Source organism: Abrus precatorius, unplaced genomic scaffold (genome assembly GCF_003935025.1).
Source record: "Abrus precatorius isolate BTA unplaced genomic scaffold, Abrus_2018 Scaffold9, whole genome shotgun sequence".
Taxonomy (NCBI): Eukaryota; Viridiplantae; Streptophyta; class Magnoliopsida; order Fabales; family Fabaceae; genus Abrus; species Abrus precatorius.
In genome coordinates this window covers 18,440,706-18,512,794 of record NW_020874439.1, presented here as the reverse complement: position 1 = coordinate 18,512,794, position 72,089 = coordinate 18,440,706, and the positions used below count along the sequence as shown (strand labels likewise).

The following is a 72,089-nucleotide window of genomic DNA, read 5'->3' as shown; positions in this document are numbered from 1 at the left end:
CTCTTGGTTGTTTTCCGGCTTATGGACAGATAATAGGAATAGATTTAAGACCAATATTTTTAATTGGAATAAAAATACTTTTGGGAATATTTTTAAAAAGAAAAGACGTTTTTTCAATAGACTTGAAAGAATTTCTCAAAAATTGGCAAATGGCGACAATCCATTTTTTAGTAACCTTATGAATAATCTTTGAAAATATTACCATCTTCTTTTAGATCAAGAAGAATCCTTTTAGATCAAGAATAATCTTTGAAGACTAATATAGGATTGACTGGATAAAATTAGGTGATAGGAATACTAGATTCTTTCATAAAGCTACCATTATTCGCAGAATAAAAATATCATTGAGGCTCTTAAGGATGAGAAAGGAAATTGAGTCAATGATTCCTCTAACATAAAGCTTATTATTCTAAATTACTTTGAAGATATTTACTATTACCCAAATCTTAATAATTGTATTCTTCATAGCTAGAATTATTTCCCTTTCCTTAGGGATTCTAATAAAACTAGGTTGTACTCTACTTTATCCCTAGAAGAGGTTAAAACATCTCTTTTTTATATTAGAAATTTCAAGTCTCTTGGTCTAGATTGACTTTATACCTTATTTTTCAAAAAAATTAGTGGAATAATTTAGCTCCTTTTATTTTCAAATTTGTTCAATACATTTTTAAAAATTTTACTCTTATTTATGAAGTTAATGAAACTGGTATATCTCTTATTCCAAAGTCTAAGAATACTTAATCTTTTGCCAATTTTTGACCAATATCATTATGCAATGTTAGTTACAAAGTTGTAACTAAACTTATAGCTAAAAGGCTAAGAGATCTTTACCTTACCTAATTTCTACCAATCAAAGTAGTTTAAATCCTTGTAGACAAGGAATAAACTACTTAATATTCCTTTAGGAGTAATTGCCTTCTTTTTCTAGACTAAAAAGGTAAAAATTGTTATATGATATTGAAATTAGAATTAGAAAAACCCTATGATAGGATTAGATGAAATCTCATTATTCATACCTTCCTTAAAGATGCCTTAAACTTTGAATTTGTGAATCTTATTCATCATATCTCCTCTCTTTCCATGTACTTGAACTATAATAAAACATCTCTATTAGTTTTAAACCCTCTAGAGGGATCCGTCAAGGGGATCCCCTTTCACCCTACATTTACTAGCTCATTTAATTAAAAATAGGATTATGAATAATGATTACATCCTCCTTTTTTTTTTTAGCATTTAAGGACCTAGAATTTCTCATTTGTTTTTTGCTGATGATATCCTTTTAATTTCCAAGGATGATGTATATGTTAATTGATAAGTCTGTAATTAGTCTCTCTTTTACAGCCCATATATTCATATTTGACATTTATTTTATTTGGGTTTTATATTAATTTATATATTAATTATGCAATTTGGAATAAAGAAGCTGCAAATGGATTTTGGGTGCATTCTGAGCCCAAATTGATGGAAGATTAGAGCTTCACAACAGTCAATACGTTCAGACTTATTTAATAAGCACGTGAGTGCTTTAAGCCCATGCACGATCTCCTGCTCAGCTGCTGGAAGCCCAATCATGAAGAGTCTTTAAGGTTTTCAAACCCTATTAAAAGGGAGACCTCAGGCATCGTAGTGGACATCGTTTTTACCTTGCCTTTTGCTCTGTGATACATCTCATCTCATCTCTCTTGCACGGGATCTTTGACACACTCTTGGCGGGACTTGAAATTTCGAACGATCGTACTTGAAGACCAAAAATACATCTCACACTCTAGTTTGCTATTTCTTTTAATTATGGCTTTGTTTATAATTGTTTTAATTATTTTCTTTAACATGAGTAACTAAGTCCATAGCTAGGGTTATGAGAACTATCGTTCATAAATTTATGAGATTTTGATGTTTGAATCTAAATTTGATTTCCATTCGTGATTAGATTTTATCTTATTGCATTTTTCTCTTAATCCTAATTAATTATATCGTCAAACAATCATATCTCAGTTAATTAATAGATCTATAGGGTAAAACGAGACAAAGGATTAGGTAGACCAAATCAATCTTTCTCTTCTAATCGTTATTAAATTAACAAGTTCATAGATTCTTTAAACTTTCTTAAATTGATGTTTTGCATTACTATTGGGGATGTTAATTTAGAGAAAAGAATATTAATATTGCATGACTATTGGGTATTAATAGTATTCATATGAATGATTAGTAATCACAAGGAAATCAGATTTAGAGTCAAACAGAAAAATAGCATAAAAGATTGAATGAGAAAACTCATATGTCCTAAGTTCCTCTCCGATAAGTTTAACCAAGACGTGCATTATATTTCTTGCTCTTAGTTTTATAGTTGATTTTATAAATTCTTGTTTTAATTGATCTCATATCTTTGAAGCTTAAACAATTGAATAAGAAAATTCTTAGTAATTAGAAATTAATTCTTGTGGGACGATATTTCAGAAACTTAATTTAAGAATCCTTTATTACTTCTCGATGGGTACACTTGCCCTACAAACACTAATACTATTAATAATATTCTAAATGAATTCTTTTTAGCTTCTAGTCTAAAGATCAATAACAATTCTCTAAGACTACTATCCCTTCCTTAATTCATTCCATTAGTGATTGTCTAGGTTTTAATTCTTCCTCTCAAATTGGTAAATATCTAGGTATTCCTATTCCTTATCAAAAACTTACTAAGCAAGCTCATTTAATTTTCATTACTGTGTATAATAAAATAAATAACATATGTAAAAATTTATTTGACATTCACTAGGAGGTAGAAAATGTCACCTGATTGGGTAACAAAAAATTTGCAAATTCAAAGATGGAGTCTTAGTTTTAAAGACCTTCATATGCCTAACCAAAAACCTACCTAATGAAGTTATGTTGGAGATTATTAAACTCTCCTATCGACGATCCAAGTTATTAGAAATAAGTATAAGTTTGTCATATGTCTTAGTCCTAATATTGGTAATAGTCAACTATCTTATTTTCTTTGGAAGAGTTTAGCATCTATTTCACCTCTGTTCTCCCAGGAGTTGAACTAGATTATTGGGAATGAATTGACTATTAAATTTTGGGTTGACAACTAAATTTCTTATATTAAGAATCTGCGTAGTTTTGCTGTTCAGCCAATGTCTACTTTGGAGTTAGATTTTTTTGTTGCTTTATTTTCTTCTATGGGAGCTTGGAATTGAGAAAAAAAAATTTAAACCCAACTTCTTAGAGATATTTGCCAGTATATTGCTCTGATTAATCACCCCCAATTTGGGGGTCACGATTGGATGTATTGGAGTTTGAATAATAATAGAGTTTTTCCTTTAAAATTACCTATCAACTAATTACTAAATTTTACTTTTCTTCTAATCCTCTTCAAGAAGTTTTTAAATTGGTTTAAAGTGGAATGGTCTCTTGAAGATTAATTATTATCAATGGAAAGTTTCATGATAAGTTGCTCACAAATGAGGAAAGACTTAGGAGAAAAATGTCAGATCAATCTATTATGCATGTACTTCGTGACTGTGTTTATGCTAAAAATATTTGGAATCATGTTAGTTTACCCAATTAACAAGTTCTATTTTTTTAGTATTGGTCTTATGAATTGGTTCATTTTGAACCTTTTTTATCCTACTTTTAGCAAAATTCATTGTTAAAATAGACTGTTAGACTCTTTGGTGTTATTGTGTGGCATATTTGGTAAAATAAAAATGCTTTTATCTTTAAAAATTGCTCTATTCAACCCAAAATTTTGGTACGTAAAGCTTTATGTAATTTTAAGTTTTTTTAATTTTTGTTGCAGGAATAATCCTAATAACCTTTCAAGGATTACTAAGGACCAATCTCGAGTAAAATGGATTCCTCTAAATTTTGATAAGTTAAAACTGAATGTTGACGATGCGATTTCTCTCATCAATGGAACTGTTGCTTATGGAGGACTTATTTGAGACAACCAAGGTGAGTTTATAGCTAACTTCTATGGAAGACTTGACTCCCTACTCCCTCCTTATGGCTGAATTATGGGGTATCAAGGGCTTTCAAGTTGTTTGGATTAAAAATGATTCAAAGGCCGTCATTTCTTTAATTTTAAATATTAAAATATGTATCCATCATTTATTTTCACTGATTAATGGGATTATCAATTTGTTGAAATTTATCAAATTTATTAGGTTTGTCCACATTTATAAGGAAGCTAACCAATGTGCCAATAAGTTAGAGCTGTCAAAATGGGTTAAAGCCCTCAGCCTACCTTATTTAGCCTTTTATATAGTCCTATTTTTTTTAAACTCCCATGGCTAGTGGGTTTATTTTGGCCCTAAGCTCCAATATAAAACAAAATGATGAAAATGAGCTAGGGTCAAGTGAATTAGCTCACCTATTTTAAAAAGTAATTAATAATTATTATATCATTTATTTATAACATTTATTTAATATATTAAAATTTTTAATCATAAAAAATAATATTAAATATAATTTTATTATAAAATTAAATTGAATTTAGCTTTTATATTTTAATTTTTTTAATTAAATTTAATATGTTAAATTAATAATTTATAATTTTAATTAAGAATTAATAATAAATAATTTTAATCAAACAATAATTAAATAATAAAATAGTATTTTATAAAATATTATTTAATAATTTTTTAATAAATTTAATCAATTTTTTTTCTCTTTTCAATTGGACTAGAGTATAATGCAAAATCAGAAAACAAATAAAAATTGATGGAGAGCTAAATCAATAATTGCTTTTTTTTAATCATTTTTTAGCCAATAATATTTTATTTTAATATCTTGATATTTTTTACATTTTATTTTGGCATAAAATAGATATATATTCTCTAACTACTTAGACGCTTATTTCATGCGTAGACATATATCAAATACTTTTTAAATTCAATAAAAATTATAAGAAATGAATACTATCTCAATTATTATTCATTTAAATCTATTGAATAAAAAAATATACAAATTAAAAATTTATAATATAAAAAATTAATAGTTAATGCTTAAATAATATTTTAAAAATTATTTATAAAATTATTATAATAATTTAATAATTATCAATAATAAAAATAAAAATTAGAGAAACATGTAAAGTAATTTAATAATAAATAATTTTATTTTTATTAATATTTATTTAATAATAATAGTCATTATAAAAATTTAATATTATACAAATTTTATTTTTCTTTATCTTTTTTTAACAAATTTTATTTGTCTACGAGTTTATAATAGAAAATATTATATAAAATAAATATTTTTAATAGATACTCTACTAATTATTGCAATTCATATCAAAATTCTTTAAATTTAAATTATCTAAAATAGATAATTTTTTGTGGCCCATAAAACCCTAAATTCTGGTCCACGGGGCATTTTAGCCTGTGAAATTTTTAATTTGTTAGGCCTTTTGGTCCACAAGACTTTTTGGCCCTGACTCACGTGGGCTAGAACTAGGTCAAATGGACTTTTTGACAACTCTACAATAACTTAGCTAAAATAGGTTTAGAGGAGCTTGTGCCTTATGCCCAAATTGAGGATGCTTCTCTATCTTTGTATCTCTACTTAGGTATTGATGTCATTGGCACTTGGACTCCCAGGGAGTCCCATAATTGTGTTTGTTGTTTTAGGCTTTTAGCTCCTTTGATTAGAAAATAAATAACTTAAAAAAATACTTTCTAAGAAACAAAATTAACTAGTTACATTTTGTTTTAGACTTTAAAAGTTGAAATTGGTCAGAATTGAACATATCATGAGACTCATTTCGAACCAAGCAACTCTTCAAGAGTTGGGTTAGTAAGTTAAGCAAGTAAACAATAAGGTGGGATGGTTAGGTGTGGGTTTGAATCATCTTTATGTTCTTTCAATCTTCTTAGAGTCACTATTAATAGTATTCCCTAACTACTAAAATCACAAGAACACCAATATCTATCATCAACACACTACCAACTCACAATCATTATGAAACCATTGATAAGTCCAATTACCACGACCCGCTGAACAAATAAGTCACCGCCAAAATGACATTGATCTTTCACTATCAACACTATCATACCATCATTATCTTCCATTGTCACAACAACTCACTCCCTTGACTTTCTCTTTGTTGCATGCATTGTGACCTTTGTTGTTAAGTACCAAAATTTATAAAATAAAAATTTTGTAACTAGAATAGAGTCAAGAAATATTAGAACTAAAACTTTTATTGTGCAAAAAAATAGTACAACTTCTCTCTAATTAAAAGGAAAGAACAATACACTCTTGATAAGTCTATATTTTGGCATGCTTTTATAGCCTATATATTTATGTGCGACTATTATTTTAATTGAATTTTACATTTATATATTAATTGTACAGTTTAGCATAAAAAGGTCATAGTTAGGTTTTGGGCCCAAATTGGTTGAAAAATAGAGCTTCGTAGTAGCAAGCACGCCCAAGCCCTAGCAGCTAGCACAAGGGTGCTTCGAGAACATACATAGTCGTGCTTATGACCTTGTACGACTGTGCTTACCTGCGAGAAGCCCAACTCTCTAGGCGAGAAGCCCAACTTTCAAGAAACTTTAGGGTTTTCAAATCCTGATAAAAGAGACCTTGGGACAGCGGCTCAGGAGCCTGTTTTGACACTTTACACATCTCATTTTTTTATCTTGTTTTCATCCCTTTCGCACGTTTCACACATCCTCAACCTTGGTATTGACAGTCGCTAACAACTATTGGAGCTTTGGGAGTGCGTGGGATCAAGAGCTCTCCTCTTCTCTTTTCCATTTGAGACTTCTTTAGTTTGTATTTACTTTTCAAGTTCTATAGATTTGTTTAGTGTTTTTCTGATTTCTTTTTACATTATGTCTGGCTAAATTCATAACTAGGACTATGGTTGCATAACTTTATGAAATATGTTTTATTAATAATAATTTCACATTTCCTTGCTTTATTGGTGTTTAACCTATTACGATATATTTATGTATTTGGAATTGATAACTCTTAAACATATCATAATTAATTATATCGTGGGCGACCGTGCCACATATGTAATAGATCTATTAGGTAAAAAGAGACAAAGAATTAAGTGGACTAAACTTAGTTTTTTTCTTTAATCGTTATTAAATTAACAACTTATAAGCTCTTTATACTTTCTCTTTTTTTTACCTTACATGACCAATGGGGTAATAATTTAAGAAAAAAACCGTTAATATTGCATGACTATTAAGTGTTAATAGATTAAATATTAGTGATTGTCAATCATAGGAAAAATAAAATTTGAATTAATCTAAAAGAAAATATAGAAAATTATAAAGAAATTATACACCTTAAGTTCTTCTTGATTAGTCTATTGTTAGAGGTTGCATTATTTTTAATTCTATTTTAATCACTTTCATAGTTGAATTCTTATTTTATTTAATTTCATATCCTTTAAGTTCAAACAATTAAATTAAAAAATTCTTAATAATTGAAAACAATTTTTATGAAATAATATTTCAAAAACTTATTTTAGGGTTTTTTGCCCTTTTAGGGTTAATTTAAAAAAATTTATCCAAAAAGGGCTTCATGGAAACAAATTCCCGGTTTGGGGTTAGGGGTCCACGTGGCAAGAGAATTGTCCCTCTTCTGGACGACACAGGTGCTGACGTGTCGAAATATGATAGTGTCGTCTCCTAATGGGACAACACTTAGCAAATCGCGACACGTGTCATCTCAAGAAGTAGTGTTGTCTTATTTGAGACGATTTTAATAGTATCCACTGCAGAGATGATTTTATTGCGACCAGTGGATAAAAATTTTGATACATTCTTTTGTCCAAATTAGAATGTGTATAAATACGACCATGGAGCTTGGGAAGAAATAGCATTGGCTTGGTAAGAGATAGCAAGTGTGGAGCAGGGATAGAAATCACAATCATAGAGCAATCAGGTTAGATTTTAAGCATTACAAATACATAATTTATTTTTAATGGTTATTAAGAATTTTTATGTTGAATAATAATATTTAAATTATTTATTTAATGGCTATTAAGTGTTAAAGTTGTAATTTAACTTTTTGTGTTATTTAAAAATTAAATATTTAAATATTTTTAATTACAAATGAATTTATAAATATAATTTATTATATTATAAATTAATTTTTAAATGAGCTTGGCTTATTTTTAATGCAGGATGAATGAAATTGTTGTTATATTATATTCAAATGGTAGAATATATGAAAGAAATGAAGGTATAATTTTTTAAGGGGAGAAAAAGATGATTAAGATAGAACGTAGGATCACACTTGAGATGTTTGAAAGGAAGATCCACACAAAACTGAAATTGTCTAGTTGTCACGTAATTTCTAGATTAATTTCACGAATTTTAGTTGGGACAAATGGTCGATATCATACAACTCTAGATGTAGGTGACGATGAAGACATAAACTGCATGATAAGTGCGTGTCAACAACCACATTATAGGAATATAGTTGAGATATATGTGGATGTTGCAGTCGGTGAAACATCTTCTGTTGTGGCACGTCCGTTAGAAGTGAATTTATCAATCTCACATATTCAGGAAAGTGATGATGATGATTATGCCACAAGAGAAGGTAATCTGAATTTATTTAATTTAAATTTTTAAAATTGATGCTGCAAATTTAATTAATAATATAAGTTTACAATGTATGATTTACAGATGAAGATGATTAATATGAAGATGAAGAAGATATTTCATTAAATAATTTGTCAGATACTGAGACAGATGATAATTGTGATTCAATGATCAATATGGAAGGTGTTGTAAGACTTAGTTCAACACAACAACAACATGGAGGTATGGTTCTAGATAGTGATTTAAATTATATATTTTCATTACTTATATTTGTAGTAATGTATAAATTGCTAATTAGGGTATAAGTTTGACGGATGAATTGTTGTAATGCAGAAACTACATTGCCCTTTTGAAATATAACTCCACATTATAGTTATATTAATTGGGAACACCCTGATCAAGAATTAGATTTTGTTGGTATGAATGACGCGCAATCATGGAAGGAAGAAGATGCATTATATGTTAGACAACTATTTGACACTAAAGAAGATGTAAGAATGGCTATAAAACATTATGCCATGAGGAAATATCAAACTTTTTTTGTGGTGGAGTCAAAAGTAACAACATATGTTGTGAAGTGTGTTAATCATAATAGTGGATGCTCCTGGAGAGTTCGAGCATCGTTGCCAAAAAATACAAACAAGTGAAAAATTATAAAGTGGGGTGGTGCCCATACGTGCATAAATGCTTCAATCTCTTAAGACCACCAAAAGTTGGATTCTAAATTTATTTGCTCATGCATTCTTGGTATGTCTAATCTTATATTAAATTTTATTATTTTGAAATAGAAAAAATATACTAATTTTCATCCTATTACATCCCAACAAATTTAAAAACTTCCTCATTATATGAGATGCAGGTATGGTGAAAGAAGAACCATCAGTGCCAATTTTGTTAATTCAAGAGAGAATTAGTGGTCAATTTGGATATTCAATTTTGTACAAGAAGGCATGGAAAGCAAAACAAAAAGCAATAGTTACTGTCTTTAGTGATTGGGACAAATCTTATGCTGCATTGCCAAGATGGTTAGAGTACATGCAATTACATGCTCCTGGATCTGTATACAAAATTGAAACAAATGATTATGTTGAAGGTCACATTGTGGATTATAGATATCGAGTTTTTCATCGGTTGTATTGGTCGTTCAAGCAATGTCATGAAACTTTCAACTTTTGTAAGCTTATAATACAGGTAGATGGAACATTTTTGTACGGTCAGTACCGACAAACTTTGCTAATTGCTACGACTCAAGATGGAAACAACTGTGTGCTTCCCATTGCGTTTGTCATTGTCGAAGGAGAAACCTTATCTGCATGAGAATGGTTTTTAGCCATAATTCGTATACATGTGACAAATAAGGCAGGGCTATGTTTGATCTCAGATCGACATCAAAGTCTAAAAGGTGCAGTCACTAACCCACATCTAGGTTGGCAACCTCCAAATGCTTATCATGTTTATTGCATTCGTCACATTGCAAGCAATTTCAATCGACGATTCAAAAATACCATGTTGAAGAAAAAACTAATTCAATTAGGTACATATTTTACTCATTTGATTCATTTAATTTTTAATAGATTTTGAATATTTAACCTTTACATTCTACCTTTTTCTGTTAAATGCAGGATATACACCATCAAAACAGTTTTTTGAATCTAAGCTTGGATAGATAATATACGTTTCAATGACAATCACTTGAAATTCAGACTTGGATAGATAATATATCAAAGATAAAGTGGAGCTTGGCTTATGATGATGAAGGACGTCGTTATGGACACATGACTACTAATTTGTCTGAGTCTATAAATAAAGTCTTGAACGGAGCAAAAAACCTTCCTATTACTGCCTTGGTCAAACCTACGTATGCTCGATTGGTAGAATATTTTGTGAAGCATGGTGAAACTGCAATGCATAAGGTTAACAATGGAGGAAGATACTGTCAGAAATTAATGGAAGCTATGGAAAGAAATCAACAAGAAGCATCTTCACATCAAGTTCGGCGGTATGACATACAAAGAACAAGGTTTGAGGTTGAGGAAGCTTTTAATCCAGTGACACAAAGGGGTGGTCAAAGGGATAGTCATATTATCCACACGTTATTGTGAATGCGGGAAATTTAAGACTCTTCAATATCCATGCTCACACGTCATAGCTGTTTGTGCTCATATGAGTATAGACTTTTGGCAATTTGTGGATCTTATTTATACTTTACATAATGTTGTGAACGCATATTCATCTCAGTGGTGACATCTTGGAAATGAAAATAATATTTTACAAAATACTGAGTGGATGTTAGTACCAGATGTAGAAAGAGCACAAGGTAAAGGAAGACCAAAGGCTACTCGAATTAGGAATGAAATGGATTGGGTCAAGTCACAACCACAACAAAGATGTAGGTTGTGTAGACAACCTGGTCATAACCAACGTCAATGTCCTCAACATAATGATCGTAATCATCACTAGGTGTAAGAACTTGTTGTGTTTCACTTCAAATTGTTGTTGTTAATGTTATTAAGGTATTAACATATTATGTTGTTAATGTGACCATATGTATTAACGTATCCTTTTGTTAATGTCAATGAGAGTGTAACTCATATTTCCTTGTTAATGTGATAAATAACACTGTTTTAGATAATAAGTCAAGTAATATATTATAGATAGAGTTCGTGTTCCAGTAATATTAATAAAAGAGCAACATAATATCCAGTAATATATTGTCTTATGATAGTAAAATCCTCTAGCAATGGAAGGTACCTAACTGGGACTCTACTAGAGGAATGATCAACCAACATGAACCCACCTATCAACCTCAGAATATAAGCTCTAGCAAAGCGAGTAAGCTGAAGTTCATTATGATTATGCATTGCAACATGTGTAAAGTGTTGGTCCAACAACTCAACTTCAAACTACTCCCCATAAATGCATCAGCAGGTGGTCTAATACCAAGCAAATCCTCCACAATTTGTGTCCTATCACCTCCTATAGCTGCAATCACTGTCTTTCCATCTATACGAAGCCTTGTCTAAATAGCAATATCCTGAAGAGTTATAGTACACTCTCCAGGAGGCATGTGGAAGATATGTGTCTCTGGCCTCCATTTTTCAACCAAGGCTGTAATAAGATGTCGGTCAATAGGAAAACATGTCAACTGAGCTACTCCAGCAAATCCAGCTGAGGTTAGATGAGGAATTATCTCCACTGGAACCCCTTCTATGCCAGCTGGTATGAAGTGACTCCTTCTCACCTTCAAAATTAAGTGCTCACGTCCATCCAAATATGCTCTGATACGTGAACAGACTGATACCTCAATAATGAACCATCCTCCGGGGTAGGATTTAAAACCCTACTCCACGATGAAGATGATGTCATCTAAAATAAAATTTGTCAACTTCGATTGAAATTATATAAATTAAAATGAATAGATTAAAAAAACATATAAGTTTATCATTTTATTTTTCATTACTACCTTATTTTTATTACAATTATTTAACTATAACAATAACAAAATTTCAAATTAACATAAAAAACTCTTTCATTTAATTATTATATTAAATAATTTTTAACAATTTAAAAACTTTTAAATATTATTTTACAATTATAATAAATAACTATAAATGTAATTACATGCACTCAATTAACTCTGATCAAGAATTTTTTATTTACTCTAAATTTCAAAAACTAATTATTATTTTTACTACATCTAATTTTATTTTATTTTTTGTTACAAATTCTTTATTATATCTTAATCTACCATCAAAATATAAAAATTTATTATTTCTTCGAAGTCGTATAAAATTTCAGCTATTCTACTGCATTCCATATACTTTTTTGTCATTACTATAGTTTTTATTTCTTTTTTCTGAACCGTATATCTTAATATCAAATTTTCTTTCCTCTTAATTTAACAATTAATTACTATAACAATTTATCTTAATATTTAATAATTAAAATATATTATTGACTTACTAAAATTTAAATTTAATACATTCTTTAACTAACAAATTATAAATATTTAATATTATATTATATAATTTCTAATACAATTTATTTAAAATTTTAAATCATAAACTTTCAAGCAAATATGTAATGTTTTAAATATATTTGATGATATACTTATTATATTATTTATTACTAATTTCTAATGAACTTATTTTTTAAAATATAATTATAATATAACGGTATATGTTATTTTTATCAATAATTTTAATAAAAATATGGTATTTACACATATTCAAAAACTAAATATTATTTTTACTACTAACGTTATTTTTTGTGTCAACAAACAACTAATAATTAAATACATATTATGGATTACTATAATTTATATTTAATATATTTTTAAACAACTAATTATAAAATAATAACAATTATATTATATAATTTTTCATAACATTATCTAAAATTTTATAGCTAACAAAATATAGAAATTAATTTTTTTAAATATTAAAAAACAAAAAAGTAATTGTGCATCTCCGCTAGAATGAACATAATATCAACTCTCTTCTTCAGGACCTCCACCGACTGCCACCCACCGTCACCTACTCAACCAGAAAATCTACACCTGCACCGTAATCTCAATATAAGATGCATGCAATCTCATATTTAAAAACTAAATTATATTCAATTTATTATTTCTTTTACCTTATAACAATTTTTTCTTCAAATTTCTAAAAACTCTGAGCCAACAAACGTGCCTAATGCTTCTTCTTTTTTTCTAGGAGCCTGAAATGAATGTTCTGCAACTGAGAAGCTAACGGAGAAGAAGAAAAGAGGAAGAAGGAGCCACGCCCAAACAGTTAAATTGTAACACCTTAAATTTAATTTCAATTAAATAATAATTTCACAAATCGGATAACCAAATTTTCATAAAAGATTTCGATATAAGTGAAGAGTTACAAATTAATATCAAATAACTGCTACAGAACTAGTTCAATTACAACAATTTTAAAATAAAATCTAAGTCCTATAGCAGTCCATCCATCCCTTCACTGAGTCCGGTGCTGATCATCTTGATTACCTGAAAAATGAATGTAAGGGTGAGTACTCTACACTATCCAAAAACACACAGTCAACATAGAGTCTCACCTCCAGTACTTTTCCAATACATTAAACAATTACATTCACAAGTAGCATTCCACGTCTATAAGTATAATTCATAAACTCATGCATATGTACGTCAGCCATATTCACTGCAGCACTGTGATTACAGATTTATACCATGAATGGTCGCCGGTTAACCCCGCCTCACGGATACCACGTGGGTATTCACAGGTCGGAGGTCTAGTCAGGAAGAGAGTGTGTGGCCTGTGGTGCACCCGTTCCGCAGTTGGTGTCACCACCACTCCTTCTTCTCCTAAGGTATTTCTACCATCCTCATCTCCCACATCCCCAGTGTATCGCTAAACTATTCACAGCACATTACAACGGCGCTAACACGTTCATTCACACTTATTTCATTCATGCATGCAATAGTTATGCTTACACACGGCACACAGCCTACATGGCACTATGCTCACATTCATTTCACATAACACGGCCCATAGCCCACATTTATTCACAATATTATTAATTCACCAATCAATGGCATTCCATCACACACAATTACCCTCACGGGGCCCAATTATTCTATCACACATCACATTGCATATCAATTTCCATCAAACACACAATTTCTATCTTCTATCTCAGCCACATTGCATTAATTATCAAAACACACAAGAATTACAATACATTGAGATAGGGTAGAGTCCCCCTTACCTTGGATTGACGTCCCACACTCAAATTCGACCATGGACGTGCTCCCTACATAGATTTTGGCCTAAAATACATGGAAAAACTCCATGAGAACTCCAAGAAATCGAGAAACAGAGAAAAAGGGATGAGAAACGGAACTCTAACTATTAAAACTCACCTCCAAGCGTTTCCTACACGGATTCAACCTTCAATCAAGCTCCTGAATGGCTTTGGAGGCAATTTAATCGGTGGAAAAGTGTTATGGGTCGAGGGATTCGAAGGGATTTTTGAGAAATAACTTCTCAAATCCTAAACCTCCTTTAAATCTTTTTCTGGTCACGACACTCTCGCTACAGCCCTCGCTGCAGCGACACACCCTCACACTACAGTGAAAATATCAGACGAAACTGCACCCTGGTTTCTGCAGAATTTCGCTACAGCAGACCCTCTTGCTACAGCGAGACTGCATCCAGAAATGCACCATAAACTGTCGCTACAACAAGACGTCTTTCGCTACAGTGAGAAGGCGACAGTTCTGGTCCTTCATCCTAGGGCCCTTTCGTTACAGCAAGAATCCTCTTGCCATCACGCCCTGCACTTAGGCACTTAGCCCATCTTAACCCTATACAGTCATGCATACACATAAATACACACATTCATGTACTTAATACACATAAACATCATTATCAAATAAATCAACACATATATGAATATATATATATATATATATATACATATATATAATAATAATAATTAATATTACCAAAATTCGGGGCGTTACACAAACTGCAATGCCACGTGGACTAATCACGGTTGTGTCATCCCTGACGCAGCTGACACTGAAGTCGGCTCTGGACCAGCCGACACTAAAGACGACTCTTGACTAGCTGACACTAAAGGCGGCTCTGGATCAGCCGACACTGAAGACGGCTATGAATCAGCCGACACTCCTATAATTTACACACGTGTCTCATTTTCTTCCCTATTCGTTGATTGTTTTTGAATTATTTTAAATTTTTTTTTGCGTTTAATTGGTGTCGTCCAGAAGAGGGACGATTTTCTTGCCACGTGGACCCAACCCCAGACCGAGAATTTGTTTTCATGAAACTCTATTTGGATTTTTTTTTAAAATTAACCCTAAAAAGGAAAAAAAAAATCTTTATTTTACAACATTTTATTACTTTTCGACAGATACACTTTACTATGAACAACTCTCTTAATAATAGAAGCAAATAACAGCAAAAGAACTTTATAGGAGAAACTCTATTTTTTTTTTTCTTCTCCAAATTTTTCTTTGTATGTAACACTCGAAATAGGATGCATTAGTCCTATGGAGAAGGCTTGTATTTATACGTAAAGCCTTAGCATTTCATCTCCACATTCTGCCACCCAAATTGGAGGAGACTTCTTCTCACCTTCAGTGGTAGCAAGAAAATAGGAAAACATACTCTACTAATTTTCTTTTATTTGTATTTACTGCTATTAACTCATTCATGCCACAAAAGTGACTTTACTTACGGCTATAACATTCGTCACCTCTTTCATCTTTGTTGTTGGCATATGGCATAAGTTGCACAGCCCAAATCCAAAGGCCTCAACAAATAGAAGACTTTGAATCTACATTTTTTAGTTTTAAAGAAGAGAAATAAATATAATTAGAGAAAGAAAAGGTAAGAGTTTGATTCGGTATGCACAGATACAGTGAAATCAAAAGATATTTATATATATATATTCATGTATCAAACAGTTAAATTTGGTTACCAATGGATACAAAATCAAGCAACCGAATCTGACTATGTGCAACTGATGTTTAACTACTTTTTATTTATTTGTGCTGTTGACTACTCGTCCAAACCCACCCAAATAGCTAAAAATGTGAGTCGATTATTTCAAATATGGCAGTCCACCCCTGTTATGCACAACCTAAAAGGTAGTATATTTATAATTTACTTTCAACCATAATCATTTTTATTTACATAAAATTTCTCCACCTAATATTGCCTAAAAGTAGACCTTCCGTTCCTATTTACAAGTTTCTTTCAATTAAATTCCATGTATTAAAGAAAGTTATTAATATTAGGTAATGTATTAATTTTGAATAAATAATTATAATATTTTATGTTTATTTTCATTTAATGTTAGATTCGGTTATCACATTAATTATTAAAAAATTTAAAAAATAATATTACAAAGGATAGATAAGAGAAAAAATAATAAATACTTAGAATTTATTAAGAAAATCTTATATTAAGGATCATAATTTTTTTTAAATTATAAAAAAAATTGAGGAAATATGGCAATTAGCAATTTGATAAATAAACAAATAAATAGAACCAGAAAAAGGAAAATCATATAGCAATATGTAATGAGTATTTAATTTTTTAAAAATCATTTGTGTCGATTCTAGTTGCATCATCTCACCTAAACTTCGTAAATGTTTAGATTTTATTTTATTTTTAATAAAAAGCTTATAGATTGTCTGCCAAAAAGGTTCTCACATCGACAAATGATTTGAAGCCACATTCATGTGGGATAAGATTCTAATTTTACCAGCTAGAATAACCTTTGTTAGCAGATATTTAGATATTTAAACACAAATTCATTTGACAATTAAAATTTTGTAAAAAAAAATGAAAAGATTAAAATTAAGAAAAACCAAGTTAACTATTTTCACTAAAAAAACACCTAGTAATATATAACATAAGTTTAACAATATTAACATCTAAAACTGTATTTACAAAATTTTAAAATTATAAGAACCTAATTTAAAATACAGAAGAATTATAAAAGCTTAATTAAAAACTTAATAAAACCAAAAAGATTTATTATGATCCTATATGTTAAGGTGAGATACTTAATTATAGCAAATTGGTATGGAATAGGGTGAAAACAATCACTACGTAGAATATTCATATAGAAGATAATAGGAGGAACATGCAAGAATTATTGTGACGAATGTAAAAGAACCTGAACTTTATCTCTGTTTCTTTTTTTCTTTTGTTCTGTACCTATCTCATTCTTTGTTCCTTGTTAATATTACTAGTAATGAACAAGACACATTTCTAACTTATTTGGATGCCTGTTGAAAATGCTGGAATCAATTTTGAACATTTTGATGAACGACTTCAATTCCAACAGTCGAGTTAGAGGTAGAATAAAACTCTTAAGTTCTAGCAAAATCGATTTTGACTTTTGCAAAGTATTTAACGCGCTTGGTTCTGCATAAAAAAGAAATCAGTAAATGTGCGTTTAATTTTCTAACACTATACTGTGCTGAGTTGAAATTAAGTCGCTTTTTATATATCTATCCTTCAATTAAACACGCCATTAGTGGATAAATAAAAGCAACATTTAAGCATTGAAAAATGCGTGAACAAGTTGCTTTAACTCAAGTTTGTTAACTAATTCTATCAAATGTAAAAAACTTCCATTATCATAATACACTTAAATAATATATTTACAAGCAAATGGTAATCACTTCCTTTAATCAAATACAAAATCATAATAATCTTATTTACTATCTACCTAGATCTGAATGTGTCAAATTCGTCAATTCTGCTCTTCATTCCTTCATCTTCAGAGGTCATTACAGTTGTTAGTCTTGGTTAGGTCTCAGGCTAATTCAACTTGACTCAGTTGATTAGTAAATTCCACCACTCAACCATGCCTGCTGACAGTTTAGCTCGCTGTAGATGATTCTTTAGATTTTTCTATCACCGTGTCCTTTTTGTCTGAGTTGCTTGTCTCGCCAGTTTGTGTTTGACTAGTTTGTGGCTGAGTTGAAACCTGAGTATCTGAAGCAATTCCCAGAACAACCAGTATAGCCCTGAACACAAATTCAACGACTCAGAATAAATATTGTTGGCAAACACAATAAACAAAGTGCACCCCCCCCCCCCTTTCTGTTTTTTTAAGAAGAAACAAAAAAACATAATCCACCCTCAAAATGAAATATGAATAGGGCAGAGGGGGATATAAAAGATGGTAAAATTCAAGGCATCGTTATGCATAATGAATTCATTAACCTGGGAAGTTTAGATTGTATATCCGGCTGGCTAGCATGAGCAATCAATGGTGCCTTTAGGGCTGCAATTTTATTTAATGCACTTTCCAATTGTGCTGGAGGCAGCTGCTTGCAAGCATACAACATCAGAAAAAGTATTAGAAGACATTTTCTAAAATTTAAAAGGTTTTCAGAAAGACCATCCAAAATTCAGGAAAGGGCATAAGAATAATGGAACACTTGAACCCAAAAATAATAGGATATATAGTATGCATTTTTTTCTTATTCCTTTTTAGGTTCCCTTTTGCTAAAACTTCCTCATCCAAAGAAAAAATATTCTAAAATAAATTAGTCAAAAATAAATAAAGGAAAATGCAATGACATCACTTAAGGTGATAATTAAATGTGAGAAATATATTATTTAAAAAAGAAATAAAAATTAAATGCATTTTTCATTTTATTTAAACTCTTCTCAAAGACATTGAATGTCATCTAAAATATTTTAAAGAACAGAGACCATGCAACCCTCCTCACTTCAAAAAGGTAAGTAAATAAATAATAATCTAACGACTGCAGTCATATTACCATATTGTATAATTAATCCAGCACACATAGAGCTCCACGAATAGTTCACAAGGAAATGTAAAAAAGTCTTGTAACTTAAAAGAACAAAGTATAATTTGAGAGTAAGGAAGGGCAGAAGTATGACATCACTCCGTTGTGTTGAATCTAAGTTGGAGCTTATAATTTGGAAACGAATACTGGTTACAATGAACGCAGCATAGTATTCTTAAACATTATACTTGTATCGACTAGTTGTGATGGGCTTGGTAGTTTTCATGAACTCATGGGTTCAAATCTCATTGCCACTGATGTAACCAATACACACAACATTAATACTAGAAATTATGAGAATGCTGTTGCTACTGTATCTCAGATTTCTTGTCAGCCCCTTGATGAATCTTCCTATATGATACTAATAACTGATATTTTCATCCTTCTTGAAGTTAGACATACATCATATAAAATAGGTATGCAAGGGTGCAATGATGAAGTATGACAACGAAAATTATTTCAGAACATTATATGATGGATGTTAAGATGTCCTATAACTGCTAAAAATACAGTCAAAATACTCCATAACCCTCCTCCTTCAAGCTAACTTTTGGGAGAGAGTTGAAGTCCAATTTTCTTGGAAGTCGCCTACAAATATCTAGTCCTGTTGGATCACCTGCAAATATCCTAAGCTTACAAACTTCACACACTAGATGTCCAGTCTTGAGTGTCAAAGGATGTTTTAATGCTCTTTATAAGACTTTCTAACCCTCCTTTTTCGAGCTAACTTTTGGGAATGAGTTAGGCCCAATTTTCTAATAATATATAGATAAAAAAATGAATATCTAAATCACATAATTTAATTAAATATAAACTTAAAAGTTATAGATTGAAGATTCAATAGAAAACATAATTAGTCAAACTATCCATGTAGAGATAAGAGAACACAAATGGAAGAACATTTTTTGAAAAAAATTAAAAAGATCAAGAAAAGTTATCCGACTTTAATTGTATGTAAAGTACTTTGCAATAAATAACACTGAAGTATTAGTTATAGTTCATAGTGTTTGGATTTATAGTTGGATAGATGAAACTTAGACCCTTACCATGTTTAATAGATTTTCTATAAAATATGATATGATATTCATTAATTTTTAAAAAATCATTAAAAAATTAATTTTATACCATTTTACATAAAAAAAGTTAATAAATGTTTTATTAAACTATTTTATTTTAATATATTATATATTATGAATAAAGTTGAAAATGAATTTTAATAAAATTATTTTTAGGTAGTAACACAATTAAAATGTTTATTTAAATTAACCTCACTTAGATTTATATTGAAATGAGTAATTTTGTCAAAAGATATAAAAATTCATTTCTAGTGCTAAACGTGAACCAAAACTGAAACTGCAGCTAGCTCACGAAGTATCAAGAGAACAGAGAATGCGAAACACCAACTGAAACAGGCAAACAGTAGCTCATAAAGCACCAAAACAAAAAATGCAAACCACCCATGCAGAGAACACCCAAGGTCAGAGAACATGAACATGGAGAACGCAGACCACCCACACAAAAACACACCTAGAGAATGTGAACTACCGATGCAGAAGTGCCCAACAGAGTCACCCACGCAGAAGCACAAACACGAAGATGCAGTCACGCAGGAAGTGGTCACCGCATGCGATATGGTTCTAATAGTATATGTTAAAATGTCTCACATTATCTAGAATTAGAGCTAGAATATTCCTTATAAGGGCTACGGTAGTCCTCTTTATATGAGCTAACTTTTGAGAGTGAGTGACCCAATTTTCTTAACATGGTACCAGAGCTTATCAAGTTTGAATGTTGAGTTGCCCACAGATGTCCAGTTCTGCAAATTTCACGCACCAAATGTCCAATTTTGGACGTGAGGGGGCTGTTAAGATGTCTCACATTGGCTAGGACTAGAGCCAAAATATTCCTTATAAAAACTAGGGTAGTTCTCTTCCTATGAGCCAACTTTTCACAGTGAATTAGGCCCAAGTTTCTTAATGAAAACCAGGTTATTTTTTAGCTGGGTCATTATATCCGACCTAAACAACCAGAATCGGATCGGATTGTAGATGCCACGATCTTACAAGAAAAGATTGCAATCCTGAGCTATCTTGGCCGACTCTAATCCTGTTTGCGATCCAAATTGTGGAGGCTGAGCAAGATTGTGTGATCTCACAATTAAGATCGCGATCTTGACAACATTGCCCACAACAATGGGCCTCCAATCAAGGTGTAAAGGAGAAAGAAGAAATGGAAAGGGAATATAATTGAGAAACAAATTTGGTTAGAGAGAATGTGTATGGATCTAACAATGGGTAACTTTCATGAGGAGATTGGAGATGAAGGTGTTCTGGAAATTTTGGGTTATGGCTGTTGCCCTTGGGGCTGAGAATCCCTTCTCTGATACATTTTCTGTTTTAGTATTTCCTTTCTTGAGTATGTGTTTGATACTCATTACCAGTATAATCAAATTCTGGTAGCGGTTTTCTCTCAGTGAATCTTGTTAGACAATAAAAGTCTCACATTGGTGGGTTAGCAATAAATTGTAAGGTATATAAGCAAGAGGAGCCATGAGTTTAAATAGCCAAGGCTTTTTAGACAAACAGACTACTCAACTGAAGTCAATTCTCTCCACACACTTAAATTGGGCTCACAATTAAGTTCTAATAAAATGAGTAAACACAGAAAACAATACCTGAAGCAAAATGTCAAATGATTGTGGTTTTGTCAACTGCACACACTTCAAGAATCCCACCCACAACTTTGGGTATTTCCATATCTGCAGCAATTCATTAAGTGACATATAAGTGCACTAAAAAAATGAATTAATTACCAAAAAAGTATTATATACATACTCACCTGCTTGGTCACAAGGCGAGAAAGAATTCCCATGATAAAGTCCACCTATAGCAATTAATATAACTCAATAGTTTGTACAAATGGATAAATCAAACAATAAGAACAGACAACTAGGAAGGAGGGTTGACTCTTGGAAAATAAGGAATTAAATCAATCAAAGGTAGCTCTCAAAAGGGAAAAGATAAACAGCAAAGCGTTAATGAATATCTACTATAGTGCTTCAAAACTTTAGTTATATGCATAAGTAGTAAACAATCAACTACCAGTTGGATTCCTGAATTCTGGTACACAATAAACCATCAAACATGTTTCTTTGCATTATTACATTTCTGTGGATAAGTAGGTTTATTACCAGAGTTGGAAAAGCACCAATTGCTTGTAATACTGTACGCATGAACAGTAAAGGAGGAGGAATCTGCTCAACCTGCAGGGAACAGCATTTAAGTTGTGATGTCAAGTTGAATATGCAGTCCAAATATATAAAACAATTTCCATATATCACACCAATTGATTCAAAACTCTGGCAAGAACTTCTTGAGTAAAAACTTGCCGCTGCTCAAAGCAAGCATTGCATGCATCTGTGACCTGCATATAAACACTTAGTTATGCAAAATGTATCGTCATTGTTTGAATAAACCTAATAAATAAACCAATGATCATAAGACACCTACCTTTTTTAAGGGAATTCCGTCTCTTTCAGGATCAATTCCATGAATAGCAATTAAAACTTCAGCCGGAGTGAGCACTGGACCAGATTGTGATGATCCCTGTGCAACAACTCTGCGATTAATTCAATTACAAACATGCCCTCACAGTTCAGAACTCTTTTTATTTATATTAGAATACCGTATATGGTCGAGGATTCGAAAGAGTAGGTTAATGTTAAACTTGAGTTGTAGAGGGAGACTTTAGAATCTAAGAGTTTTCGCTTGGGTAGAAGTAAGACAGTGTACATGCATTATAGGTTTAGCAAAAAACAAGATGAGGAGCATACGTTGAAAGTTAAACTTGGAGAGAATATTATACCACAAGTTTCTAGTTTTAGGTACTTGGAATCAATTATACAAAATGATGGAGAAATTAATAAAGATGTTACTAACAAAAAACAAGCTAGGTGGTTACAATGAAGAAAAGTATCAAAAGTTATTTGTGACCATAAAGTACCTATCAAGTTGAAAGAAAAATTTTATCATACTGCAATGTGATCTGCTATCTTATATGGTAGTGAATGTTAGGCCTTAAAAGGAATAATATGAGAAAAAGGTGAAAGTGGCAGAAATGAAACTACTAAGGTGAATGAGTGGACACACGAAAAATGATAGGATATAAAATAATAGTATATGAGTGAATATTAGAGTAGCATCTATAATGGAAAAAATGACTGAAAATCGTCTAAAGTGGTTTAGTCATGTGCAGAGAAAACCTTTAGAAGCATCAGTAAAGAGAATAAATTGCATAACTTTTAGTTAGGTAATGATGGTTCGAGGGAGACCCAAAAAACTTTAGACAAAGTTATTAAGAGAGACTTTTTGATTAACTAAATTTTTAAAGATTTGATTCTTGACCAAGCTTAATGACATTATGTGATCCATGTAGTCGACCTCAGTTAGTGGGATAAGACTTGGTTGTTGTTGTTGTATTGTAGAGTGTATTTCATGCAAGCTTTGTTGATCATGAAAATTAACTCCTAAATACTACCAAGTTCTAAATTTCATATGTAGAGCTAATCCTAACAAATAAGGTATTTTTATTGGATTTTTATGAGAAATTAATTAGAAAAACAATATTATTTAGAAGGTGCAAAGTCTAAAGAAACTTAGACAAATAAAAGTACTTGCAAGGTCAATAGTGTCCATGAAGAATACTTGTTATAGTAAAATGTCAGGAGTTTGCTGAAGGATGGACATAACCTATGTGGGGTGCATTCAATAAGTTGTTTCTTGAACTAAGTTAGTTAGTAAAAAAGGACCAAGTATCTAAAACTTTTGCAAGTGTTCACTTCTAGGCATTTGATTTCTAAACAATTTTATAACTCATTTGGACTTTTCAGCTTGTTTCAGTGAGGGTTTTGCTGTGAACTTTGAAAACAAAATTCCACCTCCTTGTGTTTTCCCTGTGTATCTCAATTACAACTTCAAATGCTTCAAAGCTTACATTCCATGTACTGGGTTCTAGCTCCACTTAAGCTTTAAGTGATGTCCCTGAGTCCAACATAGACTTGCATTCCATATACTGTTCTACTGACTAATTATTGTAAGGAAGAAATAGTACCTGCAATATGCGACCAAGTGCTGCTTGGAACTTCTCCAAAGGAAGATTCACAATGTGAGGAAAAATCGGCATTACCTGTCAAAAGAATTGTTAAAATATGTGCACCGAATGAAAAGAGATGCCATTCAAGATAATTAAAAGGAAAAAGCAATAACAATATACCTAAGATAAATAATTGTTAAATCAAATCCATTGATGGCTTCAAAATTTTTCTTGATACAAACAAATAACAATTTAAAAAACAATTAAATTTACATCCAATTTAAAGAAAAATAGGAAGAACCTCGTCATTTGATAGGAATGGTAATATCGGAATAAGAACCTCTGCATCCTGTAAAAGATCAACCATGTATTAACCAGAATAACTAGTTTCACTGTGAAACTGGTAAGGTAAGATTATAATACCTTAAGTTTTGAATCATGCAACCTTTTCACAGTAAATACTAAATCCTTAGAAGGGGTCGTACCATCTGTAAGTGTATGCAACACCTGACATGATTAATATAAAATTATCAACATTCAACATATTATTAAAAAATTCAACACTGGTTAAAAATTATATAACGTAAAACAGTACACCTGCATTAAAAGATTCTCGCTTCCATTTGGGGGATCAGAAATAATTTCAAGGAGATCTGAAGATGAGCCCATTGTCCGCACTAGTATTGGAATTTGACGATGTACTGCCTGCAGCATACAACCAACAATATAACCTAGTGACAGAATAGCAAAAGTTGACAATATCCACTAGATCTCAAATTCCAAAAACTGAAACCTGTTTCACTGCCTTTGATGTGCTTCTATAGATGACAAATATTTGGCGAAAAAGAGAATGTTTCTGTCATCGCAGAGCATCAGTATGTTACGTATCTTACGTTCAATCAAATAACAAGACATAAGTAACAAAACATTAGAAACATTGAAGGATTTATATTAGGAAATAAAACAATACCTTCGTACACAAAGCAAAGTACAATGACATGCACCTCTGAGCCTCAGAAACTGAAACTGGCGAGACACTCTCAGATGAGCATGGTTGATGATTATCTGAGACATCTTTAGTGTTGCCACTTAATGATGATTGTTCATTTGAAACCTTTTCAATATCAGGACCCTGAACATGAAAAAGAGAAAAAAAAAAAAAAACATATCATATGTAGTATACAACAATAAAAGATAGCACAAACTTCAGTCAACAGGACTATAATCAGAAAAAGTAAATTCATAAGCATGTGAATACCTTCTGTGAATCAACAATGGACCCTTCAGCATCAGTTGCCTCAGATGCATCAGCACTCATCACTGAGAAAAGCATTTCTTTGGCAAAATCTTCTATTTTCAGAGAAATGGATGGCAAAGGATAAAGCTTATTTGCCACCTGCAAGAAGAGCTCAAAATGTAAGATATGCACTCCTGCAGTCAACTAAATATTTCAACAGGAATTTATGCTTAACGTACCAGACGTATTGCCTTCATTCGTACTTCTTCCATGTGATGCACTGCACTCTTTCATTGGAAAAAGAAAAATTCAAAATTGAGATCGAATGTGTGATCAAGAAAATAACAATTACTAAGGCAAAAAAGGTTTAAAAACTCAGTTTCTAAAAATCAAGACAAGCATGAGACAATATCATTAAGCCACCCACTTAAAAGTTCAATTTAAACATATGAGGAAAGCAAAACAACGATAACAGAAGAATTATTGTTGTAAATCTGTGATGTAAACATATGATTGATGCTGCCTATAATTCAGAAACTGATTCTCTCTCATAATTATTGGATATTTCCATAATTAGGCCAAAGAATATTTTGTAGATAATTACCCCGATACCGTACAGATTTATTCTTTCCCAGTTACTAGTTTTAGGATTATTTTTCCCTATAAATAGATTTACAAATTCTGTAAATGAATTATCAAGCAATAATACATTCTTTTCTCATATGCTCTGTTTCTGCTTTGTTCTCAACTTGGTATTAGAGCTCCTGATCTTGGGGGTTCTGCTTCCACTAAATTTGAAACCACCTTAATTGCGAACTGTTGCACCTCAATGTGCATTTTTTTCTCTCTTCTCATGGTTAATGATGACCAGATATCTACAACTCAACCCATAGCTGTTCTGGGCCCCAATGATCTTCCCATATTGTAGGTTCATATCGCCTTGATAGACATTCATATGCACAACACTTGGGAGCGTAAGATCAATCACATTGAAGGGCAAGTGCCAGGAAGGCTGACCCTAAGCTTGAGGCTTCGGAAGATGAAGATGCACTCATATTGACATGGCTATGGCATTCTATGATTCCAGAAATCAGCAAGAACTGCATGTCTTTTTGCCCAATACTATGGAGATATGGGATAATTTGTGTGAAACATACTCTATGAAACAGGATGTGGCTGCCTGTTATGAGTTGGAAAATAAGATTTTCAATACAAAGCAGCGAACTCTCTAGATGACTAATTACTATGGGATTCTAAATGGGCTTTTGATCGAGTTGAACCAGTACCAGAACCTGAATATGATCCCATTCAGATTCAAATTTTGGGAAAGGAGAAACTTCCATCACTTACAGAAGTATTTTACACTGTCCGTGGTAAGAAAAGTTGTAGGGTGGCCATGTTAGAAGAGAAATTTAGTGAGGGCTCAGCGTTGGCCTCGAGAAAAACACCCACTGGCAGAACTTTTGGGAAGCCCAACCAAGAGGATCATTGGTGCTTATATTGTAGGAAAACTGGCCACACTAAGGAGACTTGATTTAAGCTACATGGAAACGACAAGGTTCTTAGCCATTTTGGGGGATTGAAAGGACGAGGTCCAATCTAGACAATGTTAATACAGATACAGCACCACCTACGGAAATTCCTGCCCCTTCCAAATCTGAGCTAGAACAATTACAAGCACAAGCACTCATTGCCTCCTCCCCAAGTAAGCCATCCCATACATGATCTCTTGTCATGAATGGTAAAAATTCCAATTTTTCATCATTTAATACTTCTTGAACTGTACCTGTGGATATATGGATAATAGACTCTAGGGCTTCTGATAATATGACACCTAATGTCTCATTTTTCTTTTCTAAGTCCACCTTAATCGGTAAGCACAATATCACTGTTGCTAATGGGTCCCAAATTCCAATTGTTGGATCCAGTAATAATTGTCTTCAAAATCCCTTCAGTTAAATAATGTTCTACATGTTCCTAACCTTTCTAATAACTTAATCTCTATCCACAAAATTACCTAAGATTTAAACTGTGTAGTCACCTTTTTCTCAACCCCCCCCCCCCACACCCACCCCAATTGTGTTTTCTAGGATCTTGCCTCACCAAGGATGATTCGAGTTGTTAAGAAACAGGACAGGTTATGTTACTTAAAGACTGCCTGGAATGAAGACAATGCGAGAAAAGTGTTCAATTCCTACTCAGAGTTAGCTAGTCCAAAATTTAGTTTCAGCAAGGGATGGAAACAGGCTAGGCTTTGCATACATAGGCCTGGTCTGTTTACTAATTTTGAAGCTTGAGCTTGACATATTACCTATCATAGGCTTTTTATTAAGCCTAACCTAACCTTTTCAAAAGCCTGATTTGGCCTATTAGCCTTGTTAACGGCCTATTTCATAACATTCAACAGGTCATTAAGCTTCCTTGTAAATAAGCTATTAAACCATATAAATAGGTATGTCTTTTTAAAAATCACAAGACATATAAAAATAAACTATTAAAAAAATGATTTAACACCTTGAATATATATAATAAAATTACATATTCCTATTTATCACTTTCAAACCACATAGACGTAATATGTAAAATTATGTTACATATTATTAATCTATTATGTAATATATTATATTATAATAATTTAATCTATTATTATATTATAATTTTTATATAAAATTATGTAATATATTATTATAAATTTTTAATAGGCCATTATAATAGGCCTAATAAACTTTTTATTAAGCTTAAACCTGACCTATTTAATTAATTAGGCTTTTTAAAAAGCCTAAATTAAGCCTATTGAGTCCATCAATATCCCTTAGACAGTGCAGAAGGCCTTAAAAGATGAAAATTGAGTTCAAGCCATGAATGAAGACATGAGAGCTCTAGAGAAAAATGCAGTGTAGGAGATTGTAGAAAGACCCATAGACAAGAAAGTTGTTGGTTGCAAGTGGATATACACTGTCAAGTATCACTCGAATGGCACCCCTGATCGGTACAAGGTGAGGCTTGCTGCAAAACAATATACTCAAACTTATGGGATTGATTATGAAGAAACTTTTGCACCGGTGGCAAAGATGAACACTGTTAGGATCATTCTATCATTAGTAGTACATCTTGGATGGAAACTAAACCAGTATGATGTTAAAAATGGTTTTTTGCATGGAGACTTGGAGAAAGAGGTGTATATGGATATCCCACCTAGGTATGGTCCGAGTGATGGTGAAAACAAGGTATAGAGATTAAAGAAGGCTCTCTATGGACATAAACAATCTTCCCATGCATGGTTTGAAAGATTCACTCAGGCTATGGTGTCCTTGGGATACACACAAAGTCAAGGGGATCATACATTTTTTTAAAAAACATTCAAAAGGTGGCAAGCTAACTCTTTTGTTTGTGTATGTGGATGACATGATCATTGCAAGTGATGATGAAGTGGAAAAACAGCAATTGAAGGAAGAACTAGCTGCTCAGTTTGAGATGAAAGACTTGGGAAAATCAAAGTACTTCCTTGGAATTGAGTTTTCCTATAAGGTATTTTCATTTCACAAAGAAAGTATGTTCTTGATCTCCTCAAGGAAATAGGGAAACTTGGTTGTAAGGCCAACGGATCACCTACAGAACAAAATCACAGAATTGGAAACAATGAGAGCCCACCTGTGGACAAAATGCAGTATCAGAGACTTGTGGGAAAGCTAATTCATCTAGCACATACTAAACTTGACATTGCTTATGTTGTTACCATGGTCAGCAAGTTTATGCATGACCATAGAGAGAGACATTCACAAGTTGTCAATATGATTCTTCAATATCTAAAAGGAAGTCCAGGAAGAGGGTTGCTATTTAAGAAAGGAAGTCTAGTCGTTGATAGAAGGTCTACCACAGGATAAAAGGGAGGGAATTTGGTGACATGGAGAAGTAAGAAACAAAATGTGGTGGCAAGATCAAGCGCTGAAGCAGAATTTAGAGCTCTAGTTAATGGAATCTGTGAATTAATATGACTGAAGACTGTCCTTAATGATCTGAGAATTAAATACAATGCTCCTATGGAGCTTTTATGTGGCAACAAATCTGCCATCAGCATATCACACAATCCAGTTCAGCATGATAGGACAAAACATAAAAATAGACATGAATTTGTTTAAAGAAAAGTTGGACAATGGGCTCATTAAGACAATATATACTCCCTCAGGATATCAACTAGCTCACATATTGACAAAATGACGGGCTACAATCTGTTTTCAAGATCTTTCAAGCATGCAGGGAAGGATGAATATCATTCATATATTTCAGCAACTGATTCTCTCATTGTGTGATATGCTTGAGGGGGAGTGTTGTAAATCTGTGTTGTAAACATATTGAAGCTGTCTATAATTCAGCAACTGATTCTCTCTCATAATTATTGGACATTTCCATAATTAGGCTAAAGAATATCTTGTAGATAATTTTGCCGATACTGTACAAATTTATTCTTTCCCAGTTATTGGTTTTAGGATTATTTTTTCCTATAAATAGGTGTACAAATTCTGTAAACGAATTATCAAGCAATAATACATTCTTTTCTCATCTGCTCTGTTCTCAACTATTATGATCAACAACCACAACTAAACAAACATGAATGTTCATATAATAAAAGTAGGAGAAGAAAACCTGTAAAGCAATTTGTAAGCAAGTATCTCGAATGGGTGGCCTAAGAAGAATCAAACTCCATACAGCACTTAGACCTTGAGTAACTCTATCCGCATTCGGGGAGTGTGACTCCTTTTCAACTTTATCCTCATTTCCAGGAGAACACATGTTTTCTAAAATTTTTAAAACGGGTTTTGGTAAATAAGGAGATTCACCAAGCAATTTACTTAATGATTTATCTGAAGGTGGAAAGGAATCTCTAAGTGCTTCTGCCTGCATTAGAAGTGAACCAAAAGCTCAACTCTTGCCGTGCAAATGGACAAATGAAACAAAATAATAATAAAAAAAAACACATACCACTGTAAGGAGAAATTTTTCATATACAGAAGCTGCAGTTGTTGAAGAAAAGAAGTCAGGCTCCTCTTCAGCCTCACCAAATAATCTGTAAAGGACACGCAATGTCAACTCATGTCCCTGAGACATTAGGTAACTGTTGTCAGCATTTATAGAACTTTAATAAATGCAGCCTTAACATAATAGCTGCCAACTTATATGATTTATCTAAGCCAAACAGCAGTGTCCATAAAATCAATAATTTATTAGATGTCCAACACACAAGACAAGTTGACTGGATTTAGTAGTTAGCACATTTCTCATACATGATTAACTCTACAAACAAGAGTGTCCATTATATTTACAGAACAATACATACCAATTCCACTACAAGAAGATGGAATCTGTTAATCCTTATATTCTCAAATTCAAGCATGGCAGACATGGCATTTTTGACAAAACCTATATGACAAAACTAACCCATCTGGATAATGAATCTCTAATGTAGTGTAAAAGGATAGCGCTACAAGTTCAGATTTGCAAAATGCTATTGAACTAAGGAAAAAACCTATGATTTCAAAGTTAGTTCTCAGTTGATTTAAAAGAAAAATACATGCTATTTATTTTTCAGAAAGAAAAACAAAATTATAGGCACTTTAGGATGGTCACTTTACTTTTACAAATTAAATTGATTAAACATGAAAAAAAAATATATGAAGAAAGAAGAAAGACACCATGCATTAATTAATCTTTCTTTCTTTCTTTTACTTATGGGGTGAGGAGCAGGAAATAGTTTCCTTCACTTTATTACTCATGTCAAAGCCAATAAGTAAATAAATTGGCACAGAAGTAACATTTGAGACAAGAGCTCACCTCATGACTTGTATAATCAATCAAAATATGCTTCTGTAATAGTTTCCATGGGTCTAATTCCAAGGGAAACTGCACGAAGAATAGAAAAGAGAGATGATATCAATTAAAAAGTAGCTGTGAGCAAACAATATATATATATATGTGTGTGTGTGTGTGTGTGTAGTCATTGTAGTGTCAGATGAATGAAGCTAGCATTGATGGAGTTTAGGATCGTAGGGATGCCTAAATTACAGTAAAGTTGAAAGCATATATGAATAGAAAGAATTAAAAGAATAATTAACTGTAAGCAATACGAAAAAAATAACAATAACTAGACATTAGACTAGTGATGAATATTTTCAACCTAATTGCTTCAAATTCAGAGCTACAAACCCAGTAATAAGAAAACATTTAACATTCATATGAATGCATCATGATAGATTATAACAGTAACAGTTTGAGGGAATCATAAATAATGAGTAATTCTATAAGAAAAGGGTATGTGTTAGGAAAAAAAAATTAAATAGTTGTGTTTGATAAAAATGTAAAGTACGACAGGTTAGTAAAATTTCTGAAACTAAAAAGGCAGGTCAATGTCATATTATAAAGCCTCCATGAGATCAATTTAGTTCCCTCTAAATATATCCACAACCGAGAGAGCTTCAGACATTAAAGTAAGTGGAAATTTTATAAAAGGGAAAGACAGTTAAAGAATACATACAATAAATTGAGTTGGATCCTCCATGCTTCTAAGGACAGAAAAAAAAGGCTTAAAACATACCAGTTCTTGTAAAGAGCATGATACACTTTATAATACAACTGAAATATAAAACCTGAAAATTTTGAGCACGAATATTCACCTCAACTCCTAAATAAGCAAGTATTGAAAATCGGACTTTGGAACCACCAGCTACAGCTATTTGCTTATATGCATCAATTATATGCATAAAACATGACTTTTGCAAATGATCTTTTTGTTCATCTGCAAGGTCAACAACAGGAGCAATCATCTTTGGCAAGATTAAACGGGGAGGCAACACAACAGAAGTAGCTGTTGAGGACACCAGGCTATTGACATCTGTAACACCCGCTTTTGGGCTCAGCTCCTCAGATCTATCTGTTGATATTGACGGAACTAAGTTCAGAGGTGACCTCTGATCCAAACTCATAACTTGCTCTTGACTGCCATCTTCTAGATGTATATCAGTGGAAGCCAATGAGGAGGGAGCCAAAGTTTCTGACAAGGCATCACTACGACCAAAGGAATCCAGGCCAGGGATGCCGCTCTCTAAGTTTCCAACATCATGGATGTCAGAAGGTATAGTTGTGCAGCCATTCTCCACTCCAGGTATACTGGCATCAGAAGATGGAAAATCAGTAGGCGATGGTACATTTTCAGATGAAAGATTCATGCCAGAATGCTCAACAGCACTATCTTCAGCAATTGCAGAAATTTCTTCCTCCCCTTGAGGCTTCTGCAATATTTGTGTACATCAAAGCTCTAGTCAAAAGATTATTCTCAGAAAATATGATATAAAATAAATACAGGTTTAATCAATTCAAATGAAAGGGACTGGAAGTAAATTGAAATATTAAAAAGAAAGGCCTAAAAACCAAAAATACCAGAAAAATACACCACTACCTCGTTGGACACTGGTTGATGGGCGTCAAGAAGGGACGCTATTGGCGGAAAAGTACTACAAAGCGACATAACACCAGCTACAAATGATGGTGGATATTTAGCCTTGTCATCAGAACCAATCATACTAATGTCATGCAGCTGTTCATCATTTCCTTCAGCATTAGGGTAATTTGGAGGTAGGTTTCGCATATTTGCCATCACCACCTCAGCTAGCAAGTCAGCAGAAATACTTGAGATAAGAATTTCCAAAGATGCAACAGCTTTTTCACCTTGAGCAACCAAAGCACCAAACATGGCAACAAGTTGCTGTACAGGCCCATTCTCCACATCTCCTTTTGATTGTATTGGTACAGTTGACTGTGTGTCATCCTGAGAGTCCGCACTGGTACCTTCATCTAACTCTTTCTTAGGTTCTTTCACAATGAATGATGTCTTTACACGTTTTCCAGGCACATCATCTTCAGCTAAATCACCTCCATTTTGTGATCCAGATCGCTTTCTTCCCAAATTACTGGGCATTGAATCACAAGAATTTACTGCACGTTCCTCTTCCTGTAAAATAAAATAAAATTATATGTATGGGTGTGGCTGTGGCTGCGGGTGGGTGTCTGTGTACATATGTGGCAATCAAGAATTCGGAATGACTGATATTTTAGCGTCTAATTGTATATCTATCCCAATGTCCTACCATTATTAAATGCTATTAAAAAGTCTCTTTTGATTCACAATGTTTCATGCAATCTCCGCTCCAAAAGCAAGCTCAATGGGGAAAATTGCCCAAGTCATTTAAAAAGTACTTTGGCCATATGCCCAGCCAACATGGAATCTTAACCATAGTTATCAATCTCAGATAGCAGTGCTAGAGCGTAACAGCCAATGCCAAAAATGCTATAGTGGGGTAATGCATAGAGAGATGAGTCATGACTGCTATTTAGAAATGTCATATATAAATTAAATCATTTATACTATATACATGAACGCCAAAAGATAAAAAAAACTCAAAATCCATGACATATTCGTTATTAAAAATAAAAGTTAGTTCTTAGGCTCAACATACAAATATACAACAGTAAAAGTAAAAAAATCCCCCAAAGCAATGCTTTTTTTGGTTAAAAATGTTTTTTTTTAATTGTTATTTTCACTCTAGCGCTGCTATAGCAGCAGTGCCACGGCCACTATTTTGGCCCCTATTCAAATTTTATAGCAGCCTATGGCAATTCCACTCCACTATTCCACTATAGCCTGTAATTAATAACTATGATCTTAAAACACTTCCCTTATGCTTAGAACTGGACATTTAGAGTAGGAAATATGCAGGACTAGGCATTTGCAAATAGACCAACTTCAAGATGAGATTGGGTCTTGTTGAGAATATTTGTGTTTCCATTATTAATATGGTTACCTTCTTTCCTTTTATATAAAAATCTGATTGATTATGTAAATAATGTAATTAGGGTTCAGCTGTAATTACTTAGTCAATCCCTATAATCAAGGGATTTAGTTTGTACAAATTTATAATTATAAGAAACGGTGAATGACAATGAGGAAACTAAGTTTATACCCTAATTATTTTTCTGTCTCAAGTTGGTATCAAAGCTCACATTCTGTAGGCCTAATAAAACACAACACAATACCGCCAACCCTAGTTGTCCCGACATCCGGCAACCATTTGGCCTGTGACTTCGGCACTAACCCCAGAAGTCTCTGATTGGCTGTCCCACCGATCGTCGTCGTCTCCTGGCATCCCACGCGCTGCCACACGCACTTACCATAGAACCAGGTCATCAGCGCGTGAAAGCCAAGTGCCGCCCTATGCGACTCTGTTTGTCTCGCCGCTGGTACGGTTCACCTCGTTGGCACACCATCTGTCTCTTCTGGGTGTCCTTTTCCAGCTAGGTGACCTTTATTTAGTCTCTTCCATCTCTCACCTAGTTCAATCATGGATTCAGACCCAACAGAGTCAACTCCTAAGTCAACCGCTACCCCTGACAGTACTAGACCCTTAAACAAAAACCCTGTATCCTTTGTCTTCTCTGGAAATCCATCAATAGCTTCAGAGAAACTTAATAGGAAAAATTATATGGATTGGCAAGCTACGATGAAAATATGGTTTTTGGGTCAAGGTCTCTTTGACCATTTGAGTAAGACAGCAAATGACATTAGTCCCACTGAACGCGATCAATGGAAGAAGGCTAATTATCAGTTAGTTTCACTTCTATGGCAGTCCATTGATCAGAAGTTGTTAGTCCATTTTCATACGTATAAGACATTGTAGTGTCTATTAAAATGATGTTCAGCATCTCTACGATGTTGTATATAATTTAGCTGCACTTAAAATGATAGATCACAATCTTCCATCATATTTGAATAGAGCACAGTCCACCATTGATGAAATTAAATTGGTCTTGGCAGGTGATGACCTTCAAAATACAAGATCGATAACATGTGCATGGTTTTAATCCTTCATGGCCTTCACAAAGATTTTGAATCTGTTCAGAACCAAATTTTGACAAATTCCAATGTAACCTACAGCAGAGAATCTCATTAATTGTCTACTGCGTGTTCCCTCTCCATAAACTATGACAGGAAATGGTTCCCAACCAGGTTTGGAGTCTTCTACATTCCTATCTAATGTGATCAGCCATGGAGGTCAAAGTCATGGTGGAAGAGGAGGTCGTAGTTTTGGAAATCGTCCACAATGCTCTTATTGTAAACATATGGGCCACACCAAAGATAAGTGTTATTCCTTGATTAGGTTTCCCGAGAAATCAGCCACTGTGACGTATTCTCAGTCTTCCGCTGTGGAAAAGCAAACTAACATTGGTGGAGACAACCAGAATATTCTTTCAGATATGGAGTATAAGGCAGCTGAAGATAGCACCGCAACAATCTTCCTCTGCCACTGCTCAATCTGGTAACTCTACAATTTGCCTCTGATTCATCGTCTGTTGGACCCTAGATATTAGATTCTGGTGCTTCTGACCACATAGCTGGTACTCCTTCTCTTTTCTCAAAACTGTCACAACCTAAAACAGCACACTACATCAACCTTGTTAACAGCTCAAAAGCTAATGCTATTGGCATGGACAAACTACCCCTCTTCCTGATTTATCCCTAAATTCTGTTCTTGTACGTGGTTGCCCCTTTAATTTAGTCTCAATCAGTCAACTTATTCGCACTCATAACGGTTCCATAACATTTACTGCTGAATCTTTCTCTATACAGGACCAGAGTACGGGACAGACGATTGAAGTAGGATCTGAATCGTGTGGTCTTTATTATTTCCAACCCCCTTCCTCAGTTGTCTGCACTGTTACAAATTCTCCTCTTCTCTTGCATCGTCGCCTAGGTCATCCAGGTCCAAATAAATTGAAGCACATGGTTCCTTACCTCTCTCATTTCCAGTCTTTGGAGTGAGTCATGTCAATTAGGTAAACACATTCGAGCCTCCTTTCCAAGCGCTGTCCATGGTCAAGCAAAATCTCCATTTGATCTTGTTCATTCAAATGTGTGGGGTCCGAGTCTTGTTAATTCTATCTTAGGACATAGGTACTTTGTTATTTTTATTGATGACTAGTCAAGATGTACTTGAATTTTCTTAATAAAAGAGCATTAAGAATTATTTACAATTTTTCAGAATTTTTGCAATGAAATTCAAACACAATTTGGTCGCTTTATTTGTGTCTTGCGTAGTGATAATGCCAAAGAATATTTTTCTGCATCTTTTAATCATTTTATGACTTCTCATGGCATGTTGCATCAATCCACTTGTCCACACACCTCAACAAAATAGCATTGCAGAAAGAAAACATCATCATATTATTGAAACTGCTCGAATTCTTTTGTTACATGCTAATGTACCTTTAAAATTTTGGGGTAATGCTGTCCTTATAGCAACTTTTTTAATAAATAGGATGGGGAAAGTCTGTCTATTTTTACATCTAGGATTTACATATTACAACATATATCACTGTCAAGGTCAAGAGTGAATTTTATATTATTCAAATTTCGAATCTCTTATCCCTTTTTTTATTATTTGTTTTTATTTTTGAATCGATGACAGATCCATTTTTTTATGTTCTGTACTATCAATAAGATCCATTATAACAAGTCACACACTCATTCCGGAAATACAAAAACAAAGAAGTTTCACGATCAAACTAATTCTTTGACTAGAGGTTACCGAAAAGAAAAATTTTCTATTTGATTCTATTTCCATTCGAATCAATGTACCTTTAAAATTTTGGGGTGATGCTGTCCTTATAGCAACTTTTTTAATAAATAGGATATCATCCTCTGCTTTAAATAACAAAGTACCTCATTCACTTTTATTCCCTAATGACTCTCTGTTTAAAATCCCCCCACGTGATTTTGGTTCCACTTGTTTTGTCCATGATCTCACTCCAGGGCTTGACAATTATCTGCTCGTGCTGTTAAGTGTCTCTTTCTGGGTTACGCTCGGGTGCAGAAAGGATACAGGTATTATTCTCCATCCACTCATCGCTTCTATACGTCAGTTGATGTCACCGTTTTTGAAGATACACTGTATTTCACCACATCAATCTCTCCAAACTCAGTTTCCCAGGTTCTTCCCGTTCCTTACTATATTCCCCTTGTCACTAATCCTTCCATCTTTGATGTGCCAAAGCCTCCTAATCACTCTTCACCTGCTATTCCTTGTCCCTTGGCTACGTACCAGCGTAGACCTTGTATTGTTCTGCTAGAGGAAATAGTTTCTGAAGATTCAGGCCACTCATCTCCTATGCTAATTGCTCTACCTACTCCGAATCCATCTAAGACACCTGCTGATTTGCCAATAGCCCTTCAAAAAGGTACACGTTCAACTTGAAATCCTCATCCGATTTATAATTTCTTGAGTTATCATTGTTTATCCTCTTCACATTTTGCCTTCATGTCTACTATTTCCTCTGTTACTATTCCTAAAACAGCCCAAGAAGCACTTTCTCATCTAGGGTGGCGACAAGCTATGATTGACAAGATATAGGCTTTAGAATCCAACCAGACTTGAACACTTGTTCCCTCTCTTCCTGGGGAAATCTACAATTGGCTGTTGTTAGGTGTTTGCTATTAAGGTGGGTTCAGATATGGACAAATTGATTGGCTAAAAGCTTGATTAGTCACTAAAGACACGCAAACTTTCGAGCTTGATTATGGCGATACTTTCTCACTTGTTGCAAAAATGACTTCAATTTGCCTCTTCTTATCTATGGATGCCACACATTGCTGGCCCCTCTATCAACTAGATATCAAAAATACATTTCTCCATGGTGATCTAGAGGAAAAGATTTATATAGAACAACCTCTCGGTTTTGTTGCTCAGGAGAGTCACAAGGATTTGTTTGCAAGTTACGTAAGGCTTTATATGGCCTTAAACAAAGTCCTCAAGCATATTAAACAAAGTCCTCAAGCATGATTTGGTAGATTTAGTACAGTTCTCTAATATTTTGGGATGACTCGCAGTGAAGCAAACCATTTGTGTTTTATAAACATTCCTCTACTAACCAGTGCATTTATCTTGTTGTCTATGTAGATGACATTGTTATCATAGACAATGATCATGATGGTATCACCAGACTCAAGCAGCATTTGTTTCAACATTTTCAAACTAAGGACTTGGGTCAATTGCGATATTTTCTTGGGATTGAAGTAGCTCAATCAAAAACTGGTGTCGCCATATCTCAAAGAAAATATGCTCATGATATTTTGAAGGAAACAGGAATGTTGAATTGTAAGCCAGTTGATACTCCTACGGATCCAAATGTCAAACTTATGCCAGATCAGGGGGAGTTGTATTCAGATACAAATCGATACCAAAGATTAGTCGGAAAGCTGAATTAACTTACTATGACTAGGCCAAACACATCCTTTCTAGTCAACATTGTGAGCCAATTTCTTAACTTCCCTCGTGATAGTCATTGGGATGTTGTGATTAGAATCTTCAGATACATCAAAGGTTCCCCTAGAAAAGGATTAGTCTATGAAAACAGAGGCCATACTGATATTGTTGCATACACAGATGTGGATGGGGTTGGTTGCCCAAGTGATAGACAATCAACTTCAGGATATTGTGTATTGATTAGAGGTAACCTTATTGCTTGGAAGAGTAAAAAGCAGAATGTTGTTAATAGATCAAGTGCTGAAGCTGAATATCGAGCAATGGCCAATACCTCGTGAACTTGTATGGCTAAAACAGCTTATTGCTGAGTTAAAGTTTTGTGAGGTAGGACCTATGAGACTTATTTGTGATAACCAGGCAACCTTACACATTGCCGCTAACCCTGTTTTTCATGAACGGACCAAGCATATAGAGATTGACTAACATTTCATTCGTCATGAGATTGATACATCATTTGTGAATTCTAATAACCAATTGCTGACATGCTTACCAAGGCACTTTGAGGTCCAAGCATAACATCATTTGTAACAAGCTTGATGCATATGATATATATGCACCAGCTTGAGGGAGAATGTTGAAAATATTTGTATTTACATTATTAATATAGTTACCTTCTTTCTTTTTATATAGAAATCTGATTGATTATGTAAATAATGTAATTAGGATTCAGCTGTAATTACTAGGTCAATCCCTGTAATCAAGGAATTTAGTTTGTACAGATTTATAATTATAAGAACCGCTGAATGACAATGAGGAGACTAAATTTTTACACTAATTATTTTTCTGTCTCAAGTGGTCTAATACCATACTAGAATTGAAAATGGACTATGTCTAGCTCAATCCTAAAAGCTAGCTTAAGGGAGAACGATTGTTCCAGCCATTATAAGTACAGTGGCCATATGCCTTGCTAATGTGGGATCTTGATGATAATAAAATAAATTAAATAATTAATATCCTCAATTATGAGTAAATACTAGACACAGTAAAATGTGCCAAAGAACGGCAAAAAAGGAAAATACTCTCCATTTCCAAATGACTGGGTTTCACAAGAAATTTACAGTAGGGCAATTTGGCAGGAAACAACAGATCCCGTGTAGCTGGACAGTTTTGTTACATATGTAGACAGTAAGTTACCAACTAATGCTCTATTTCATTCAATTTATTGGAGACACCGAAAGACAAAATAATGTTGAAAATAATTAATTAATGTCATCTTAAGTTTCTAAAGCAACAAAAACAATGGAACAAAACCCATTCTCTAAAACTACAACAATTTTGAAATTGAGAGTACCATCTATCTCTTCTGATAATGAAAACATGACAATTTGGATATACCAATTCAATTGTCTACAGCTACATCAAGCTCATACACAGATTCCATATTTACATGTTCAAAGCTCAAATCAGTATATAAGAAACAGAACACTTAAAAATAATCAAATAAACATCCTAGGAAAAGAAGGTGGTTACCTTGATAACAGATTGATCATCCTTCTCTCTCTTTATACTTCCATTACTTGCAGGGATTAAGTGGAACACCTGATCTGCCTTTCCTTCAGACTGCATTTCCTTCAAGGCACCTGCCAAACGATCTCTCCACTACCCAAATAAAAAATAATCAATTTTTCCATAATACCATATTGGACCAAACCTCTTGAATATGAAGTACGCACTTGATTACTAGTTAGTTTAACGAAAATGTCATAATATTCAATTTCAAAGAAACAATATTGATATTTTCAGCTCCCCCTCTTACAGACAATCAACCTTAAAGTTTAAACAAGAAAAGGGGCATACACAATCTGACTTTTACCCAGGCATAATATATAATGTTATACGGTTTCAGTTTACTACAACTCAATATTTAATTTCAATTACAATTAATGACCATTACACACAAAAATTACAAATAGGATAATTGGCTGTCGAACTGCCAAGTACCAATGGCAACTTGGCAAGTATTAAGAAATCACCATCTTAATGAAGTAACACTTTTTAAAGAAAAACTGACTTTACACTTCTGCTTTCCTAGCCTCATCCAAACCCTCCCAGATGACCCCCTCCCCTCACTCCCCTCTCCCCCTCCCTCTTCCTAGCCTCATCCAAACCCAAAACCTTTTCCCACTTCTCCTTTCCTTCCCTCCCCTCATTCCTCCCTCCCATCCAAATGTACCGTAAGGGAATCTTCCTAGGGGGTATACAGAGAAATTGCAGACTTTTGGTAGACTGATATGCAACTTAGTTTTTAAAGCTATTTTTTATATGGGTCGTGTTTTTAGTTGAACCTTGTCTCTATTCTTTTCAGTATATCTCTCAGTTGATCAAACAAAACATCAATACACTAAAACTACCAATTCAACAATCATTTTTATTTGGGCCACCTACAAAACTTCATCCACATAAGCTTGTGTTTATAAAGTGACTTGTACTTAATTAAGCAATTGCCCCAACCTGTGAGACAACCTGAAGCCAATGGTGCAACTGCAACTTGAGTTACTTGACAATGATTTTTCAATGAAAGAGGGAACTAGACAATTAGCAGCCTACCTCAGTAAGGGACACACACAACACATACATAAATACATAATCAAGTTATGTAAGTGAGAACCCCACCCATGATTTGGTTAAACATTCTCTCTCTCTCCACAATTGCAACAGCAACACACAGAGAGTCATATGCTCAGCAGATATAGGTATTCAGAGTTTTCAGATAACTTTGATTTTGGGCTGTAGATTTGATAGCAAATGGATCAATTCATATTTATCCAGCAGATCAAGAGATATATTCGTTAGCCTATTAACCATGAACTGACCTGTTACCCTTTTAATTGGATGTATTGGATTTAAATAAGGACATGGATACAGATGGGTTGGATTGATATATGGTGGATCAATGGACATTTATGCCACCCCAAGTTTCAATCACGAATGTGATGTAAGCCTATAGCATGTAGTAAGTCAGATCACACAAAACTCCATGTCTATTTCTCTGTTCCCCACTTTCTGTTTGTGCACCTGGTTCCAACAGTGTGCAAGGAGCCTATACCCTCCTTGAATCTCCAAGTTTTGTAGTACATTTTCAGTACTCTTGTAGAATATACTCTTTTGCAATTGCTTTTCTTTATTTGGTAACTTCCTCTTTGTTTTTAATTTTAAGAAATTTAAATCAGGAAAAAAAATAGCCAAACAGTGGCTCGTATTGCTATTTTAAGAAAAGGAGTATATACTCCAGGAGCACTGAAAATTTTTCCCAAGTTCTGATTCCTCACCATAGAAAATTTCTCATAATCCTCCAATCTTTAAGGGGAATCTCCACGAGAATGATGAAGACTATATATATATCAGGAACAGACTAAACAAGCCTTGTGTAAGGTGATCTACATTCCAGACTGCAGAGAAAAGAAAGCTCCCTTCCAATCATGTAGTCATCTAGAAAAATGATGTTCTGTTCCTGAAAATCCCCCTTACCCCTATTGTACTCCCAATGAACCTTCAATCAGCCTATTTTCTACAACTGATCCACCCTAGAATAACCAAAGCCTACTCTGTTGATTCCAAATCCTAAATCTTATGCTTTTATTTGTCAAAGAATTTAGATGACATGGAAAACATGAAATGGAAATAATATGATGCTGCAAGTCATCAAATGATTAGATAACATGGGAAACATAATATGCAAATTATATGAAACTGTTCTTAGTATAAAAATATACAGCTGCTTGTTTCAAGGTTTATAAATTTATTCCTCGGAAAATGAATGTTGGATTGTGATATTCCCATGTTTGGTACAAACTTTAAAAATATTATGAGTATTGTTGATTTCCAAGAAAGTGGCATTCTCATGCTTTACTTATTTGTTTTCCCATGGAAAGGATGTGTATGTTGCTTTCCCATGGAAATATGGGAAGTTATTTACTAACCCAGCTACTAATTTCCATTCCCAATTCCTTCTCTTATCATTTGATTCATGAAAAACATCCCCAGAAATATTAAATTCTAAAAAAATATTTTTTGAATTCATCCAAGAATAATAGCATGCTTGGTAATGTTTTTTAGAAGCACGTGACTTGCTTTTTTCAAAAGTTCTCTTATGAAGCTAGCAAAAATCAGCAATTAGTTTTCTAAAATAAGGTGAATCAAACACAATGACATTCTTGATCATAGTAGTACTCTTAGGAATGGCACCCCTAGAAATATAAAAATATACCTTGAAACAAATGTCACAGAATTTTGTAAACATTGACAGAGACTATAAAATCAATATATATATATATATATATATATATATAAAGAAGTAAAACTACATATCAAGAGTAAACAGTTGAGATGTCAAGTACATCTTAGACTAAAAGAATTACCGGAGCAGCACTTGGATGTGTACATTTTGAGCAAGTAAGAAAGGCATTCTTCAAAGCAAGATGTGCAGCAGTTACACAGATCCCACTCACAACAGAGCTCGAGGGTTCCAAGCTGAGCAAAACTGGCAAGATGCGGCCATAGAATGCAGGCCTGTCTGTTGCAATGGCTGAAAGGCTGGGAATTATCCAATAACAAAGTCAACAGTAAGAAAGTATCATTCAAATCAATGGATTTTTACACACAGCATTAATAGTTATCAACCAGTAATTGCATGTAATTTGTAATAATTGATTTACAGCCAGAACAATCCTCAAGTTTTCAAAATGAATGTAAGTTTCCTACCAAACTGTTAGCAATGAGCCCATGATGAAAAGGGTATATTATAGGAAAAGGAAGAGTGGGCCAGTTAATGTTAAGGCCCAACCCAACCTAGAAAAACAATCAGTTAGCTCATAATTAGGGAGCAGTTAGAAGGCAGTTACAAGGAATGGTTGTTATAAAGGTCAAAATTACAATAATTGAGGTGTCTTTTTTGTAAGTGAATAAGTCAATGTAGGAGAGTTGCCAGGATCTCTCGAATATTTTTAGCAATATATGATAACAGTCTGCATTTACATTAGGTACCTAACTGTGTTCATTCTTAGTAATACAATTCAATCTTTCTTTCTTTTTCCTTGCTTTACCTGTTTTAACACAAAACCTAGTCAAATAAGATTATATTGGACTAACAACAATGTTGATATGTTAATATAGTAATTAGATTTGTTCATATGTAAATACAGTAATTAGGAACGTAATATCAGGATTACCTTAATTAGGTAATTAATATAGATTCATGGGTACTTGTATAAATTCAGACCTTCAGGTCAAATGCAATACATACAGTAAAGTTTCAAATACTACATTTCAATAAATAAAATTCCCCTCTCTTTCTCTAGACGTGTGAACAAGTGAAGCAAGCAAATATTGATCATGTGATCATCATGAATGTGTCATTGGTAAGTTTTAACAAAAAAAATTCATGTGCATGTGTGTGAGAGACAGAGAAAGTAAGCAAGCAAATTTTTGCCTTTTTGAGCACCATCATGCATCATGAAATTCATGCATGTGTTGTCAACATCGTGTAATATTTTCAGTTGTCACATCATGCAGCAAATCAAAAGGGCATAAAAGAAAAGATCAAAGACCTTTTAATTAGCACAATGATCACTGAGTGACTAAGAGACTTCACACTTGGAAACCTGAGTTGATCAAGCAAGAGACCCAAACTATGGCTGGCTTCAATTGACAAATCTCCAACATTAAGTACTGGATGACCCCGCCTCAGCCATGATATATTAAATTCAGCAGGCCTTCCTATAAAAAAGTGAACAGCTGTATAAGCAAATAATTTGAGAATTATGATAACAACAGATAGTACAAACATCTTTTAAAAGCCTGATGATACTGCCCAACCAATTTCAGAATGTAATACCTTGATGAGAAGTGGGCTCTGAGGAACCATTGGGATCAGGTGTGTAAAGATGAATAACTGCTTCAACAAACTTCAATGCCAGCAGCTTTGCTCCACCACCTCCATGCTTCCAATCATGTTAGAAAGTACAACCATCGGTCAATAAACCCAAACAAGTAACTCTGCATTTTTAAAAAGAAAAACTACTTACTTGAAAAGCTATTGAGTATACTTTGTCTTTGAATTTAATCATCCATGCCCATGCAGATTCAAGTGCACTGTCTAAATCACTAGAATATAGACCCTAAAACAAAATTAAACCAGAATGGGATGTTCATATCTTAAAATTAATACGCATAATACATAAAAGAATGAGACATGAGGTAAGATGAGAGATAACTCCTGTAAGATATCCAAAACGTTCAAAAGTTAGCACAAGTAACTATTAATACTTGCCACCATTATTCATTTCCTGATATTTTTTCTTGGTGGGGATATGAATGCATACTTGCTTTATCAATTTATATAAGATCTTCTAGTTTTAATTTTGTACCAAGAGGGGCTAAGATAAAAGGTGAATAGGAGTCAATGGCTTTCCAAAAATTTGAAGATTAGAACCAGATTTGGATGGTTGGCCGTTCCTGTGGACATACCATGAACCCAAGATAAAATTATGTTGGTATAAATGCCACTTTCCATCACTTTTTCTTTTTCTTGATTCATATATAAAAGCCAATCAGTAATCAATGTTTCATTCACCTTAGAACATTAGCTGTTGATGAAATCAAATAACATATACCCCAGTGCAAGGATTAAAAGAAAGCAAAAAGCTGGTTAACGTACAAGACACAAGCACAATTACATACATGGCATTATATTGAGAACCTTCAATAATTTTAAACAGACAGCGTATGGTTACGCGTGGGTGTGAATGATCCTTTAACTCCCTACATCACTCTTTGTGCAGATTGACATTGTTCCAACTTCCAAGAACCCAGTACCATAAAATATAATAAAACTAAATTCCTGAATTATCTTTCAATTGTATGAATTTCATAACAAAATAACATAACACGCAATGCCATTACACTGACAGAACAAAATCTTAAAAAAGAAGCAATCACACCCAGATACAGCCGAACACAAGAACAACTCATGCCACAACATTCACAACATTGTTTTCATTACAAAAGCAACTCATCGAACAACATATTCATTCACCGTTGAAAAACAAAACACATACCTGAATCGCAATTTTCTCAAGCGTGGAGCGAAACAAATCGGTTCCACACAGTATAGCTTGTCGAACAACCGCCGGCGTGTCATCATCCAAGATATTGATAAGCACAGGCACAATGTCAGGCAAAAACTCCGTGTTCTTCAATCCAATCTCACCAAGCATCCTACGTCCACAACAAAAAATAACTAAAACTAATAAAAAAGAGGTTCATCTCAAATTCCAATTCAACGCGCCAATGCGATTGAAATTCGAAAATGGTGAAGAGAGAAGCGTACTCGGTGATGAATTTGCGAACGGGACCGAAGCGATCGGAGTGGAAGTCAAACAGTGAAGGGAGGAACTCGGTGAGAAGAACGGGGTCTTCTTGGGGAAGTTCGTGCCTCAGTTGGCGCAACGACTCGAGTTTGGAGGGGATGTCGATGGCCAACTTGGCAGAGTTCACAAGACTCGCTAACTTTTCACGCGAAGTCGCCGCCATGGACATGGTTTTTCCGACCATGGTTGCAGAGAGAAGCAGCAGAAAGCCTAATTTGAGAGAATTTGCATGGGAATCGATAGCGCGAGAGGATCAGTGTCTCTTTTTCTAGGGTTTGGTTGGAAGGAGAGGGAGAATGAGGTCCGTTTGAAATTGCTGTTCGAACAAAAATGGTGTAGTTCTCTCGCTATTTTATAGGTTATCTTAAAATTACAGATATAAATATTTTTATTAAGAATAAATAAATAAATAAAAGAAATTTTTATTCATGGTATAATAAATATTTCTTAAAGATATTTTTTTCTCTTATTCTTATTATTATTATTATTGACAAGCTCATAAGTTGAGTCAAAAACTCATTAATTTTTTCCAAAATTAATTAAATCACAAAACTTAATATCAATTCAAATTGATTTTACATAATTTAAGATATTGTCATACTATACTAATTTGTACACAAAATCAATCTAATAAATTACTCAAACAAGTTTTTAAAGGATGAAATCAAATTAGATTCTTATAACACTTAACTTTATATTAGTCTTTTTATTTTAAAAAAAAAGTTCATTTGGTTAGTTTTTCAACTAGAGAAGACAAATTTGATCCATAATTTTTGTAATATAATAATTGACTTGATTACAAAGATTATCTTTCACCCAAAAAAAACTCATTAACAACTAGCTAAGAAGATGATTTGCATCAATTACCATAAGAAAATAATATGAGATAAAGCTCTTCACAATTAAATTTAAATTATTACTTGTAAAAGAAGAAACTAAATAATTTTATAAATCTAATTAAACAAAACAAATACTCCTTAAAATGCACAAATGTTTGTATAATTTTTTACATTGTCTCTAAAAGAAAACCTATTCTCCAATAAAATTTTTCTATTATATAATTTTATTAGCAAGTTTAAAATATGAAACCAAATAATAATCTTTTTAATATTATCATTCATAAGTTTGAACAATGACCTCCATAAAAGATAGTCAAATAATGCATATTTATAATGACTTTTATTAAAAAACATGCCATGAAATTTTTTTTATTAATATAGTATTTATAGAATTATTTTTTATTTTGTTATAATTTAATTATTAGGATAGATTTTCACAGTTGACACCATAATTTATACTCTTCTAGTGTTATAATTACATTAGGTTTCAAATTAAAGGAATGTAAAACTATTCTTTTTAATGTTAAGCTCTTTTTATAATATCATAACCAATATTTTATGATATGCACTATATATGTTATAGGTTTTATTAGTCACAATTAATCATATCCATGTATGACAAATTCTTCACCTCTATTGAACTGGGCATTATTATTAGACTCAAATTTTTTTTTACATAAAATTATCTCTTTCATCCTTTTTATATCTTTTATTTTATAAAATTTTTATTTTAACTTTTACCTATTGATTATTCTCTTTTTTGGAAAGTGCACATAACTTACTTTCTTCGTTATAATTAATATTTTGTTATGATCTTATCATTTCAATTCATTTATTTATGTGTCTATTAATATAATTTAATTATATTTAAAATAATAATATAATATAATCAATAAATAATATTGAAACTAATAATAGAATATTAACATTATACAACTAAAACATAAACTAATTTTTTTGTTTTTTATCCAATTTAATTCAGATTCAACTTGAGTCGCCTACCTAGATGTGATGGATAAGTCTATCACTAAAATTTTTTTATAGACACAAAGATCAAACTCGAGACTGAATTACTTACCACTCGAACCAATTTTTGTTAACAATTTTTTCTTATTTTATCAAAATGTTATGAGATTCATTTTATGAAATAGTGTAGAGTACTAATACTAGACTTGTGCTGATTTTTAAAAAGATAATAAAGCAACATAAAATTTTGAAGTTATTTATTTTTAAAATTTATTTCCTTTTATTCTGATGTCTTTAAAATTATAGTAGTTTTGAAAGAGTTTAATAATTCTTTAAAGTGATTTTATTAAGAAAAAAATTATACAAATAAGTTTGTAATTTCCATAAATTCTTCATTGTTATTTTAACATTGTTCACATATTTTTAATCTTCATTTATCTTGATAATTTATATCTTTTATTTAATTATTTTAAATTTTTATAAAATTGAGTAATACAGAAAATATTTTAAAAGTTTAATTTTTATGAAATTTTTATCTAATTACTCTAAATTCCCCTGAAAACATACTCTTTGAATTTTAAAATTTGATTGTGGTGTTAATATCTAAAATTTTGTGTGTCATTGACATTCTCACCCTTCAATACAGATCCAGAAAAATTATATAAAAAGGATTTTATTTCATTTTTATAAAATATCACTTTATTTTAAAATTTTAGCAAAATAATCATGCTCTAAGTCATTCATCACATGAATCAATCCTATTTATAATTTTACTTTCTCTTGTTGTAAAACAATTTTAGTCTATTAGTATGACTGGATTCAATTTATGCGTAACCAATTTCAAATATTTTGTATTTTAATATATTTACAGAATTTCTGATAAAACATAATGCTAAGCTTAAATCCATTGAGATATGTTTTTTCCTTTCCAAAACTTTGAAGTTTCCTACCATAGAAATTTAAAAGAAGTGAAATAAAACGTTTAATAAATCATTTCTAGAGTAGAAAATAAAATACCTTCTCATATCTATTGAGAAAATAAAGCAAGTAGCAAAAAGACAAAAAAGAATGCTCAGAAAGCCAATTGCCATTGGTCATTAATACTTTTTATCATCCAAAACAAATCACATCAAATCCTTCGCAACAACACATTCATACGACAATGGCAACCCAAATGAACCAATTGTTCAGAACTTCCATTTTGAAGAACAAGACACAATCAGAGACCCCTTTGAAAACCCCAAAAAGAACCTCGAGATTTCAAGTCATTAGTGCAACATCCTCCACTATCAGTGCAAGACAGCTCATAGAATCTGGTACAGTTAAGTCTATATTGCCGAAAGATGCATCCACAGCAATGAACTCAGAGGGCTTTGTTCTACTTGATGTTAGGCCAACGTGGGAGAGAGAGAAGGCACGTGTGACGGGGTCTCTGCACGTGCCAATCTTTGTGGAAGACAAGGATAACGGTCCTATAACTCTGCTTAAGAAGTGGGTTCATTTTGGTTACATTGGTTTGTGGACTGGCCAATACCTCACCACTGTGAATTCTGAGTTCCTTGGTCAAGTGGAAAATGCTATTCCTAGTAAGGACACCAAGCTTCTTGTGGCATGTGGAGAAGGATTAAGGTGAGCAAATGGAAAGAAAAAAAAATGTTTCTAAACTATGGTTATTTAGCTATATCAAATTATGATTATTTATTTAGCTTACAGTTTTGAATGGAAATAAAAATTTTGGCTCCTTTCTTGCGCTTAATTGAAATAATTGAATAGGATTAATGCTGTTTATCTATTTGATATTTTTAGATTAACCATCCTAGTAACTTGAATGTGGATCCAATTTACAAGCTTCTGAAAATGTACACACCTAATATAGTTAAATTACTTTTAGCATTCTTTTTTATTTTTATCAATAAAGTAATCAATTAGTTTTGATCTGAAGCTTTATTAGTTTGTATTGTATATGTTACTTTTTCCAGTTTACAAAATCAAAACATAAAATCATCTCAGCAAGCAGAGAATAAATTAAAGTAATGGAAAAATATTAATCTCAACCCTTAAAACTTAATTTTAAACAATAAAAGTTGACAATCTTTTATTAGAAAAAAAAATACATCAATAATATAAAAATATATTTAATATAAAAGTTATTAGTCATAAAGACTTAAAATTAGACCTAAGGACTAAAATGAACACAACCGAAGACAATAGAGCAAAATAATTTGTTGGTTTTGGTGGGTGACTCAGGTCAATGACAGCAGCTTCAAAACTGTATAATGGAGGTTTCAAAAATCTGGGATGGTTGGCTGGAGGCTTTAATCGTTCAAAGGACAATGACTTCCAAGCAGTAGAAGGAAAAGAGAAGTTGCAGTATGCTACAGTTGGGGGAGTCTCTTACTACTTCCTTCAGTTGCTCATACTTCTACAAGCTGTAGGTAAAGGATAACTGTATAAACTGTTATCAGTTACTTTTATAATACATTAATATGTTCATGTTGTGCATCTTTTGACTTTGTAAGCCTCTTTTGCCTAGTTGCAAGTACATTCTCAACTTCCACTTAAATTAAGACTTTGCAATTTTGTAGATATTCCACAGATCATGCATTTACAGTAGTAGTTTGTCAAACATGACTATCATTATCAGATCTTGTTTTTAATGTTTTCTTAATAGGGTGAATACAATTCTTTTCCTGACTAAAAATTTCCAAATCTTCGTTTAATAAATGGCTCATTATGTTTTTTTTTTGCAAAATCAAAATATTAGAGCACTAACTTGTTAGCTAAGAACACCACTAATCTATTAGCCCTCCTAACGCCTTACATATACTAGGCATCAAGCGAATGGCCACAACGTTTGTTATTTGCAACTCTGCCTCATAAAATAGTTTTTGAGAGAGATATTCTGTAGGTAGCTTTTGGTGTAGTGGGTGACCTCCTTCTGCTGATTTTCGTAGGAAAGAAACATTAGTTCTTATAACATACAATTAAAATACACATTTATTCTTTATATCTAAAAATTTATATTTTAATTCTTATACAAATGTTTTGTTATCTATTACGTTTTAGTCTCTTATTATATTACTGTTTGTTTTTTTTTTGGGTTATATAATAGAGTTAAAAGTAAAAAAGAAAAACCAAAATTAAGTCACAACTTTAGGAGTCTAGATACATAAGCATCTAAACAAAATAAAGATACAAAGGAGGAGGGGAATTATCAAAACACTTAAAAGAAACACACTCCTTTATTCTTAATTTAGCGTGCTTATCAGTATATTAATTATTTTTTTCTATAAATATAGCTAAATCTAACAAACTGAATTAGATTTAACACCTTTTTAAAATAAGTTAACAAAGAAAACAAAGGGAAGAATTGTCTTAAATACATAAAACCAATGATAAGACTTTCTTTGAGTCACATTCAATCCATACAAGGTGAATATTTCTTTGTATGACCAGTTGCACTGCTAGGTATATGACCCAAAGTTCAGTAGCCAAGGATGTACATGGGTCCAGTCTGATAAAAACTAGCAATGAATTGGTCTAGACCATCTTTGATCAGTCCTCCACAGCCTGTAACTCTAGAGTGCTGTGAAGATGAGTCATCCACATTCAATTTTAGTTTATCAACAATAGGAGGAAGCCACTTGATATGAATTATTTGATCAGACAGCCTTGATAAAGTTATGAAGCTGCTTCTGCAAGAAATATTAAAATACTCAGCATCATATAAAACCTTTTGCATCAAAGTTTGGAGCAAGACAGAAGAATTCTGGAAAATAAAAGCATTTATCTCCTTCCGCAAATATCAAATAACAACACCAAACAATATGCTCTAATTAGGAAATTTATTAAAATAATGCTTGAACAGATTACAGCTAATCCATTTTTGAGACCAGAACTGAAAAAAAAAAAAAGTCCAATTATCAGAAAAAATAAAATAGTCCCAATCATATCTAGCATAAGAATCAATTATTCTCCTCAGTATTTTAGCTATTAGCTTAGTGACACCTAATGTATTACAATATTGTCAAATAGCGGCTATTGCCCTGCTATAGCCGAAGCAAATTCTGGGCTTGTCGCTATACAAATGCTGTTACATTATGGGTTTTGCCATTTTTGAAAATCGTGGACGCTATTCATGTAGCAAAAAATTGTATATAAAGCAGAAATATCAAATTGAATAATTTTACAATCGTTTTTGTTTTTATTTTTTTACTAGTAGGGTAACTCCTGCAATGCATGAAAAAATTATTATATCATAATATAATATTATAATTATTAATTATAAAATAAAAAAACAATTTTATAAAATTTTTATGATAATATTTACGCTATTGGATTATTACTAATAAAAAATATTTTTGTTTTAAATTTATCAACTTACTTGCTTTCTTGGGTTGGTGTTAGCTGTAGTAAAAGAGAAGAAATATGTTTATTAATTGTTTGAATAAGTACAGTGTGATTTTTGTGATTACATAAAAATAGAATTGTGTTTTCCAATGGTGTTTTGGATGAGAGGGAAGTCCTAGATTCTATTATTCTAAGGTCCTGAAAATGACTCTCACTTGTTAGTAAGGGAGAAACTATTTTGTTAGCTAATTGGTATTTAAACTCACGAAATTGCATACGTCTTAGCTTTGTATAAATATATTTTTGCTTTTTATTTCTCTGAGTAAGTAATTTTTTTTTCGACTATATGAGTTTTGAGTTCCCCTTAAACTCTCTTTAATAATATATGTTTTGTCTATAAAAAAAACTAATAAAAAATATTAACTATTTAAATAAAAGAAATATAATATATAATTTCATAAAGTTATTTTTCTTTCATATTAACATATTGATATTAATTTAAAAAAGAATTTTTTTTAATAATAAACTTAATTTAAATTTTGAAAATTTTTCTTGTACACTACATTTGCAACGCTTTATGTGCTTTTTCCATCACAATATTGTATAATGATCTTTAATCCTTTTTGATTGGTTACTACATATAACTTTTTCTATGATACACATTACTTTAATGCAGTAGTTTTTCATAATGTGGTATAATATTCTTCCTACCAGTATAATGAATCATTTTATATTAGGATTGATGTATAACTTTGTCTCATTATAAGTTTTTGATATGCTTAAAATTTTTTAAAGAACCATGAAATATAGTTTATTGATAATAATAACTATCACACAATTAAAAGGAGTTCAATATAGATAAAAAATTATACCATCAAATGTTTTCATTTTACATAATTGAATAATCACAATAGGTAAATCATTATGTTGCAATCGAGCGGTTGCAACACTACGGCAAAAAATGTTTTTAAGAAAAATCAGTAGAGTCGCCACTAAGGTTTATCAAAGAAAAGAAGAACTTAAAATTTTGATCTTTGAAACCAAAAATAGATTTGTGAGTCATTTACAAACAGGAAAAATGTTAGTATCTTACAACGTTTGTTTAAATAACGGTTACCTTAAATTAATTATACAAATTTATTATAATTTTGAAAAATATTTATTTAACCCTTAAAAAAAATAAATGTTCCTATTTTTATTTTTAAAGAAAGAAGATTTATTTATTAAAAATGTTAAGTTATATCTTAGAAAGGAAAAAAATATTTTTAAAAATTGTTTTGGCTCAATGGATATGATTCCACTTCTACAAAGTCACGTAGTTCTATAAAAATGGTAGAATTATTTTATTAATTTATAAGATTTTAAAAGATCTTGTTTTGAAATTTACCATATTTTCTTAGAAAAATAAAATAAAAATTGTTTAGATTTTTGAGAAAACAAGATAGTGTAGCTATACATGTTACCTCATGATAAACAATACAAAAGTTGAAGGAAGATCACACAGTCATGTTGTAAGTCATTGTAAAAGTATAATAATTAAGACCAACTATTTAATTTACAAAAAAATATTTTTATAAATAATTTATTTCAAAAATGTTAATATCGAATAAATTTAAGATAGCGTAAGCTATACATAAATATCTCATGACTAATCTATCGACTAAAGGCAATATAAATCGCACATCTATGTCGCATAACATTTTGTTAAAATTTAGTAAAAATATTTTCTTAAAGTTGGAAACATAATTTAAAATTTTTAAATATGAAATTAATTTTATTTAATAAAAAATATTTAAAGAAAACAAATTAATATATTTAAATTGATTAGTAAAGATAGATGTTTATTCGAAGGAAATTAAAATATATTTTTAACAAGTTTGTATTGCGTGAGACCAAGATAACGTTGCTATACGATGACGTTATAAACCGCTGCATCTATATGATTTTAATTTAATTACTCAGTTAACATATGATTATTTAATAATTTAGAAAATAAATTTAAGATTTAATATAAAATAAACCCATATTTATAATAATATATTTGGTTAATAAAGTGAGTGTCTAATGAATAGAATATATTTTAACTTTTAGAAAAAGTATATATATATATATATATATATATATATATATATAAGTGAAACTTAAAATAATGTAAGTATACATAAGTTTCAATAATTTATAACGCGTAAAGTTAGAGTTACTGTACAATGACGTTATTAACTTGTTACATTAATAAATAATTTTGTTTTAACTTAACTTATTAATAAAAGAGATATTTAATTAAATATATTTGGTTAGTTAATATAGCAGTTACTTGATTAATTAGATTTATGATATGATAGATTTATTTAAAATAAGACTTATGATAACGTAGGTATACATAGGTCTCGTCAATTTATAAACCACAACGATAAAAAAGTTATACGTCATGCTATAAGCTAGTGTAAATATTTCATTTATTTGCTTATTTATTATATATTATATGATTTTAAATATAACATAATTCACTAATCATGACATAAAATATAAATTTAAATAATATTACATGAAATAATCATAATGATAATAATATCAAGCAAAATAGATAAGATAAATAAATAGTTAAAATGAAAATAATAAAATAGTGTAAGGAATAAAAATTTAATTTTCATAATCAATTATATTTACTGTAGCATCATTATTAGTGTCATGATAAAAATTAATTTAAATAATAATAATAATAATAATAATAATAATAATAATAACAAAAAAAAAACAAAAAATTAGACTGAAAATAGAAGAATAACACATGCATTATTTTAAAACTTTTGTAAATTCGGAATCCTTCCTTTTTTTTTTTTACAACTTTACATATTACAGTAAAAAAAGAAATTAGTATATAAAAATAAAAGTTTGTATAAGAAATAACTAAAAATGAAAATAAATTTAAGAAAAAAATTTTAATTTGAAAAGTTTAGTTTTTTTTATTAGAAATTAACTTGATTAATTTTAATATTAAATATGTATATATCCTAAATGATGTACGTTACATCCAGCGGGTCTTGTGACTTCTTCTTTCACCTTATCAGCAATAAGAAATCATGGCTTATCAGAAAAGTGGGGGTTTAGGGTTCCATCAAATTCAAGTAGGGAAATGAGACTTTGGCTTCTAAAAATAGAATGAGGTCGACGACAATGAGTTTGTGGTTTCATAAGAGCTAACATTTGGGGTTCTGACGTGGGAGAAAAATGATTCAGTGAGAGAAAGAAAGATGAGAAAGAAAAACGCATAGACGAAGAATGAGAGAGGAAGAAAAGGAGGAGTGATGGCACATCATAGTCCTTGGCAGTGGTTCAAAACTCTATGACACTTCAATACAACAACGGATCTTGGGAGGTTAGAGGGAGAAAGTGACATGAATGACAAAACATGATGGTCAACAATGGAGGTAATAAATCACAGTGAACATTTTGTGTGCAATTATAAATATGTGATCTTGCTATTTAAAATTAAATCCATTTTGTGTGCTGAAGTGTGTAAAATGATTGCAGAGATAACATGTGAATAGTTCTAAACATTGTTCAATTTGAAGAATCTGTAGATACTTATTGAGAAAAATTATTGGAATTTGCTTTGTGGTGCTTATGAATTTTTTTGATGTTTCTTCCTTTTCAATCCTTGTCTCCTTTTTGTTCCTCAATCCTTTGTGTTTCCTTCTTAATTCCTCTTTTCTTTTTTTTATCTTCGTTGTTCTATATCCTTCCCTTTTTTTTTTCTCTCAAGTGCCCTCTGTTTTTATCCCCTCCCTTTTTCCTTTCGGTTGCCTTCCTTTTGTTTTGGTAATATGCTATTTTTACTTTCTGAATTACATCTCTTCTTCTTTGCTCAAACACTCCATTGCATTTTTTTGCAATTTCGAATCTGAGCTTGTGTTTGCAGGCAACAGGAGTAGTTTGCGTGTTCCCTATTTTATGGGTTCTTCATTTTTATTTAATTAAAATAATAAAAGGGAAAGAATAAATAAAAAAATTTGTATCCACAGTTGCCCCTCTTTACTCAGTTCTTATCAAGCGATATGTATGAACAAGTTCTATACTAGAGTGATAGGAATTGAGTAAAGATGTGAATCAATTTTTTTGACAATGACAAAGTGAACAAAAACGCAAAGACAAGTGTGGTGAACACTTAATTGTGAGACAAACGACATAACGAAATGTTATAGCATTAATGGTTTAGTGACTTATCAAAAATAAAAATAAAAATAAAAATAAAAATTTGTGATGTCACGTTGAACTCTGACTAAAAACAAAAGGTTGCCAAACAAATGTAGGGATTATGCTGAAAATACAAGTTACAAGTGAAATACTAGACTTTGTCAAAAGTGTAAAAATGTTAGTCAGATTTTGAACTTTGAAAGAAGAGTGGATACGAGCCAATAAGTTTTTGTGCCTTTGACAATAAAAAAGAAAGGGCGATGCTAATCAAGTTTTGGACATTTGAAAGAAAAATAAAATGTGTCAGTCAGATTCTGGACTTTGATAGTAAAAGTGAAATGTGCCAGCCAGGTCCTGGACTTTGAAAGAAAAGTAAAAAGTGTGAGTTAGGTTATGAATTATGGCAGTAAAAGTGAAATGCACCGTCGAGTCTTGGACTTTGACAAAAAATAAAATGTGCCAATCAGGTTCTGAGCTTTGACAGTAGAAGCAAGGTAAAAATATAAGGAGATCAATCAGTTTCTGAATTTTGACAAAAAGGTAAAAGTAGATACTCAAATCCTAGGTTTAGGTTGAAAATAAAGGTAAAGTATATGCTGAATTTTAAGTTGATCTTCAAATGGTGACAATAGATAAAACAAATGCATGCTAATGTAATGATGTGATTGCGTAAACTGAATGAATGTTTAGAATACAATTATTACATGATGAGATCAAAAGTTGTCATGAGACTTATTAAATCAAAACAAATTTTCCTCTTTTTTTTTCTGGGGTTTCAAATTTCTTGATCCTTAATAGAACAGACACATCAAGGTTCTTGAATGAGCGAAATTTTGGTTTGAATCAATTCTTTCATTGGAGCTGTTCTTGGTAGAACATTTAGTCAAGTCAGATTGCTGCTTACTTTTGAGTGGTCATGAAGTGTCAACTTTTCTATCACGGTAAACTTATCAGGAGACTCATGAGACTTACTGTAGATTTTAAAGCCTATTATTGTAATTGTATTTTATTTTCTTTTTGCAATTAACATGTCTCATTTTGGTATATAATTACTGAAACGACAATAGAATAATTGTTTAACACTGTTGAAGAATTCGAGTAAGCAAATTGGCGAGATGATGTGTAGATTGAACGAAAGGTGACAAAAGCCAAGGAATAATTATTTGAAACAAAATGAGATTACTATAATTAAAGAAGAAGAAAAAGAAATAAGGTTAATTTACAAAGATGGCTTACAACACTAGTAATGGAAAAAAAAAAAAAACAAATACATCAAACAGATGATGAGAAAGAAAAACGCATAGACGAAGAATGAGAGAGGAAGAAAAGGAGGAGTGATGGCACATCGTAGTCCTTGGCAGTGGTTCAAAGCTCTATGACACTTCAATACGACAACGGATCTTGGGAGGTTACAGGGAGAAAGTGACATGAACAACAAAACATGATGGTCAACAATGGAGGTAATAAATCACAGTGAACATTTTGTGTGCAGTTCTAAATATGTGATCTTGCTGTTTAAAATTAGATCCATTTTGTGTGTTGAAGTGTGTAAAATGATTGCAGAGATAGCATGTGAATAGCTCTAAACATTGTTCAATTTGAAGAATTTATAGATACTTATTGAGAAAAATTACTGGAATTTACTCTGTGGTGCTTATGAATTTTTTTTATGTTTCTTCCTTTTCAATCCTTGTCTCCTTTTTGTTCCTCAATCCTTTGTGTTTCCTTCTTAATTCCTCTTTTTTTTTTTTTTTATCTTCCTTGTTCTGATATCCTTCCCTTTTTTTTCAATCTCGAGTGCCCTCTATTTTTATCCCCTCCCTTTTTCCTTTCGGATGCCTTCCTTTTGTTTTGGTAATATGCTATTTTTACTTTCTAAATTACATCTCTTCTTCTTTACTCAAACACTCCATTCCATTTCTTTGCAATTTCAAATCTGAGCTTGTGTTTGCAAGCGGCGGGAGCAGTTTGCGTGTTCCCTATTTTACGGGTTCTCCATCTTTATTTAATTAAAATAATAAAAGGGAAAGAATAAATAAAAAAATTTGTATTCACACATTAGAATCTTCACTATTTAGAAAATTAACTATCTGATTAACAAATCCTCCCATAACGTGCAAACAATTCTCTAATTTTTATAAAACGAATTTAATATAATATAACCATTAATTAGTATAAAGTAATGAAAGGAGAAAAATAAATAACAAATATTTTAACCATTAAAATATTTTAAAATACTACTCACTCCAAGTCTTTGAAAACTAAATCAATATATTTGTTCTTCTTTCCATATTTCTATGTGTCTTTGAGATTATATTTCTCAATGACTAATGACATATAATTGAATACCTGTCAAATATTCTTTTATAATAATAAATTAGCATACATGGTCAAATATGAAGTTGACCATTAATATTAAAATAAAAAAAATGTGTAAATATATTAATCGCAGTAAATTAATGCAGTTGTGAAGATAAATTTTTCTCCAAAACTCATCTACTTTTATATATATAAAGATAATGATTTAATAACAAACTTGAATAGTCACTTTTTACCTCCATGTGACTACTTTTGAAGTTTTGTTTTTAACCTACCACTTCTTACATACTTCTAAAGAGGAATAGTGGTATTAAGATAGAACGAAAATGAGGTATGTATTAATTACGGAAATAAAAACAATAAACTAGAGAATTTGAGTAATTCCTTGTCCACAGCTATTGATGAGGTTTACCCTAAGCCTCTTGAATTTTGAACCTAACTAGGATTATGATGTAACTCGAGTTACAAACCTCAGAATGGAGTGTTTCAAAAACGATAGGAAAGTTCACATCGTGAACTATGATTTTGCCTCAAGAATCACTTAATTTGGAGTTGTAAATCATGAGATATGAATTAAAGTTATTTTAGGTACAAATTAGGGTTTGTTTGGAAGAGAATGTCATGAACTCTAAAATTCAGAATTGGAAAAATTGAAATTCATACCTTCTAAATGAAAAAGAGGAAGGAAATATGATGGAGAAGGCGCCACAAACAACGATGTTTGATAAGCCAACGAGATCGCCACAAGAAAGGATGAATTCTTGATAAGATCGAAGATTGCAAGGAAGAACCCTAGCAGAGCACAATACTCACTTTAATCTGATTTCAATCATGTGTACACTTTAGAATTCAAGTGTTGGGCCTCATATTGGGGTTGAGCTTCTAGCATGGTGCTCAGCATGTGTTGCAGGGCTTCTTGGGCCTTCTTTGATCTAGCTCTTGTCATGGGTCCTCCTAAGTCTTGTAATGGATCTTGGGCTTCTTGTAGTAGTTGGGCTTGGGCTTGGGCCTGGGCTTCACTCCGGATGTCCACATCATTTCTTCCTTCTTTGGAAACATTTATCCTTAAATCTGTTAATTCATCACCTACATTATATAAAGATAAATCAATTACCTTGAATGTTGTACTTAATCCATACTCACCTAGCAACTCAATTTTATAGGCATTATCATTGATCTTACTTCATGGCTGATGCAAAATCCACTTTCAATTTCTTTTTACTTCGATCCAACAAGTCCATTTCTTTAGTTGAGCGTTTCTTTGTCTCAAGTTGCTCCATTCTTTAGTGGATCACTTGAACTGCAAGCGTTTCTTAAATAGAAACCCTTTTCCATGTTGCTGGGGTGGACACCAAGCCATGAAAAAATGTCTTTAGTGCAAAGCGAACCCTAGGTTAGGGAAACCCTAACATAGCAAAAAAAAAAAAAAACCATTTCATTCTCTCCTAAAAAGTAAATTTTAGATACACAAAATAAAATTATTGTGATTTTGGTGACTTTTGCTAGATTGTTGAATCATATAATATTACTATTAATACATATCAATTATAGAGATCATGTATACATTTTATTTAACCTATAAATACCAAAATTTGTTGATTCATATCTTATGCAAGATTTGATATCTTTACTTAAATACTTCTAAAGTATCTATACATACAATGGTAGTGTTTGATAGCTATGTTAGATCGTGATTCAACATAATATATTAATACATAATTTCTATTATATGTTTGACATTTTAAAAATAGAATAAAATAAAACATGAAGTTTAAAAAGGATACATTTTTATTTTACTAAAAAAGACTATCTTTTTTTTTATCGTAGGGGACAAAAATTACAAACAATTTTTTGAATTAGGATACCTAAAAAACATTTTATCAGAATAAAATCTTTAACAATTTTTTTTTTGCAAACTTGCCCAACAAAGATGTGTTATCATAGAAAAAAAATGACACACAACGTATTAAAAAAGGTGACTCATGATAACCAAATGTCAGTCAATAGAAAAATGATACGTGGCAGAAGAAAACAAATGGCCTATAGTCAACAAATATCACGTAAGGGTGATGACCAGCTGTTAGAAAAGTTGCTCATGATAAAGAGGAACTACTCAAGGAAGCGTTGACATGTGTCACTGTTAGAAAAGTTACTCTTACTGAAAGAGATTTTAACATGTGTAATAGTTAATTTTATATTTAGATTATTAATTATTAAAAATGAATATAAAAGTAAAAATTAATTAAAAATAAATTGTTACTTTTTAATCATAATTTCTAAAATTTTAATTACCATTAAAATATTATTTTTATGAAAAAATTAATATTTTCATTATCTAACTTTAAGGTAAATTTTAATTTTGTCATCTAACTTTTACAAAAGTTTTAAATTGATCTTTTTTTATTAATATTTTTTATCTTTTTCTATCACGTGTACTGTTTTGCACTTATCTTAAACATCAAACTCTCCATTATTCATCATGTTTTTTTTTCCTTCTCAAGTCTCTGATTTTTCCTTTCTTCTACTTATACAATCTAATTTTCATTCATAAGCTTTCAAATTTGTTTCTAGAACATCTTTTAAACACAGAAATCATAAAAGAGATTAGATTTCTTTCGCTTTTTAAAACTTATTTGGCAACACATTTTATTTGTAAATTAGAAGCAAGAAAGATAATATTTTCTTGTATTTATTGGTTTCTTCTACCTTTTAAGTAATTCCAAATTTTCATTTTCATAAGGATTAAAGTTTGAATAGCTTGGACGATGTGGAAATTGCAATATGGTATTGGAAGAGGAGTTCAAACTAGTCTATTCAATGATTTGTGTGTTTAAAAGATGTTCTGAAAACAATTTTAGAAGCTTCCAAATGAAAATTAGTTTATGTGAGCAACGTAAATGCAAAATTGAAGATTTAAGAAGAAAAAAAATGAATGAACATTGTAGAGACTTGAGGTTAAAGATGATGAATTATGCAAAACAGTACGTGTGACAACAAAAAAAGACAAAAAGTTAACATATTTAATAAAAAAAGATATATTTAAAACTTTTTAAAAGTTAAAGGATTAAAATTAATACAAAAAATTAGAGAATAAAATTAAAATCTACCTTAAAGTTAGATGATGAAAATATTAATTTTACCTATTTTTATTGTAATAAAAATATTTTTTTAGCTCATCACTTTCTTATTGTAAACCGCGTGAATAGTAAGTTGTCATTTGTAGGCAAAACCCTTGATTAATGGATATTTTTTTGTGTTCTATGATAAACAGAACTCTTATGTGTCTTCTTCCAAGAAAGTAACAAAAAGACAAACAAATGTTTCAGCCATCCCACCACGTCCTTATGTCACCCATTACTAACTCTCTTTCAAGGTTCTAAATCAATAGGCTCAAACAAGTTCAGAATTGAATTGCGTTATATCTCATGCTCTATATATTTTAAAATGTTAGATATTTTATTTTATTTATCATTTTAAAATTATAATTTTTATTTTATTTTTTTATTATGTCAAATGAAAATGAATGGTAATAATTTTATAAAGAAATTTTATTTTAAATTTAAATAATTAATAACCTTTCAAATTAAATATTAAATTTTTAAAAGAAAAATATTTATGTTACAAAAAAAAATTAATGGTAATTAAATTTTTAGAAATTATAATTACAAGATAATAATTTAATTTTAACTAATTCTTACTTTTAAATTTATTTTTAATAATTAACAATTCTCCTTGAACTATTCTTTTTTTTAACGTGTAAGTAGCGTTTGTTAACCATGAGTCACCTTTTTAACTTGTCACGTGTTATTTTTCCATTATAGTAGCTCATTGTGCACCCATAGAAAAATTATTAACAGGTATGTTAATTTGAAAACTTTGTTGTAATTTTTGTCTAATAAAAAAAAGGAGTGAAATCGTCCCTTTGAACCCACTTAATTGGTTAAATCACGAACATACCTGTACATATACAGTTAGCCTTTTCTATTCTTTTATCTTCAAGACGTGTGTGCTGCGTAGGTATGTACTTTTTTCTTTTTTCCCGTTAAATAGAGACATCTATTCATCTTAAACGAGAGAAGAAAGCTAGTCCAACATTTGACACACCATATGAACACGTGAAGAACCTGTTACGGTCAAAATTAGAGGAAAACAGCTAGCTAATACTAATTAATTACACAAAACGGAACCTAGAAATACTCTAAATACGGTACAAACGTAGACCAAACAGCTCATACGCTCGCATCAACAACGAAAAGAACAAGTAATTAACAACTCCCATTAAGGCATTATGTAAAAGAAAAAACAAATTTAACTAGGAGCTACGAAAAGAGCTTGTTGTCACTTAAAAAGAAAAGGAAAGGAAATTGTCTCTAACAAAGTAAAGAAAAATATTGAATCCTAGATTGGTGTCACGGTCACCTAATTAACTATTCATGTTGCCCATTCAGGATTCAATGCCGAAGGAAGATTCAAAGCCAGAATCAGAGTTTAAGCATATGAGGAGGTCTAAAAGCCTAGGGTTTTTAATCAGGAGTGGATGGACGTTTGTGGGGTGTTGTAAGAGAGGGTGGTACAAGATCCGAACGCACCTCCACTTTTAGCTACATTATTAGCGTGTTTAATAGGTAATGGATATGTGTCTTCTGTGTTAGATCCATGTTTATAGAATTTTTAATGTATTATTAAACCCACACTAATTAAGCGTAGAGATTTACGGGGCTTCTTGGCTTTGGATATTGCTTTCTAGTTTTTTTTTATTTGTTAGGTACTTTATATGTTTCGCTGCCATCTTTCACGTACCAAAATTGTACATTCCCAACAGTTGCTCTTTGTTGAACTTGTTATTTGTATATTCTTATGATTAAGCAAGGAATTAATCCAAGCCTGCATCTATGCAGGAACATAAGTTTATATATATTTTTAGTTATTTCATTTTAATAAGATTTTAATTTTCATATCTCCAAACTTTTTTTATATCTTTAGTTTTCAATTTTTCTACAGTCAGCACTTCTAATTTTCAATGATTACTAAGTGCTGACATTCTAGATTGTCGCATATCAATTATTTGTGTGACTATATGTTAGTGAGAATGATCAAAACATTTAAGTTGCGCAAAAATAGAGACTAATTTAAAAAAAATTGAAAAAATTATAATAAATAATTCATAAAGTAATAGGAACTGATATAAATTAAGTGCATGTGTTTGGCTAACATTTTAGTTGAACAGCCAAACTACGGTAGTTGTAAAATGTTTGGTTGGTGGAGAAAAAATGCCTTGAATTTTTATTTTCTGGCATTGCATGATTGGCTCACGTTTAGGACTTTTAAAATAGTTTATGGGAGAATGAAAAAATAAAATAAAATCGAATCTATCAAATGCGTCTCATGATTCGTGTTAATAGTTTATGTCCATTGATGTAATTTTTGTTAAAACGGCGTCTGAAAACTAAAACATAAGCATACATTGAAAGTGGAATTGCATGTTCAAGAGCAAAAGAGTGCTAGTTTCACATATTTTAACAATTTTTTTATTATTAAAAACTGCAAAAACATGAAAGAGAAATATTAATTAAGAATGAGAATGAGTGTCACACACATCATTTTTTTAATTTTAATAAATTTTAACTACTAATTAAAAGTGTGTTGTTAGTAATTTTTCTTAAAATAATTGAGTTTGTGGGTTAAATTTTGGCTTTTGCAGCTAATAATTTCTGAACATATTTTTTTTAGATTTTAAACATGTTCTTAATTGATAGGAAAAAAGTATTAAATAAGATGCGAGCTAATTTCAGTAAACGTTTTATAATAACAATGGTAAGAAGAGAGTGAGCCTCAATCTAACGGTAAGGTTATTACTTTATAATACAGAAGCAGGGTTTAAATTCTAAAATAAAAAGTCTCTTTGCTTTTGAAAATAAGTCTATATTCATTTACTCTCGTCCAATCGATTGAGGAGTCTCATGCTCTCCTGCTTCTAATGATAGTTGCAGGGGATTGGAATCTCATCTTCAACCTTAAAAATAGGCAAAACTTATTTGGGGGCTAGTAACCCATATTGGTAGAATGGCAAAAACATATAATGTTACAATAAAATGGAAGGCTGAGAGGCCTTGAGACTAGCGCAATTTACTGTTAATTAAACTTCTAAATCTGCCACACGAGACTTGGTCAAGCACGTTTCAAAAGGTCGAATAATACATGAAAATCATGCATTAGATATAAATATAAATACACCTTAGAACTTGGTATATTGATGCTGCTAGAGCCTAAAACTGCTCGTGCGCCAAAGCATTGGACGCTGCCACTGAATTCGAATTGAGAATTCAAGATGGCAGAATTTAAGGCGAAAGTGAAGCGCACAGCGAAGAAAGCCAAGGGTACGGCAAAGAAAGCCAAGAGGGCCATTGTTGGTGAGTGCAAGAAAGGTTGGGCCAAGCTAAAGAAAAGCATGAAGGACCTAAAGGGAAAGAAAACCAAAACAGAATATTTAGGTGATCGTCATCATTAATGTTAAACATTAATTTACTAATCTTGAGGCTTGACCCAGTTCCCTGATGGCATTTACTATATGATTCGCAGCATAGTCGTTACTCGTGTCACCCCTATAGGATTTATTGATTCAACGGGGAACACTATTTGAACGAGTGTTGAACTTTTTATGTCTTTTTCTTTGCCAGATTATTGCAGCATTTTTTCTATTTTTTGTTAGCTATTGATGTTTGAGCATTTCATTACCAACTTTTTTTGGATAAATGCTTACTAATGTTCTAAAGAGTAGCTTCTATGGTGAATCATTCAATTATGTGGTCTACCCGTGGATCACAATTAAATATTATTATATTATACTTAAGAATTAAATATAAGAGCTCAATAAAAAAATAAACATCATATGTAAGGAAATAACACTGTAAAAATAATTTTTTTATTGGCAAAAAAGAAAGCATAGAGATGAGGACAAGGGTTGCCCTGCTCATTTGCAAAGTCAAATTCAACACTACACTATTAACAGGCCCCAACTTTTACTTATTTAATCAATACAAAATTTATGTGACAACAACTTTGTTTATAGACCAATAGCTGAACCCATGAGATATGCAAAAACATTAAGAAAATATTCTCTTATAAATAATATATATATATATATATATATATATATATATATATATATGAATTATAACAACAATAATAACTTATACTTACAAAAATGAGTATATTTGAAAATTTTTAAAATCAAAATAGATTAAAAGTGACAAATTTTGACACCATGTTCCTTTGAATAAATGACAAATTGTATTTATGACAACATAAAAAAAACACCTTATTTAATATACTTTTATATAATTTGTTTTATCTCTATATAATGCAAATATATATCAATAGACTTTAAATATTAAATTTCTACAATGTTAGTTTTTGTATATAACATCTTTTTGCTAAATCAGAGTTTTTACATATTGGTTTAATGCAGTATTTAGTGTAAAAAAATTTAGACCATCAATCAACTAGAATATATGGCAGATATAACTTTTAAATTAATTATTATAAAAGTTAATATTTTTTGCTAATATAATTATCTATAATTAGATGATAATATAATTTCTTTTTACACAATCAGTATATTTTATTTAAATTCTATAAATATCAATATAAATACCTTAATTAATGGCATCATAGTTTAATCAAGAACACAAACAACATATTTAAATTACAACCTACGTATTTTATATAAATTTTTTATTACATAATTATCTCAATAAATTTTTTTAATCCCGGGAACGCGGTAAGATTGTAGTTTTCGCATGTAACAGGATTTGAATATATTTCTTACATTTCATGTCATTATAACTTATTACTAAGCTACATTAGTTCATCTACAAATTCAGAGTTATGTCTACTCATTAACTGAAAAGCCAAAATTTTTCATTAATAAATTTCTTTCTTTATACAAACAAAGATTCTTTCTAACGCGTATATTAATAAACGCGTCTCTCTTAAGTTTTTAATGACAAGTATTTCTGTTAGTCTCAAACTCCCAAAATGATTTAGAACACAAAAGAAAATTAATGTTATTTTAGAGATATGCAGTAAAAGCTTGATAATAGCTAATGAATAAAAGGAATATAACTTAAATGTTGTATAAAAAATATAAAGCATTTAAAGAATGAAAGCATCTTTCTTTGAAGTCGATAAGTGTTACATTATTCTTTGAATTCATGTATTTATAACTATTGTATATTTGTGTTAGAGTATATGTTGCTATTTAGGTAGTTAGCATATAATTCTTCAATATTTATATTTCTAAAATTGAATTTGTGCATTTAATGTAAGTATATGGTGCTTCATGTTTCTTGCAAATTTTTTTTTCTATTTCGGCCAAGGGCGGCCTAAAGCCCAGACAGGTAAAGCAAGGCTTTAGGCCCCCAAATTTTTCTTTTTTAAATTTTAATATATATTTAAAAATTAAAATAATTAAATTTAAAAAAAGTTTTTAATTTAAATATTTAATTTAATTATTAATTTTGTATTAATATTACAAATAATATTTAATGAGTTATAATTCTCAAATAATAATAATAAATTATTTTATTAATAAAAAAGCTTTATTTTTAAATTTACTTTAAGTCCTAAACACTCTCGAGCTGTCACTGATTTTAGCTTTACAATTATATCCTTTCTTTTTATATTTTTTTGGAGTGTGAAAATTCAATTTTTAGGCTACCAACTAAGATTTTGGATAAAGTTCATTTGTTGTCTTTATAACACTCTAATTTTTATTGTTTTAGTGAAATGTAGATATGGTTATACTATTTTGAAGAAATTATTAAGATAATATTTAAAGATAATAATATCACCTAAACTATTTTAATTAATTATTCTATTTTACAATATTTTTTAATTACATTTTTAGAACAATGTGAATATCATTTTTTTTTTGCCTTCTAGGGATTGTCTCTAATTTTTTTTAAAAAAAATGAAATAATAAATTTGTTTTATATAAAAAATAAAAAAATTTGAAAAAGGAGATTTGTCCCCAAAAACAGAAATCTTGCATTAGGCAAGCCTACACTCTAATATCAAAACCGACTTCATACATGAGAAAGAGAAAGTTCAAAAATTTATCTTTATATGAAACCTTAAAAATGATTAGTATAAAAATACAAGGAAAAAATCTAAAAAGGGAGACTTGAAGAAGGGAAGAGAAATTTAAGGCAAAAAAAAATATATCAAAAATCTAAAAAAAGAGAATAGATAAAAATGGGTCTTAAGAAAACATAAAAAAAAAAAAAAGATAGCAAAGAGATTGCAAATCAAAAAAAGAAAAAAAAAATACACCATTAGTCACCATTTTAATAGTAGTTGTTCAAATCTGGAACTATTCACAATTGCAAAGCTAAAATCAAAAGTATTCTTTTACTCGGTGCTTGTGTTTTATGTTACTGGTTTCGAATGTTGGAATGAATGAAAAATTTAAAATAGTTAAAATATTGAGTAGGAAGAACTAGTTTGCTTTTATTATTCGTCAAACTTTTATTTATTTTAATTTTCACGATGTGAAAACTTGATGCAAAAGCTATGTGGAACAGCTTAATAAATAAAACACGTTATCTCTGACCTTGATCTAATTGACTTTCCTTTTCATATTCAATATTATTATATTACTTGAACGTATTAAAATTTGTTGAGAAGAATTGGATGTCCACCTATAATAATGTATTAACATTTGATTTGACTTTAACTTTTCCTCTTCTTTCTTTTTTATTTTTATTTATTTATTTCATTTTATTTCACTTTGAAATTCAATAAAAATCTTAATTAGTGAAGAGTTCAATCTGCTGCATGCTCAATGTATGTTTTTTGTTCCTTTCTACGTTGGTTTGGAAATGAAAATTCTTACTTATATTATTTTTATTCCATATCTTATTATTATTATTATTATTATTATTATTATTATTATTATTATTATTATCTTTTCACTATTTGTAAATAAATTTATTTGACTTCTCATATTTATATCTTTTAATTTAGTTTCTCATAATTATATTTATTGTTTTTATAAATAATAATCATCAAAATCATAAAAATTGATTAAATACAATATTTCTATTTGTTATACTTAAGCTGTTTTTCTTATAAATTTTATTTCATGCTAACATAAAAAAATTTAAAATAAAATAATATATATATATATATATATATATATATATATATATAAACTCTTCCAAAAAAAATTTATGTCCTAATTATTATGTTAGCTACTCTTTAAGATTATTATCTTTTATCTTATTTGTTATATGGAATATTGATATGACTTAATCTCACATTTGTGATTAGTCTCCTCTTATATAATATGAATAATAAATTATTTCTTTTTACATAATCAATTAACAAATAATAATATAATTATAACAATTTATAATATTAACATATAGTTTCTATATCGTTATATATTATAAATTAATGTGTACCTACGTTACTAAGACTTTATGTAATATTAATTTATTATGTATTATCTTCAATTAATTAGTTAATCATCTTAACAATTAATTAAGTTATATTGAATAAATCAATTAATTTTAATCTAAATTATTTTATTAACGAAGTAATTTATAATGTTAATGTGTAACGACTCTATCTTTATGCGTTATAAATGGTCAAAAACCTATGTATACTAACGTTACTTTAAGTTTTGTATAATATAAATATATCAAATGAAATTTTTGATCTTTTTATTAAATAAGTATCTTTTTTAATCAATTTAAATAAATTTATTTTTTATTAAAATAAAATTAATTTCATATTTTAAAATTTCTAAAGTAATACTTCTAATTTTGATAAATTAAATAATTAAACATTTCTTTATTTATTTATACAAATTTCTACAATATCGATGTGTAATTTATATTGTCTTAGATTATCCAATAAGTTATGAGGGATTTAGGTATAGCTTACGCTATCTTAAGTTCTTTTTCGATATGAATCTTCAAATTCAAAAATTTTCTCATTTACAAAACTATAATATTTTTTTTATTATTAAAAAAAATTAATGATTTGTAATATAGTTGTGTGATCTTCCTTCACCTTTTGTATTGTTTCTCATAGAGTACATGTATAAATGCGTTTTCTTGTATCTTAAATATTATAATTTTATGAAAATAATTTTAATTTCAAAAATAAATTTTCTTTTACCTAACTTAATTTTAATCAACCAACTTCATAATTTTTAGATAGAATTACGTGACTTTGAGTTCTCCATTACACCGAAGATACCTAGGAGTAGGAACTAGACCTGTCAAGTCAAAGTAATTTTCAAAATAATTTTTTTCTTTTAAGATACCTAGTTAATATTTTAATAAATTTTTTCTTCTTCTAAAATGAAAATAATTAATGTTTAGGGCTTAAATAAATATTTTTTAAAATTAAAATAAATTTGTACAATTAATTTTAGGTAACTATTTTTAAGCAGATGTTGTAGGGTACTAATATCTTTCCTACATATAAATGACTCTCGAACTCATTTTTGGTTTCAAAGATTATATTATTTTTAAAATTTTTTTCAAAGTTTTTTAAAATAAACTTGAGTGACAACTCCTCTGATTTTTTAGAAAAATATTTTTATTCTTAAAAGATATTTTTCTTAAACACGTTTTTTTTTTCACCATACCATTGAGACTGCTCTGTTATGACAAACAACAAATGCAAAATGATCAAAATATCTTTTATATTGTGTTTTAAGAGCTATAATTTATTTTTAATTGACAAAGATGTTATTAAATTGAAAAAAAGAATTGAGATGAAAATATACTAGGATAATAATTTTTTAAAATTTTTATAGTTTTTTTTAAATGACAAAAATGCCTTAACATATTTTTAAATATTTCTAAAGTACCCTTGGATGTTTTTAGGCTCAAAACCTACGTCCCAGAACTATGAACTATTCCTAACTAATATTGTCACAACTAAGAATTGGGTCATGATTGACGTGTAATACCTAAATTTTTATTTGTATTTTTTTGTTTTTAAAATGGAATTTTTTTAAAATTCTTTTTAGCTTAGGAGAATATTCATTTTAACTCAAGTCAAAATTTCTCACTTAAACGAAAAAGGATCAGATTTTCTCACCAATATTCTCGCTTAAGTGAGAAATATGTCACTCAAGCAAAAATTCACGATATAAATGGGTAGATCTCTACCGTATTTTTGCTCAAGTAAAAATAATCTTGCTTGAGCAAAAATATCAGCTGAAAAATAGTAATTTTTGTCTAATTTTCTCACTCAAGTAAGAATACTCACGCTTAAGTGAGAATCCTCGAGAAAAAAGAGTATTTAAGTAATTTTGACCTTCTAAAAATACATATATCAAACCAAGAAACCATTCTTATCTCTTTCTCTATTCTCTCTTCTTTCCTTCTTAGAGAAAATCTCCTCAAACCTTGAATCTCTCTTAGATCTAAACTCAAACATCTATTCTACTCAAATTCAAGTAAGTTTTAGAGTTTAACTCTTCTATCTCACTTCTATTTCTCTGTTATCTCTTTTTATAACATTTACTTTACTTTGTGATGTTAGGAAGAACATTGGTATTTGGGTAGTATCTCTTAACAAAACGTTGAGCTTCTCTCTAAACCTTACGAAGAACTTAGTCTCATAGTTGTATTTACAGGTAAAGGGAGTTAATTTCAAACCCTAAGTTCTATTTTTATGCTTTAACTTGAAAAACCCACAATACCTCACTTTAAATAATAGATCTAAAGTATTTTTTTGAAAGAATAATGTTAAGAATGAAAATTTTGGGCTTGAAAAACCTATGAGTGTTTTCAGAACTATCTACATGCATTTCATAGAAAACGTTCTAAATAAAACTATTTTAATAAGTTCCATGATTTTGTTAATGACCTTATGTATGTATAGTAATGTTATAGATTATTATTTTGAACAATATGTGTAATGTGAATAAAGCTAAACTTTAGGATAGATAATTTTACTAAGACTGAGAGAGTGTGATCTCTAGTAATATACTATGAACTATAGGATTGGTTTGAGTCTAAAGGTCTTCGACCTTTGACACATTGTATTGAATTATTTGGTGATATGATTTAAAATGTTTTCTTTTAGTATATGTGTGAGGTGGACTAAGTCCAAGTATCTTCTAATTTAGACATGGTTCATTGAAATGAATGAGGAAAAAGAAATCAATGCAATTGATATGAAAGTATGTGAATTGCTGGAAAAATGTAAGTAAGAGAAAAAGAGTGACTAATATGTGTGTCATAAAAACATCAATTGATGTTATTATAATATATGTATTGTAACACATCGATGAATGAGATTATAACACATATATTGTAACATATTGATTAGTATAATTGTAACACATGTATTAGAAAAATATTGATTGGTGTAATATTATGATTTTTGTGTGCCACTATTGAGTTTCTGTATG

At 30.9% G+C, this 72,089-nt stretch overlaps 2 protein-coding genes across 5 annotated transcripts; one reads left to right on the top strand and one right to left on the bottom strand.

Annotated features, from left to right (window-relative positions):
- Positions 1–17,687: 17,687 nt before the first annotated feature.
- Positions 17,688–46,283, bottom strand: LOC113849600 (symplekin). Of its 4 annotated transcripts, none has more exons than XM_027479609.1 (27): positions 45,941–46,283; positions 45,669–45,828; positions 44,637–44,729; positions 44,447–44,552; positions 44,160–44,328; positions 42,972–43,146; positions 40,084–40,212; positions 32,694–33,248; positions 31,915–32,529; positions 31,076–31,144; positions 30,227–30,343; positions 29,891–30,142; positions 25,486–25,533; positions 25,268–25,405; positions 24,980–25,141; positions 24,803–24,865; positions 24,607–24,714; positions 24,433–24,516; positions 24,311–24,358; positions 24,028–24,102; positions 22,428–22,523; positions 22,261–22,341; positions 22,109–22,180; positions 21,757–21,801; positions 21,593–21,676; positions 18,326–18,429; positions 17,688–18,126 (listed from the first exon to the last, which is right to left on the bottom strand). In XM_027479609.1, the coding sequence occupies exons 1-27, from the start codon at positions 46,162–46,164 to the stop codon at positions 17,979–17,981; spliced, it is 4,020 nt and encodes a 1,339-aa protein (XP_027335410.1). In that variant the 5' UTR covers positions 46,165–46,283; the 3' UTR covers positions 17,688–17,978. The 4 variants fall into 4 exon arrangements, 3 of the variants coding, with proteins under 3 accessions (XP_027335410.1, XP_027335411.1, XP_027335413.1); XM_027479610.1 differs by having other exon boundaries at positions 32,697–33,248; XR_003502116.1 differs by lacking the exon at positions 17,688–18,126 and having other exon boundaries at positions 18,377–18,429; positions 22,265–22,341; positions 32,697–33,248.
- Positions 46,284–48,947: 2,664 nt separating this feature from the next.
- On the top strand, positions 48,948–50,342 carry LOC113850492 (rhodanese-like domain-containing protein 10). The gene is made up of 2 exons (XM_027481053.1): positions 48,948–49,414; positions 50,033–50,342. The coding sequence occupies exons 1-2, from the start codon at positions 48,948–48,950 to the stop codon at positions 50,229–50,231; spliced, it is 666 nt and encodes a 221-aa protein (XP_027336854.1). The 3' UTR covers positions 50,232–50,342.
- The last annotated feature ends 21,747 nt before the right edge of the window (positions 50,343–72,089 follow it).

What these genes read in the sequence shown, in the direction of transcription:
- LOC113850492 (XM_027481053.1), top strand. Translation starts at nt 48,948, where the DNA reads ATGGCAACCCAAATGAACCAATTGTTCAGAACTTCCATTTTGAAGAAC. An exon ending in GCATGTGGAGAAGGATTAAG is followed by an intron (nt 49,415 to 50,032) that starts GTGAGCAAATGG and finishes TGGGTGACTCAG; the next exon opens with GTCAATGACAGCAGCTTCAA.
- LOC113849600 (XM_027479609.1), bottom strand. Translation starts at nt 46,164, where the DNA reads ATGGTCGGAAAAACCATGTCCATGGCGGCGACTTCGCGTGAAAAGTTA. An exon ending in CATTCCTATCAAATGACGAG is followed by an intron (nt 24,103 to 24,310) that starts GTTCTTCCTATT and finishes TTCTTTTGACAG; the next exon opens with GTAATGCCGATTTTTCCTCA. An exon ending in ACGGAATTCCCTTAAAAAAG is followed by an intron (nt 22,342 to 22,427) that starts GTAGGTGTCTTA and finishes GTTTATATGCAG; the next exon opens with GTCACAGATGCATGCAATGC.